General features: G+C 43.5%; 4 protein-coding genes across 4 annotated transcripts in view; all 4 read right to left on the bottom strand.

The window, feature by feature from the left end:
* The window catches only part of adcy2b (adenylate cyclase 2b (brain)), a 96,800-nt gene extending 74,124 nt beyond the window's left edge, over positions 1-22,676 (bottom strand). Inside the window, exons 1-3 of the mRNA XM_083777117.1 lie at positions 22,530-22,676; positions 21,906-22,367; positions 4,420-4,617 (exon numbers count right to left, since the gene is read on the bottom strand). Of these exons, the coding sequence (XP_083633243.1) occupies positions 4,420-4,617; positions 21,906-22,184 (477 nt within the window). The 5' untranslated portion in view covers positions 22,185-22,367; positions 22,530-22,676. The remainder of the gene's footprint in view (positions 1-4,419; positions 4,618-21,905; positions 22,368-22,529) is intronic.
* Positions 22,677-33,673: 10,997 nt separating this feature from the next.
* Positions 33,674-36,059, bottom strand: LOC310860651 (uncharacterized protein). The gene is made up of 4 exons (XM_083767718.1): positions 35,990-36,059; positions 35,076-35,160; positions 34,080-34,467; positions 33,674-34,005 (listed from the first exon to the last, which is right to left on the bottom strand). Exons 2-4 carry the CDS (start codon positions 35,154-35,156, stop codon positions 33,920-33,922), a joined length of 555 nt encoding a protein of 184 aa, XP_083623844.1. The 5' UTR covers positions 35,157-35,160; positions 35,990-36,059; the 3' UTR covers positions 33,674-33,919.
* A 2,321-nt stretch (positions 36,060-38,380) lies between these two features.
* Positions 38,381-62,727, bottom strand: tent4a (terminal nucleotidyltransferase 4A). The gene is made up of 13 exons (XM_083771766.1): positions 61,651-62,727; positions 58,963-59,086; positions 57,860-57,906; positions 57,408-57,528; positions 55,306-55,413; positions 51,213-51,341; positions 49,414-49,627; positions 47,513-47,639; positions 47,229-47,332; positions 46,277-46,443; positions 45,866-46,015; positions 43,891-44,067; positions 38,381-42,201 (listed from the first exon to the last, which is right to left on the bottom strand). The coding sequence occupies exons 1-13, from the start codon at positions 62,628-62,630 to the stop codon at positions 42,016-42,018; spliced, it is 2,634 nt and encodes an 877-aa protein (XP_083627892.1). The 5' UTR covers positions 62,631-62,727; the 3' UTR covers positions 38,381-42,015.
* Positions 62,728-65,833: 3,106 nt separating this feature from the next.
* srd5a1 (steroid-5-alpha-reductase, alpha polypeptide 1 (3-oxo-5 alpha-steroid delta 4-dehydrogenase alpha 1)) overlaps positions 65,834-72,089 on the bottom strand; it is a 9,490-nt gene continuing 3,234 nt past the window's right edge. Inside the window, exons 3-5 of the mRNA XM_083773588.1 lie at positions 71,893-71,994; positions 67,139-67,289; positions 65,834-66,486 (exon numbers count right to left, since the gene is read on the bottom strand). Of these exons, the coding sequence (XP_083629714.1) occupies positions 66,420-66,486; positions 67,139-67,289; positions 71,893-71,994 (320 nt within the window). The 3' untranslated portion in view covers positions 65,834-66,419. The remainder of the gene's footprint in view (positions 66,487-67,138; positions 67,290-71,892; positions 71,995-72,089) is intronic.

Below are 72,089 nucleotides of genomic sequence, written 5' to 3'. Positions count from 1 at the left end.
TAAAGACAGCCATGTGGAAATGTTGGTAATTAACTAAAATAGGGTGCATGCTTTTGGTTAGACATACCATTGGTCCGATATCTCAAACCGTCACCCTAACCTAGCTCTGGTCCATAGCTCTAATGCGTTTCATTTAGAACTATGTTACTCTCGACTTCCGGGGCTCGCATGAATGCAGACGAGCCTCTCATCTTTAGAGTAAATAAAAATAACGTTTTTGCTACTCACCAAAACAAAGGCGGGTTGTGTCATTAGAAAGCCTACTTTCCTTAGTGGAAGCACTCTGAGCCCCCCACCACACGTATAAACGGTACTTTTTGGCCAGAAAGTGAAGCAGTATACCACTAAATACAATGTTTTTTCTTTTTAATAAATCAACAAGCTCAGCATCACATTGACATATCGCAACACCTTGTTAGATCCATAATAAGTCCAAAATAAGAATACCAGGTGAAAGTGGTTAGCCTCCTAACGGCTTCTTCTGAAAAGCCTATGTTTCTATGTCAGTGGTGCTCAACCTTTTTCATGTCAAGGACCCCCAGAATTATCTCTATTGGGCCACCGACCCCCATCTCAAAATATGTAGTTCCAGGGACCCCCCAGAAGCAAATATTTTAGTTAAAAATGTTCGCTCTGAAATATATATTCAATGATTTGCACCACATTTTAACGACTTTTCAAAAATAGCAGACCTACAAGCTCGTAGCGCGCCACTCGGTGGTGCACTATGAGCTTGTAAATCTGCTATTTTTCAGTAGCTAAAGTATAACATAATGCTTTAAATTAAAACACCAAAAGGGGTTCCCACCCAAAATGGGTTAAAACATTATCCAAAAAGAAGCATATTTTGGGACCAAAAATAAATGCTGGGTCAGAAATACTGCAGGGCTATGGCGCTTTAGTTTGCTGAGGTGATGATGCTGCCCGATTCAGGAAAACACGACAGTCCATGATCCTAAAATAGAGAAGCGCTAGGGGTGACAAAAATGGAAAGAGATGATGCTGCTGGTGATGATGATGATGATGATGATGATGATGATGATGATGATGATGCCACTGCCAGGCTTCAGTCGCGAGGGGAAACAGGGCAGGATGCTAACACGATGGATGGATTCCTCCAAAACCTCATTATGTATAGGGCTCTTGCAACTATTGATTATTTTAGCAATGATTCAACTTTTTCAATTATTCAAATAATCAAGCACATTAAAAAAAAGAAAAAAAAGGAAAGGCTCTAGAATCCCTAGGGCTTGTGGAATCCACAAGCAATATGTTATACTTTGACGTACAACAAAGAATAGCAAAACTAGCGATCTACAAGCTCAAAACGCATCACACTGTGATGCATTGTATGGATGTTTGTGGATGTGCAATTTCCGCTATAAGTATTTTATTTCAAATCAATATTTTTTCATAATCATGTTGCACGCTTAAAATTCTACCTCGGCTATAAAGTTCCTACGTTTTGCTTTTTACAACACAGATACTGTAGATCGATCCCCTGGATTTGTGGATTCTGCTCATGACTCCTTAACCCCCCCCCCCCCATCACCCGCTTTCCAAATATGGAGGATAGGTCAATTACATGGGCCTCCCATTGTTTCGCAGGTTAAGGGAATAGAGAGTGGCAGTTCCAATTTCAGGTGTGTCACCTGGTCCGGTACCGCTATAGCCGGCCACTCTGCAGCACGCAGTGAATCTTAATGTGCCTGGCTGTCCCCGGAGCCAGGCTCTAGACAGCTGCTCGGAAAGAGGGACCATATTAGCCCCTATCCTACATGGCCTCTCTCCCCTCTGGCTGCCATTTTAAGGTTACTCTGTTTATTTATAAAGCCATGGAATGACCATCACCACCACCACACACTGGGACACATTGTGTTCAGGCTGGCTCCTGTATAGTGCAACTTCACCACTGAACGCTTGTGGGCTTTATTCACAAAAATGCATAGATAGAAAACTTACTATTCATAGCTGCAGATTTGAGAGGGACACTGGCATGCCACGCCATTATTAGGCGTGATGTCACATACGTGCAAAGTGGAATTATACATTTATAATTGCTACACTGTTCAGTTTGTGGTTGACAGCTATATTTACTGAAATTGACAAGACAGATTGGAGATTCCGTGAAGGAGGCCCCGTATTAACCCTGTGACGGAGTACAGTGCTGTACCAAGTACGGGAAAGATGGCGGATGGTAAATGGTGCATTTATATAGCGCCTTTATCCAAGGCGCTTTATAGATGGTGCATTACATTCACCCATTCACACACACATTCACACACCGATGGCGGCGAAAACCATGCAAGGCACCAACCAGCACATCAGGAGCAGTTAGGGGTTCAGTGTAGGCATGTAACGATATATCGTATATCGATATATATCTATATTAATCCCGACCATATGAATCGATTCATTGAAATAAAACATTTTATACAAGTGTGATGTGAAATGTGAGCTTTAGTCATATTCCATCATATTCAAGTGCTTTTGGAGAGAAATTATACTTTCAGTAGTAGAGCACTGTAGAGGGGAGCTGTGTGTCTGTGACTGTGCCCAGGTGATGATGGTCGTTGATGCTCATCAAGGAAGGCAATTATGTTTCTGCACTGTCAAAAGTAATGCTACTTCTTTTGCAATGTAGTTAAATAAAAAATCTCAGGGGGGAAGTTAATTATATAAAATTTAAAAAACAGTAATTTTTCTTTAAAATATATATATTTTGTAATATCGTGAAAAATCGTATTGTGAAACTCATATCGTGATACGAATCGTATCGTGAGTTGAGTGAATCGTTACATGAATCGTATCGTGAGTTGAGTGAATCGTTACATGCCTAGTTCAGTGTCTTGCTCAAGGACACTTCGACACTGACTCTGGGGGAGCCCCGGTTCGAACTGGCAACCTTGCGGTTACCATCCAGCCACTCTACTCCTGAGCCAGCGCCGCCCCGGATGGTGCAGTTAATATAAATAGGATGATATAATGAATGCGGTTGGATAACGGGTGAGTTGGGTTATGAGTTATGAACTCATATATTTCCATTGTGGCGTCCCAGGCCAGTAGAGACCTGCGGATGGCAGATTTAGCCGCGGGTAACCGTGGGTAACCACGGATGGTGAGGTTATTATGAATAGGCTGATGCGGTTGGATAACGGGCGGATAATGACTTTGCGGTTACGGTTACGGTTGCCAAAAACACTACTACGGGTGCTTCAAATGGTCAAAAGTTCCCATATCATGTTGTGCCCTCATTGGCTGGTGCCCCGGTGCACTATGGATGATCAGGGCCTGCCCTGTAGTCTATGTGTGTGCATCATGAAGACTAAACTCACGTATTGAGTATGTCTTGTGTAGCCCAGACTACGTGTACTGATGGCCTACCGTGGCCATGTGGGACTAAACTGGTCTAATCAAGGTGAAATAAATGCCAATACAAATAATAGGGTTGTCCTGATCGGATCGGGTGATCGGAAATCGTGGGGCGATCACGTCATTTTCAAACCATCGGATCGGGAGCCAACAATCGTGACTGGGACATCCCTAGTATCAATATTATATCCATATCATGATATTAGACTGGATATTGTCTTTGGGATATGACATAAACGTGTTCTATAAAAAATTAATATCGGATCGGGGAAAATTGGTATCGGCAGATGCTCAAAATCAAATGATCAGAATCGTATCGGGAGCAAAAAAACGTGATCGGGATATCCCTAAAAAATTATATATATTTTTTATACATTTTGATGTTTTTACCAATATGTATTGCATTTTAGTACATACGTATTATATGTATTACTAATGAATTAGGTACAATGGACCACACCTTTGACTGTACTACCTGTGCTGTTAACAAACTTGTTAATAAATGGATGGATGGATGGATGGATGGATGGATGGATGGATGGATTGATGGACGGACGGACGGACGGACGGATGGATGGATGGATCCAGATATATCATGTCAGGGGAGATGGGGGACTATTAAGCCCGGGAGCAAAGGGAGGCGATTAATAACACAGACTGATAACAGTCTCACAGGTGGGCCCGGATAAAAATATCCCTGCTCCACACGGGAGTCGAGGCAGCCAATGAGAGACGGACGGACGGAAGGAAGGGAGGGGGGAGAGAGGGAGAGAGAGAGAGGAGGTGGGGAGAGAGACAAGAGGGATGAGAGAACAGCAGGAAGACGGAGGAAAATGTGCTGTGATTAATAGAGAGAGACAAGCCGCTAACAGGAGAAAGTATAGGACCGAGGCACTGATGAGCCGTGCGTGTGCTGCGCGTGCGTGCGTGCGTGCGCAGAATGTGAATGAGTCAGAGAACTGTAAAGTAATACATCTGTCTGTTGATGTCGGCACCCCTTCCCCCCCCCCCCCCCCCCCAAACACACACACACACACGTGTACACACCTGGTCCCAGGGACATAGTATTCCTCCGGAGAACATGAAGAGGTATCCCATGGCGACCAGGCAGGCCCATATAAGGAGAGAGAAGAGGCGAAGCATCCTCTTGAAGATGGATTCGATGCAGACCAGGATGAAGATGGACAGGAAGAGGAAGAGGGTGGCGGGGACCGTGATCACAAATGCCAGGTGGTCTTCCATATCCTGGAGAGGAGAGGAGAGGAGAGTAAATGTAATGTCCAAACCTGTTACTTCTCAGGAAATGGGAAAAAGAACCTGCTGAGGTTGGCACACTGCTCGTTGGCACACAGCTGGTCGTGGATTTTAAGGAAGCAGGAGAGAGAGCACGCACCAATCGGTGGAACAGGTCAGCGACTTCTCAAATTCCTGGGGATTACATACAGTATCTCGAAGGACCTGAAGTGGGCCACACACACCACAACACAAAAGTGGTGAAAAAAGCCTCCGCCACCTGAAGAAGTTCTGAGTGAGCCCACGCATCCTCAGAGCGTTCTACAGCAGCACCATAGAAAGTATTCTGTCAAGGCGGAACCACCGCCTGGTTTGGAAACTGTACTGCCGCAGAACGCACAGATCACTGCAGAGAGTGGCGCGAACAGCGCAGCGCATTGTGGGACGGGAGCTTCCCCCCCTCCAGGAAATATATGAGAAACGTTGCGTGGCTAAGGCGACAAGTATCATCAGGGACATTTACCACCCCAGCCACAGCCTGTTCAAGCCTGCTGCCGCACCCACGGCCAGGCAAGCGTTACAGGAGCATCGGGAGCCGTACTACCAGACTTCTGAACAGCTTCTACTGTTCAGCGATTAGACTGCTGAACAAGAGCCAAGTCTGACGCAAAGACCGAACTGATTCATGTAGACTTTATTTCCATTCGTACAAACCTTCAGTATGACCTTTTATTTATTAATATGCACTCACATTGGTCATATTATGCACTCTATGCTCCTCTCTTTCCTCTGTCCTTTTCACTGCAATGATGAGCCTTTAGACACAACCAGGTTTTTCACCCACCTTACTTGGAATGTGATGTGACAATAAAGATTGATTCTGATTCCTATTCTCTTGGTGATATTTTTCATTCGTTCAATATTTATAAAAACCCACAGACACATTTTTCAAAAAGTCTCACTCACACTCGTACGTGCACCAGATCCAGAATCACACACACACACACACACACACACACACACACACACACACACACACACACACACACACACACACACACACACACACACACACACACACACACACACACACACACACACACACACACACACACACACACACACACACACACACACACACAGAACGAGAGAGAGAGAGACCAGACAGCACACAAATTGGTAGACAGATAGTCTGAGCCCAGAGAATGTGCCACAGTGTCACTTCTGTTCTTCTCTCACTGTCAAAGTCAGCAATAACAACTTGTCAACACACTCCCTGTCTGTATCTCTCCCTCTCTCTTGCTCAGCATCTCTCTCTCTCTGTGAATCTGTAGAAGCTCTCTCTCTCTCTCTCTCTCTCTCTCTCTCTCTCACCACATGACGCCACTTAAACACGAGGCGCTGTTTTCCCGAATATTTGACGATGGTATTCTCAGATTGCTTAAACACTAACTTTGACCACTAACTTTGTACCCACAATATGTAAAAGTATCAATATACTGCAATGTATAAATACTCTGTTATTACAAGTAAAATGATTGGTAATGGTATTGGGATTGATTGATTGATAGGGAACAGTAGTCAGACAGGAAAGGGGGAGAAAGATGGGGGGGGGGGGGGGGGGGGGACACGCGGCAAAGGCCATCGGGCTCGGGAGTCGAACCTGCGGCACACCGCCCGGCTGGCTTGGCAGCCTAGGTGCCTAGACGGTTGATCTAACCGTCCGGGCCTTAAATGCAGTTTAAGAACGTAGTGAACAATTACAACTCTCAGTCCTACTTTACACTCAGTCTCACAGTTATAAGTGACTACAACCACAACTCTGTGCTAAGGACATTCTCCAAAGTGTGGAGAACGACATGTTCTCAGCACAGAGATAATAATAATAATAAACTTTATTGTCCCGAAGGATATTTGTCTTCACAGTCTGTACTTCAAACACACACATCAAAAACAACACATCACATAAGAACCCAGGGTTTCCTGCACAATGTTGTTGGCATGGCGCTGCGCCATGCTTGAAATAAATCGCGCCATGCCAAGCTTAAAAAAAAAAGGGGGATAGTGAATCATAGTGTGTGTGATATGAAATGTCCAGTACCTCCCCAGTGCCTCCCCCAGTGACACACCAGTGTCTGCCCAGTTTCCGCCAAGTGCCTCCCCAGTGTCTGCCCAGTGGCTCCCCAGTGTCCCCCTGAGTGCCTCCCCACTGCCTCCCCAATGTCTCCCCAGTGGCTGCAGTTTCTCCCCAATGTCTCCCCAGTGCCTCCCCAGTGCCCCCCCAGTGCCTCCCCAGTGCCTCCCCAGTGTCTTCCCAATGCCTCCCCAGTGCCTTCCCAGTGCCTCCCCAGTGCTTCCCCATGTCTCCCCAGTGCCTCCCCAGTGTCTTCCCAATGCCTCCCCAGTGCCTGCCCAGTGTCCCCCCAGTGCCTCCCCATGTCTCCCCAGTGCCTCCCCAGTGTCTCCCCAGTGCCTCCCCAGTGCCCCCCCAGTGCCTCCCCAGTGCCTCCCCAGTGTCTTCCCAATGCCTCCCCAGTGCCTGCCCATCCCCCCAGTGCCTCCCCAGTGCCTCCCCAGTGTCTCCCCAGTGCCCCCCCAGTGCCTCCCCAGTGTCTCCCCAGTGCCTCCCCAGTGTCTCCCCAGTGCCCCCCAGTGCCTCCCCAGTGTCTTCCCAATGCCTCCCCAGTGCCTGCCCAGTGTCCCCCCAGTGTCCCCCCAGTGCCTCCCCATGTCTCCCCAGTGCCTCCCCAGTGCCTCCCCAGTGTCTCCCCAGTGCCTCCCCAGTGCCCCCCCAGTGCCTCCCCAGTGCCCCTGCAGTGCCTCCCCAGTGTCCCCCCAGTGTCTCCCCAGTGCCCCTGCAGTGCCTCCCCAGTGTCCCCCAGTGTCCCCCCAGTGTCTCCAATAGCAATACAAGAGCAATAATACAAATTAATTAATTTATTCATCAAATTAATTAATTCATTAATCAAATTTTTCGCCACGCGGCCATAGGCCGCACGCCAGAAGGTCCCGCCGCGCCCAGCACCATGCCAAGGCCTTTTCCTGCAGGAAACACTGGAACCATCCTATCATACATGTACGATGTGTACAGAACCATCCTATCATACATGTACGATGTATACAGAACCATCCTATCATACATGTACGATGTATACAGAACCATCCTAACATACATGTACGATGTATACAGAACCATCCTATCGTAGCAGTTTGTTTAATGCCGCGATGGCTGAGGGGAGGCTTGCCTTTCCATGGCAAGGTTCTGTATCTTTGTCCAGATGGCATGAGGTTAAAAAAGCGATACAGAGGATGATCAGTGTCACTGAGATGTTTCAAAATTCAATCAAAGCTTGTATCGCACACTTTCTCCAGTATAATATATTTAATTGCCGTTAATTTTAACTTGTATAATATATACGTGTGTTTTAATGAATAAAAACAGCACTATAACATGAAAGTATTCGTAAAATGCATGGTAGGGAAATATGTTCATGGCAAGGACCGCAACATTTACAGTTATTAGCCCACAGACCCCCATTTGTAAAGTATGAAGGCCCCCATGTTTGACATGCACCACAGAAACTATGGACAGTCGCAATGATGTAATTATTCATTACATTAATTTCAATAATTATGAACCTCCCCTCAAAGTGTTGTGACTGTAGCTCCGACGGTTTCTGAGAGAAAAATACTTGATGTTTCCCATTTTCCCATGTAAGTGGATGACATGATGATGATAAAGAGAAATTCCAATATGGGAGAAAGTATAGTTTTTGGAGTCTGACCAAAATTGTGAACGTTTTGAAACATACGGCTCACATGTGCATTATCAGAGACATGTTTCATATGTGTAAGGAGTGGAATCACAGATGTGATCCTGCCGTCTTTGACATGTTAAATTATTGCAGCTAACTGTGGGTGGAACAGCTGCACATGTCACTTAATGTCACTTTCACTTAAATGTCCCTGACACCTTCATCCTCAACTCTAACCTGTCCCTGACCTGTGCGTGTGTGTGTGTGTGTGTGTGTGTGTGTGTGTGTGTGTGTGTGTGTGTGTGTGGGTGCGTGCGTGCAACATGTGACCTCAGGCAGCTTCGTCTGCATCGTAATTTACTCTGTCGTATGGAAACCTCATATGTCCAAAATTGTTACTTGTCAGGATTCCAATAATAAAAGAGCTTGTGGATCTGCTACTTTTTATGCTTTTGTGTGAGGCTGTCCAAAACCGATTAATGGTAAATGGTGCATTTATATAGCGCCTTTATCCAAGGTGCCTTTATCCTAACGGGTCCGTTTGGTTCCATCTGTACAATCTTAGATGTCAGTAAACGAGCTATACAAAATCTGAAAACCATATAAACGGATAAACCATATAAAATAGATTTATTTCAACCTTGTACCGCTCTGCAACAGTACAACTCACACTCCTGTCTGTAGCAGTGTTAATGGTGTTATTCAGAGCCTGGCTGGACCAACCCTGGGGACCCAACACAGGGGAAGCGTCCAGTCAGCTCGGAGCACACACTGAATCCCAATTAGGACGTTAGCAATTATTAGCAGTTATTTATTATTATTTTAGAACTATTAAAAAACACGAGGCGTACTATGAACCATCTGAACTACTTTTGAAGTAAGGTTGAATCACATTGATCTGACTGCTGAATAGCACCATTGCAAGGCCATCTTCGATGCGAGAGTGCAGTGACAACACCAACTCGGGACTCCTGAATTGTCTCATTCTTCTCTCTCTGGATTTGTTTGTGACTCGTGGGCCGTGGCAAGTCTCCGTATAAGGACCACACTTTATTCAGTAAAATAGACTCGGATCCTTTAAATGTGGCTCAATTGTCTCATTTTTTAAGGTTGTATGATCCAAGGGTGGTAAATGGTAGAACCTTTTTGTCAAGGCTCATGTGGACACACGCAGCCAGGAGGAGCTGGCGATCGAACTGGGAACCTTTCCATCCCAATATGGATGAAAAACGTTGGATAAGGAACTGAAAAAGACTCTATAAGACAGTGGTTCTATAGAGCAGGGGTATTCAACTGGCGGACCGCGGTCCGCGACCGGACCACGGACCACCTCTTTGCGGACCACCAAAAAAAAAAAAAAAAACTTTTTTTTAATTCTTTTTTTTAGTTAATAATATAAATAACATCAGATGGTACATTTCTCATGTGAAATTGCTGCAAAGGCCCCCAAAATGTCCCCCAAGGGCCTCCAAAATTCTGGCGCGCGCGCTATGCGCCAGGGCGTATAACTCCCGGCCTGATTTGGAGTTCCACTCCGGGCCTGCACTCTGCACCCCATTATTGGTTGGGTGGAAGGGGATCTGATTTGTATAAGCTTGGCTTGACCCTACTAAACGGGCATAGAGCCCCGCTCTCCGAAGGACGCCGCGCATGGGACCGGACCTCGGTCTTATTCAAAAAATAATTGTGGACCTTCATCATTTCTAGTTGAGGACCCCTGCTATAGAGGGTATGTGCATGCATAGAGTGGCAAATCGAGTGGCAAGGTGAGTTGTTTAACGTTGTTTAATGCAACCAGATAGGACTTTTCCATTTGGATGCGTTCCCGTATAACTTTCCGGGTATGATAATGATGAAGGAACTGAAAAAGATTCTATAAGGAAATGACAATGGTTCTATAAGGAAGTGAAAGGGGGTGTACCGTACAAGGAACTGAAAGTGGTTCTCCTTGCTCTAGAGGTTCTATACAGTTCTTTCCATACATGCCTCTAAAACAGTGGTTCTTAACCCTAAAACTTGCGCAAGTAGAGCGTGCAAGTACTGTAATCGGCTGCGTATGTCGGTGTTGTCCGTCGGCCAATCAGGGATTGGCTGATGACGTAACCAACGTATGTTTTGTGATCGGCTGGGTATGTTTGTATGTACACGTATGCCGGGGTAAGAATGGTGGTCCCTTATTGGCTGTTGATGGTGACGTAAATGATACGTATAGCTTGCGGAGTTAGTTCAGTCAGGTATACTTGAGCAGGTTCATGCTATATGCTCAAGGGAAAATAAATGTATTCGAGGGGTTAATATGCTGCATTACTATGTGGGTGTATACAGTGTTTTTGCAAGACCCACATCGCTGATGTGGCAGTCAGCTGACCAATTGGGCGGATGCATGCTTCATCCTGCCTTCCTTGTGCATATGGTTCCTGGTTGTTATGCAATGTTTGCTCCCACCGCCACCCCAGCGCCACCGGCGGGCTCTGTGATAGCTGTTCCCCATGGGGGGGTTTGTTATTGTATATGATTATCTATCTCCCTGCTCTTTATGTTTAATGATGGTGTTTAATTGTGCCGAGCAGGGAGAAAATTGCAGCAGAGCCGAATGCCAAGATAATATATCATATGCACAGTTGTATTCTGATTCTACAATAAATATTGGTTAAATCTATTCGTGCACAAGTACATGTAGGCCATGTATGGCCTACATGTATGTATGCCCCCCCCCCCCCCCCCCCCCCACACACACACACACACACACACACACACACACACACTTCACTGTCACCTATGGAGCCATTTGTTGCTACGGACACAGAACCTTGTGGTATGGTATAACGCGGAATGGTATAAAGTGTAGTGGTTCCAGCTAAATGATAGTTTGGAACCAAAATGGTAAATGGTGCATTTATATAGCGCCTTTATCCAAGGTGCCTTTATCCTAACAGGTCCGTTTGGTTCCATTTGTACAATCTTAGATGTCAGTAAACGCCTGAAATGCCTGATATTAAACGGGTTGAGAATCACTGCTAGAGCCGTAAAAATCTTCTCTTACGGGGGTCCCTGGAATATCTTTTCAAATGGGGGTCCTTGACATGAAACAGTTTGGAAACCAACTGGTATAACGAGCTATACAAAATCTGAAAACCATATGAAATAGATTTATTTAAACCTTGTACCGCTCTGCAACAGTACTGTACAACTCACACTCCTGTCTGTAGCAGTGTTAATGGTGTTATTCAGAGCCTGGCTGGACCAACCCTGGGGACCCAACACAGGGGAAGCGTCCAGTCAGCTCGGAGCACACACTGAATCCCAATTAGGACGTTAACAAGTCTGCAAACTCACACAAATGAGCATGACTGCAATAATGCCGAGGTCCACACGGACCTGGTGATGAAGACCCTGGTAGGTTGTTCACACGGCGGGAGGTTTATCAGGGCCCGGGATAATGACGCTTGGATTATATACTGTACCTATAGTTGGCGCACTCGATGTCTCGCACTGAAATGCTGATCTATACAAGCTCACAGTGTGCACTGTGAGGCTGTTGATTGGCTATTTTCCCGTGTGAGACTTGTTTTACTAAAGTAAAAGCTGCGATACTGCAATCAATGTAGATACAGTATACTCTGTAAGTACAAAAGTACCAGGTTAAAGGTAGGCTCATTGTGCAGAATATCCAATTTCCAGTTAAAAATGTATAAATCTGCTAAAAAGATCTACAAGCTCAGTAATACTTTGTCTATGCATGCACCTCTTGGTACCACAGCACCTCAAAGGCCCTTAAAACAAGGCTCCAGACCTCCCAAAACAAACTGGTCAGGCTCCTACTTGGCCTCACCCCCCGAACCCACCTCACCCCTGCCCACTTTGACAGGCTGGAATGGCTTAGGGTCGACGACAGAGTTCAGCATCTTGCAATGGGTTTGGTCCACAAGATTCGATACACGACCAAGATACCCATGTACCTGTCTAAATACTTCCTTAGGGACTGATCGTTATTTATCCACCAGGGGGGGGTGGTGCAGATGTGATTTCATTTTTTTATTTTTCCTCATCCCCCCCCCAGCCTCCAAATATTTTTTCGGGACCCCCCCTCAGGGACTGGAAGAATATATATGACCCCCCCCCCCCCCCAAACACCATAGACTATATTTATTTTATATTCACACCAACAGTATAGCAGCATAAAGTAAACGCTGATCGTTTATTAGGCGGCGGCCGTCTGGGGTTCATTTGGTTCCATATCCGTCATTACATTATGGTCAACACTCAACACTGATGATATGCCATTGCATTCTTCCAACTAAATATTTAAATATAGCATATGTAAACCTACAAGCTCACAACAACATGCTGATGACGCGACACAAATTTGTGAGCTTAGATTGGCTATTTTTGAGGTGAGCCTCGTGCGTAAAGTCATTCTATAGCCAAGCTGCCAAGGCAGTGGGCACGCCTCGCCTCTGTGCCCAAGCCCAGGATGATGAAAATGAATGAATGCTAAATAAATATGTCACGCAGTCGCATACCATAATACTACAGCGTCATACTCCATAGAGAAAAGCACAATTTGCGCAACACCAACGTTCAACTGCCTGCTTGGCTCAATTAGCCAGCCAGGCACCACCGAATAGTGTAACTCTTTCTTTAATCTATTACAACCACATACGCAGACAAAAGTACATGGCACCGCGGACAAAACACAAGTAGGCTACTGTGACGCACACACCAACAATCGACCATTGCAATGCGAGTGCGCAAAGTTGCACATGACAGCTGCATGCGTTTAGACCAGCCCTACCGTCAAACTGCCTAAACTGACCATGGAGAAGTTCACTGGAGATGTACGAGTCAATGGCAAAGCTTTGGGAGTCAATTTGAGACAGCAATAGACAAAAACACGACATGATAAATTCACATATTTAAAGTGAGTATTCTTAAGTGGCAGAGCGGCTATGTAGTCGCGGGATTGGCTTTATCAGACCAGAATTATGACAATGCCATTAAAATGCTAGGCAGGCTGCATGTCGCGCGTAATTGTAGAACGCAGGGCATTCACTGTGAAGAGTGCGGGCGCAGACACCACAAAACAGTTTGCAACCAAACAGCCAGTCAATATACAGCGCATGATAGACGCGCCGACCACGGTAACGACAGACAGGCTGACCACAGTGTTGCAGATGCAGTTAGTAGTGTAGCAAGCAACTCTGACAATAGTATTACTGCAGACAGCTACCATTAAGGATAGATGCACCAACGCAAAGCCAAGTAGCCAGGTGCCTATTAGATGGGGGTAGCACCCGCAGTTTCATTAAAGAGGATATTTCCAGAGCTGGGTTTCACCGAGACACCTCACACCACTACTGGAAATGTTATGAACGCAGAATCAATCTGTCCCGCGCTGTTTTGCAGTGGCTACAAGTCAGACGGGGCAAACTACATCAGCTAACAACGTGTCACCAAGCAACACGTTGTTAGCTTGTAGATCTGTTCTATTTGTATGCGCAGTTGCGCACACATGGAAGATACCAAGTACACTCGCCACACAGGGTAAACTTTATATAGATAGGAGTAAAACACTATGAAAAACAAAATAATCAAAACCTTTTTTAAATACAAAATTCATCAAAATAAAGTTGTACAACCTCCCCCAAGCCAAAATAAAAATAAACATATCCCCCCCTCAGGCTCAAAAAATAGTTTAATGACCCCCCCCTTTTTTTGCACCATACCAACCTTTGATAAATAACGATCAGTCCCTTAGTGTAAACGAAGTCCACACCCACAACACCAGAAGGACAACAAACCATGTACAACCCAGATTCGGCACAAACAAGGGACTAAATTATTTTCGCTCCTATGCCACCAAAATGTGGAACGCCCTACCAACAGTCATTAAGACATGTGAATCCCTTGACTCCTTCAAAACCACTCTCAAAGGGCACCTACGGATGGCTGCAATTCGAAACTGCCCCCCGTAAAATCTGAATCCCCCCCCCCCACCGCCCCCCCCCCCCTTTTTTCCCCTCACTGTATATGTATCTTTTCCCTTTTTACCTCCTTTATGATGAATTCCTGTTCTGTTCTTTAACTATATAGAAGTGTCTATTTGTACGTCTCTAAATGTTTTGATGAATTGAACATGGTGGACCCTGTTGTAAACAAGTGTAATGCTTATTAATTGGGTCGTCCACTCACAGTTAACAGTCTTTGTATTGGGTTTGTGCTTGAAATGTACTGTAATTCTGCAAACTGTTAATAAATATTTCAATCAATCAATCAAAAAAAATGCTGATCTACAAGCTCACAGTGTGCACTGTGAGGCTGTTGATTGGCTATTTTCCAGTCTGAGACTTGATGGAAGAAGGAAGAAGTACGTAGGCCTACTTGTTTTACTAAAGTAAAAGCTGCAATACTGCAATCAATGTAGATACAGTATACTCTGTAAGTACAAAAGTATCGGCATCAAAATACACTTAAAGTACCAGGTTAAAAGTAGGCTCATTGTGCAGAATATCCAATTTCACAAGTTCAAAATGTGTACTCGACACAATAGTACTCGAGTACAATACTCACCGCTGTGCAAAACTAAGTGTACATCATGCAAGTTTCACACATGCGCACATGTAAATTAGTGATTAGATAATTAGATTACATACAAGCACACACACAAATTCACTACATTCATTCACTTTTCCCTTGAATCAACTGCTCTTTGCGCACTTTCACCCCCCCCCCCCCTCCCCTGACAATACCGTGCACTTTGCACATTTCTGGTTGTAACCCATTTAAACCCATAAACCCTATAAAGCCCATTCAAAGCCATTTCCTGGACGTGACCGAGAGACGGGGGGGGGGGGGACCCCGTCTGCCTGCCCTAATGGACCACATTGTCATCCACAACAATTATGTCCCTCCTCGCTCGAGCCTGGCTTATCCGCCCCATTATACTGGCAGCTGAGCAGAGACAGAGCGAAACCAGCAGTGGATATAAGAGATATAAACAGACGGAGAGAGAGAGAAAGAAAGAGGTACCGGTAATCATTTCCATCGCTGAAATGGGAGATTAAGCTGTAGCTTTAATTAGTTTTCAAATATGCATACACGCCATATGTTTATTTCTGCTTACATTAATTCATGCACAGTCTTCACAGAATCAAGTACAAATTTTATATCAGCAAAGAGAAGAAAAAAAAACAGCCCCGTGAAGGTGATCAAAAGGCAATGGGCTAGAAGCTGAAAACTTATACATTCTCACAGCACAACATTTGAGATACTCAGCATATCTAGTTATCATTTGAGTATACCCAATCATGACTCATGACCCGGGATACACACTTCATCATGTTTGGAAGCCTGTTGAAGTCGTATATTTCTCACTCTGCTATCGGGCTAGATATGGAAATCATCAATTATCAATAAGCTGTCTCTGGGTGCACCCTTTATGCATGCATGACAATGACATGCCGCTCAATCGGGCTAAAGGGCACACTGTACTGCAGAGGTTCTGAAAGTGGGGTCCATATAGTGCCGTCAGGGTTCCTCGAGGGGGTTCCAAATGGACCCACATGTCTGTAGCTCAAATGGAACCAAATGGACCCATCCCGTACACTATCAGAGTTATGTGCATCCTTGAAAGTAAAAAAAATTATAATAATAATCACACCAGTGTGAAGTGAGTGGTGCAACTCCATGTGGGGGTCCCCAGGGGGGCCAAGGAAGTTCCAGACCCACAGGACCACTGCCAGGGTGCCGGCCCGGTTCCGGCGAGCCGGCCTGCGTCCGAAACGGTTGAGAAATGACAGAGTTACCGTGTGTGTCCCTCTACTGTACTGTACTGTCACTGTACTGCAGTGGTTCCCAAACGTTTTCCTGTCAAGTACCCCCAAATTGACACTAATTAGCCCCGCGGACCCCCATTTGAAAAGACATGCCAGGGACCCCCATAAGAGAAGATTTTTACGGCTCTAGCAGTGTTTCTCAACCAGTTTAATTTCAAGGACCCCCAGTTTGACATGCATTAGTCTACGGACCCCCACTTAATGGCATTTCTATCTCTGGGACTCTCAATTTATATTGTAAAATCAATGTTAATTCGGGTCAATTTGGTTCTATTTGTACACTCTCAGAGTTACAGACCCATAAGCGTCCATTTGGTTCCAAACTATCATTTAGCTGGGGACCCCCTGGAACTCCCTCAAGGACCCCTGGGGGTCCCCGGACCCCACTTTGGGAACCACTGCTGTACTGTACTGCCACACCCGAAATCATCATATATACAGTTAATTATGTGCGTGTGTGTTTGTGTGTGTGTTAGGTTGCGCACAGGTGGTGAAAAACAACCATGCTATTTTCGTGCTCAGACCCACCCAGCCAGCTACCCAGCCAGCTCCGTAAGGGAGTGGTTGCACCACTCAAAAAAACAACTGTACTGTGTACACTTGTGTTGAAATTAGACAAAGGGCACTGGTACACTCGGGGCCATGCAAGTAGTAACGATACAAGTCGGGAATACACACCCCACCCGTTTGTGCTCTGGGACACAATTTGAGATCAATTGACAACTGTGTCCGGATTCTGTTAAATGAGGAAAAAGTGGTTGCGCAGCAGCAATGGAGTGCTAAACCCAAATCCAGTGATACCTGGATTTTCTTTGTTATTCCTATTTTTTGACAGAGATTATGTTATTGTATAGTTAACCAAATTAAATGATGACTTATTATTTTACCATTTGCCATACCTGCCGTCCCTCACTATACTGTAGGTGAAAAATACCGGTAGTCAAATAACTCTTCATCCATTTCTAAAAGTGAAAAATCTACAAATTCACAATGTGTCTATTTTTAATCCATTTTTAAGCTGAGAAAAACAAACGGGGTGGACAGTGTATCAGCAAATGATCCTTCCAGTGGACTACATTCTAGGAGACAACGCCTGAGAGCAAAGTCAAAGAATCCTCTGTAACGGCTCAAGGTCTTTACATTTGCTAAATGTGAAAAAATTTGTTTAAGATAGCCCATAACGTGAATTTTTGATATTTCAGATGATGAGCGTGAGGTAATTACTTTTCCTTAAACAAAACTGATGATACTAAAAGAGCTCTTCTTCTATCATGGAATATCTGTTATCTAGCTTGTTGATTGTTCCTCTCAGTCAAGACAAATGGAGTCCAACAGTCCCAATGTGTGTTGTGCAGTGCTCTCCGGGGAAGGATTTCACCACTGTGTGATGATGAGGCTCTCAGCTGGTTATTTCCTAACCACGGCAGAGACACTGGAGGATGCCAGCAGACACAAGCATTGGATTTTCACTTTAAAGCTGCAGTCTGGAGCTTATTTTGACTATGCTGTATAAAGTATAATGTATACTGTACAACAGGGGTATTCAACTAGATTAGTCCGGGGGCCACAATAGTAGAATGATCACAATACATTTGTGGGTTCTCAAAATGCATTTTGTGCTTAAATACTAAGAATTATGTATATTATATATACTACATTTGTGTACAGTAATGAGCAGTATAATATATGTCTATACAGGTATATATGCTACCTTAGACTAGATGTAGACCTATTTCACTGTGCATAAACATAATTGTCTTGACTTTAACAAGCGTCAACGAGCACCAGCTAAACAGGCGCGCACACACACACTTGCATATAATGGAATATGATTAAAGATTACTGTGATTTAGTAATCTCAATGTTCATATCGCACAAAAAAAAGTTTAAGTCATTAAAAGACTGAAAACACACATTTAACGTGAATCCAACATGCACTGGGGGGGTCCCTGCTTCATCTCTCTCTCTCTCGGGTAAAGGGTCCTTGGCCTGATAAACATTGAAGACCCTGGTGTAGACTATAAAAACATTGAAGACCCTGGTGTAGACTATAAAAACATTGAAGACCCTGGGGTAGACTATAAAAACATTGAAGACCCCTGGTGTAGACTATAAAAACATTGAAGACCCTGGTGTAGACTATAAAAACATTGAAGACCCTGGTGTAGACTATAAAAACATTGAAGACCCTGGTGTAGACTATAAAAACATTGAAGACCCTGGGGTAGACTATAAAAACATTGAAGACCCTGGGGTAGACTATAAAAACATTGAAGACCCTGGTGTAGACTATAAAAACATTGAAGACCCCTGGTGTAGACTATAAAAACATTGAAGACCCCTGGTGTAGACTATAAAAACATTGAAGACCCTGGTGTAGACTATAAAAACATTGAAGACCCTGGTGTAGACTATAAAAACATTGAAGACCCTGGTGTAGACTATAAAAAACATTGAAGACCCTGGGGTAGACTATAAAAACACTGAAGACCCTGGTGTAGACTATAAAAACATTGAAGACCCTGGTGTAGACTATAAAAACACTGAAGACCCTGGTGTAGACTATAAAAACATTGAAGACCCTGGTGTAGACTATAAAAACATTGAAGACCCTGGTGTAGACTATAAAAACATTGAAGACCCTGGTGTAGACTATAAAAACACTGAAGACCCTGGTGTAGACTATAAAAACATTGAAGACCCTGGTGTAGACTATAAAAACACTGAAGACCCTGGTGTAGACTATAAAAACATTGAAGACCCTGGTGTAGACTATAAAAACACTGAAGACCCCTGGTGTAGACTATAAAAACATTGAAGACCCCTGGTGTAGACTATAAAAACATTGAAGACCCTGGTGTAGACTATAAAAACATTGAAGACCCTGGTGTAGACTATAAAAACACTGAAGACCCCTGGTGTAGACTATAAAAACATTGAAGACCCTGGTGTAGACTATAAAAACACTGAAGACCCTGGTGTAGACTATAAAAACATTGAAGACCCTGGTGTAGACTATAAAAACACTGAAGACCCTGGTGTAGACTATAAAAACACTGAAGACCCTGGTGTAGACTATAAAAACATTGAAGACCCTGGTGTAGACTATAAAAACATTGAAGACCCTGGTGTAGACTATAAAAACATTGAAGACCCTGGGGTAGACTATAAAAACATTGAAGACCCTGGTGTAGACTATAAAAACATTGAAGACCCCTGGGGTAGACTATAAAAACATTGAAGACCCTGGTGTAGACTATAAAAACATTGAAGACCCCTGGTGTAGACTATAAAAACATTGAAGACCCTGGTGTAGACTATAAAAACATTGAAGACCCCTGGGGTAGACTATAAAAACATTGAAGACCCTGGTGTAGACTATAAAAACATTGAAGACCCTGGTGTAGACTATAAAAACATTGAAGACCCTGGTGTAGACTATAAAAACATTGAAGACCCTGGGGTAGACTATAAAAACATTGAAGACCCCTGGGGTAGACTATAAAAACATTGAAGACCCTGGGGTAGACTATAAAAACATTGAAGACCCCTGGTGTAGACTATAAAAACATTGAAGACCCTGGTGTAGACTATAAAAACATTGAAGACCCTGGTGTAGACTATAAAAACATTGAAGACCCTGGGGTAGACTATAAAAACATTGAAGACCCCTGGGGTAGACTATAAAAACATTGAAGACCCCTGGGGTAGACAGGTTGTTGTACTGTACCTTGTTGTTAGAGTGCCCAGTGCAGTACCCATTATCACAGCACTAATAACGGTATTACAATCAATGTGTGACTTATATGTTTGTCTGAGGAATGCATTATTATACAATTATCAATGTATGAAAGAAGCGCAGAGCTTGTAGCTCTAAACTAAAGATATATAGTCAGTGACTTCGCACGGACCCGTATCTTTAGCCGACAGAAGGACTTGCGTATGAACGGACCTCACGAGCCACTCCTTCATATTGTACTCCAGAAGAACGGTAGGTCTGCGTTTACAATCATGACATAGTTGACAGATTGGAAAAATATTTGTCCTACTGGCAGCGTGCGTACCGCTGATTCGTTCAGCAGTTTGCGAGATTAGCTCCAGATCCAGAATCACACACACACACACAGTCACACACACACAGTCACACACACACACACACACACACACACACATATTACATATTACATTATAGAAAGTACCAGGGTGAGATATGAGACACAGAGAAATAAAACATGTTTCTTGCTGTTTAACTGACATGTTAAGTGATGTAAGCCAATCATAGAGATGAATGGCTTTTCTATTCAGTCTAATTCAAAGATTTCCAATGTATCCATCACAATGACAACGTACAATGGATCTCAATTAAACTGTGCAAATGTCATTATCTAACATACTGTAGGCATGTAATTGGTTGACTGCGAGATGGTCATGTACTGTATACGCGCACGCACACACACACACACACACGCGCGTGTGCACGCGCACGCACGCACACACACACACACACACACACACACACACACACACACACACACACACACACACACACACACACACACACACACACACACACACAATCTGAATCAACAATAAAGCTTTGTGACCACATAAGAGAGCAAAATGATTAGTTTTTTTCATAAAATATAAGATAAGCATCAGTAGGAAATGAGAGACTTCCTGATATGAGACAAACACACCCAAACACACAACCACAACGTCACGCACACACGCAGACAGACACACACACACACACACACACACACACACACACGCACACACGCACACACACACACACACACACACACACACACACACACACACACACCCGCGCGCGTGGGTGGAGGCGTTAAAGTCTAAGCCCTGATGGGTGGAATAAGATAAAACAGTTGTATTAGACATGCTTTGCTTGGGTTTCTGCAAGCGCACTGATAAAGCTGAAACACTTACAACAACACAATCCCCCCCACCCACCCGCTCTCTCTCTCTCTCTCTCTCTCTCTCTCTCTCTCTCTCTCTCTCTCTCTCTCCTGCTCCAAAAATATCCGTCTATTCTTCTTTGTGTAAAGCAGCCACGGCTCACTGAACAAGCCACTTCAAAACTACCCATGGACCGGCGTAACATAGCGACAGAGGGAACCCGGTGGAAAAGGGGTCCGAGGGCATTACAGAGCTCAACTCAGAGCAATACTAAAATGCATTGACAGCCTTGCTCTGACGGTGGAGGCACTCTGAATTTAAGCACGATGCACACAAAGGGGCAATTAAACTATGTGGAGTGGCACTTCACACCCCCTCGTGTTGTCACCTACATAACTACACACACAGCCACTCTCCATCTCGACCTCTCACTCACATGTTCGGCCATTATTCGCCTTCCTTCCTCTCGCTCTCCTGCTTAAACAAAAGCACTTTGAAAACAGTAGCACAAGTTCCCCCCCTCTGTGTGCCCACGGACGCACGCACGCACGCACATGCATGCACACACGCACGTGCACACTTGAACACAATCACAAAATTGCCTGCTTCGGTGCATTCACAGACACACAGTGGTTAACAAAAATAATAATCTCTCACACGCACACGCACACACGCACGCACACATGCACACACACACACACACACACACACACACACACACACACACACACACACACACACAGACACACACACACGCACACACACACACACACACACACACGGTAGGACTCACCAGTCCCGAAGCGAAGAAGACGGCCAGCAGAGCGAGACACGCTCCCATGACGATGAGCAGCAGGAACACGATGAGAGGATGCTGCTGACTCATCCGGTAGTAGGACTCGTAGAGCCAGTCCTGGGGCTTCTCGCCCTCCGCGTACGGCTCGCCGTGAGGACCCCCCGGGGTGCCCCCGCAGGTGTCCGCCACGGGGCTCTCGGGCCCCTCGCCCGCCTCTCCCCCATCGCCCTTCTCCAGCAGGTAGCGTCCGCGCGTCCGCAGCGCCTCCTGCCACATGGGTAGTAGCGCGCGTGGCGGCTCACCGGCCGGCTACTCTCCTCCAGCACCGCGCCGTTCCCACGGAGACAAAGTGCTCGAGCGGGAAGGCTTCCTTCCTTCCTCCCCGTGACTTTTCGGTCTTCTTCTTCTCCTCCTCTTCCTCCTCCAGCTCCTGTTCTTCAAATCACTCCAACCTGCTCCCTGGCAGAAAGTTTTTTTTTAGCTGTGTGGCGAATAGACAACGGATAATTTATGTGTGCCTTCACCTCCTAATTTCCCTCTTAAGCCTGACCTATTTGTGATAGCTGTGACACGTTGTTGTGAATGCACAAAAGTATAATCAAGCAAGTTGTCTTGACAAACCTTCTCTTCTCTTCTCTTCTCTTCTCTTCTCTTCTCTTCTCTTCTCTTCTCTTCTCTTCTCTTCTCTTCTCTTCTCTTCTCGTGGAGAAAGTGGTCCACCACACAGGGAGAAGGGGGAGATGAGACTGAGGGAGAAGGTTCCCCTCTCCTCTAAAGCCTGTGTGTCAACCAGCAGAGCAGCACCATGCAGCCACACTCTGCTTGACTACACGCTGGTGTAGCTGTAAGCAGAGCAATGTGTTCTAGAGGAGGTGGAGCGGAGAAACAGAGTGAGAGGGGGGAGAGAGAGACGGGGGAGGGAGAGAGAGAGACGGAGGAGAGGGTGTGTGTGCCACTGGGAGGGTGGAGGGCAAAAGTCAGTAAAAGTGAGCGAGCGACTAACTGAGTGAGTGGGTGCACGAGAGTGTCTGTGTGCATGTGTGAATGTGTGCGTGCATGTGTGCGTGCGTGCGAGAGAGAACGGGAGCAAGAGTGTCATGAGAGCTGGGAGATATTGTAACAGCAGAGATAGAGAGACAGAGTGGGTTGTAAGTAACAGCTGTGCTACAATAAGTGCAGCAGGCAAGAAATTACAGACTGAGACACACACAAACACGTGCGCAAACGCACACGTTTTTGCGCACGCACGCACACGCACACACACACACGCGCACACACACACACCATGTGCCAGGAGAGATGATGGAGAGAGAATATTAAGGAGAGAGAATATTAAGGGGAACAAAGGACGAGAGAAGAGGGGGAGGAAGTGGAAGAACAAAGTCAGGAAAGGGAACAGCCTCGGGAGACAGAGTGGGAGGACATGAAAACAGACGCTCCGCTTCAAAAGGAGAGAGAGAGAGACAGGGAGAGGTTCGGTAATGAGCGAGAGTTTGGGGAAAGATACTAATAACCTGATTCTAATACAGACTGTGTCAATATGCATTTTCTTTTGCTGTGCTCTCTTCTCTCTCTCTCTGTTCAATTCAAAGATTGCATTTCTTGAGTAAAGGTAAGCGTCCACAAACTGCTGAAACTGTTGAAAGGTTAAAGCTCTAAAGAGAGTTCATTCAGTAACAGGGATTTCCCCTGAAATTGGTATCCCAACTTTGAAATGTATTTCCGTTTACTAAAGAGCTGGAAAGACAGGAAGACCCCTGTTACTGAATAAATACACTCTATAGCAATGATTACTATCAGAATATGGTTATATAAATAACCATAAATAACCATTAAAAACAATGAATAGAAATCAACACTGCACATTTAAGCTTGCAGTACCACAGTATTTGAAATTTGAAAACCCATGCAGACAAAAACATCCCTTCAATTCGTCCGTTGACCAAATCACACCCAGGTTTGCTGGTTTAAACGTGAACCCGCAGGTGGATCATATCAATGGGGGCGCCCACTGGCGCATGCCACATATAGGCTCTGGCCTGACAGTGTGTCGCGTGTTCGAGTCCCGTTCATGACGAGCTTTGCTGCATGTCTCTCCCCTTCTCTCTCTCTCCCTCTTTCCTGTCCATCTTCACTGGATACTATTAATAAAGGCAGAAAAGCCAAAAACAAAAAGAGGTCAGATGTAGAGTTTCTTGCCGGCTATATGCAGATCTAGGTGATGATCCAGTCTTCTCCATGTATGGCTATCCAGGGTTTGATGAGGTCAGGTCCGTGATCTTCATAGAAAAAAAAGAAAACAAAATGCTGAAAATTGTTGAACAAATGGAATACAGTTTAACTTGGCTCCACTTTGGAAGATAATCCCTGAATGTTGTCGAAGCAGCATATGCTAAGCAAAATCAGGGAACATTATAGCAAAGCCCCCAATAGTATTTTAGCCTATGCCAGACTCTGATCAAAAGGTGGAGCGCTGGGGTGGAGGAGGCAGCTATAGTGTGCATATGAGTGGTCTAGGTGTCCGTGTTCACCTATGTGTTCACCTATGTGTTGGTTCACCTATGTGTTGGTTAATGAGCACCAGTATAATGAGTACCAGTAGGGGCGCTGTTGTGCCAGTAACAGAGAGAGAGACAGTGCTGCACTGTTGCCTGCTAATGAGAGAGAGAGAGAGAGAGAGAGAGAGAGAGAGAGAGAGAGGTGGGGGGGAGTTGCACCACTCAGTTCACACGGGTGTGATTTTTTACATCCACAACTGATATGAAACAACACCATTGTGAATGAGTTCAGAATGAGATGCCATTGTAGACAAAAGATATACAGTACAATCATGTCCACCGCCATGGAAAATACATTTCTTTCTGACAAAGCACAAATTAAGACTTTTACCAGACAAGAAAAAGGAAGAAGGAAGGAACTGAAATCTCAGCCTTAAAATGAATTTACATGAAACAATTTCACAGTGATGGCAAAGAAATGGAATTCAGACAGACACCTTTTGACAACCACAATCATTTCGCAAGACCTTTTCAAAAATTAAGTATTAACTGAGATCTCAACCACGTTGACCGTACGGCATACGCGCACAACCTGAGCTGAATGCCGACCCACACTGTACTCAAGTGTCTCTTAGATACAACAACATCGGCCTTGTGAAGTGTTTTGTTCATATAAAAACTGAGAAGTAGAGAAAAAGAATCCTGCACACTGTCTTCACTTGAGTTTAGATTTTATTGAGCAACGTTTCGGTCGTCAGACCTTCATCAGGCATAAAGAAGAACTGACAAACAGTCAGTATTAGTACAACTCTGGGATCAGCGGGGGCCAATCAAATGCCCCGCGCCAATCCGTTACCATGGAGAGGGACTGCCCACAGCCCACAGGTGAGTACAGGTGGTATATTTTTTCCATGATAAAAGGAAATAGAATAAATCAATCAGTATAGAGTAAGGCAATATATACAATGAAAATTGAATACCTTTTAAGTGTACTGACTGAGGCAACAAACGAATATTGGACAATTATATTTAAATAAAGCATGTCCCTGGAGGGCATAATGTCCAATACATGTATTTTTGTTCATATAAAAACAAAACCGTTGATAATATAACTACCGTAATGGCATAAGCCACCAGAAATCACACTTTGATTCCCACTCCAGCTGTGGGAGAAAATGTAATGGGAATCAATCATTTTGAAAACCAGTCCAGCGTTGGCTATTCCCACAGGATGACAAAATGGAAAATTAACTGATTACTGGCCTTATATGCCAGTGGGAATGGGCCTTAATTAAACTGGCCCTCAATGCACTACAGACTACATCAATGAGCATTGCTTCTGTCTACACACCAACATCTCAATGTGTGTGTGTGTGTGTGTGTGTGTGTGTGTGTGTGTATATATATGAGAGAGAGAGAGAGAGAGAGAGAGAGAGAGAGAGAGAGCGCGCTCTAATCTAGACATCTATTCCCTGACCCATATACTACCCACATCTCCCCATCATCCATTGACGTTTTTAAATCCCTACTCAAGACACACTTCTTTGCCCTCGCTTTTAATCAAATGTGAGCATGCTTATTTATGCTCATTTAGCTGTGTATATCTATGGCTTGTGCTTGTAGGTATACAGTATTTTGTTCATTCCGCGCAGCACTCATGGTTGTTTTAAACGTGCTCTATAGTTTGATTCGATTCGACGAGACGGTCTCTCTTCTCTCCGCAACACGCCGGCCACACCTACCTCTCTGTGTGCGGCTTCTACTTTACACCTCTCTGCCCCAGTTATTTAAGTGTGGACTCACTGAAGCACGGAGCAGACTGCTGCTGTCACCTGACAAGCTGTCATTGCACCTGTCACAACACACACACACACACACACACACGCACGCGCACACAAGCACGCACGCGCACACTTTCCCAAGCTGCAGGACCAAAGCCGCGGAACTAATCTGTAAAGTGTAATTTAGAGTGTTTGGGCATGAGGTGAGGATGGGTGTTGGAGGGAGGGAGGGGGAGAGCTGAAGTAACAGTCTCAGGAGTTGAATAGTCTGCAGGAGATAAAACGCACACACCCCAACAGATATGGTGTGTGCTTTGTGCGTGCAAGAGAGAGAGAGAGAGAGAGAGAGAGAGAGAGAGAGAGAGAGAGAGAGAGCACAGACCAATATAGCCAGACAGACAGATGATGACAGAGACAGATAGTAGTCCTATGAGGGCAATCTATTATAAGCTCGCCCCGTGCTGTGAATCAACATCCCAGTTGATGTGTATGAAGAAGACAGAGGAGGGGGCGGGGGGGGGGCAGTATTTGAGGAACGGATCTCTGATGCTGTCATTCAGCCAGTGTGAAGTTTTGTTCTAATTAGACACCGTGGCGGCGTTGAGCACCTGGTCTCCGTCGCCACTCCACACAAAGCCTTTAACTGTGCCGACAGAATGGGAGCATTGCTGAGGTACAGAGCATGCGCGTTAAGCCCTATTTCTTATACTGTCATGGAAACTTTGCCTATAAATGACATGCACAACATAGGGATGGCTTATTTCTACTTGGTTGTACACTACAAAGGACCCGCTCGCCCGCACATAACAATTTACATCACAATTTAGGCATTTAGCAGACACTCAAACAACAGGGTACTGCCAAGAAAACAATTGAGAACCAGGATAGTAGACAGTAGATAATAGCCATCAAACCTAGCATCTCCCTAAATAACATACTATGCATATAACAAGCTTAGCATCTGTGGACAAGTAACAATACACGTCTGTGTAACGGTGGTCATATTATATATTAGCCAAGAACAGTTGCGATATTGTCTCCTAAATGAAGTGCAAACATATCTTAGCCAGGTCCAGAGTTGATGAATGAGGGCTTGGATAAGAAGCTGGACAGAAGGCACTGATACTCGCTACGATATGTTCATTGAAGTAGGGCTGCAACAATTAGTTAACAGATATATTAGATTAATAATCTCTATTTTGGACATGTCAATATACCGTAGGCAAATAGGTTATATTTTTAGGCTACATTATAAATTAGTTAAAATAGCAGAGAAACTCACAATGCGTTTCGATGAGACACATTGTGAGCTTGTAAATTGCTATTACCGGGTATACAAAAATGTGTGCGACAATGTTGTCTGATGAAGTATAAGATAATGCTTAAATGGTTAATTGCTACTGTATGTTGATTAAAGAAAAAACTGTGATCACACCTGTGTGAAGTGAGGGGCGCTCTTACCATCATACATCATGACGTAAAACGAAAAAAATACTTATGATATAAAGATTTGTCTTTCTGTATCGCCACTGGCACACTGGCACACGCCACTTTTAATTCCACTTTTGGGTCTAGTATAAGATATCGGTGTTGTGTCTAGTATAAGATATCAGTGTTTGTGTCTGAGAATCATGACGTAACATCTGTCTATTAGCTCTAATTGTCTATTGCTTCATGGTTAATGGGAATTTAATTTGTGTAGGACCGAAATATCCAATTTGCTCGTCCACATGACGCAAATTCTCCATTCATTGTCAATGGTAATTACATTTTTGTGTATGATGAAAATTGCCTATTTGCTCGTCTACCAACAGTATGACAAATTCTCCATTCATTGTCAATGGCATTTAATGCATGTGAAGGGTTATACAAGTGAGTTTTGTTCATTGACAGATACTGAATGTGTCTGGTTGTGTTTGGTTTAACAAGTGAGCTTTCCCTCTCTCCCTCCCTCTCACACAAAACTCGCTATAGGAGCTGTCAAACATTAAAATGTAAAAGCTGAGAGCGAGCTTATTCTACCATATCAACAATAAATGATGAAAGCATCAGCAGAGAGGGGGATGGTGGAGCTTGAGATGGGAGAAGGTGTAGAAGCTGACTAAAATTCAGTATACTCTCTCTGCCTCTAAACTTTAGATGCAGAAAGAGGACTGAGTTTTAGTGCAAATATAAATTATATGAATAGCATACGCCATATGGCGTCTTCCAATTATAGCAGGCAGAGCAAATACTTTGGCAGCCTTTTTGCCTCCTTTTTGAGCATCCCAAGTTGTTGAAAGTGAAACCCTCTAAGAACCAGTCTGTGGGTATGTCCTAGGCTGCCAAATATGAAAACAAATAGTCTGCACCTAGACTATACTGTATGTAATGACCGTGGCCATAAAGGCCAAGGTAATTTCCCAATCCCTGGACATCAACCACAACATCATCTGGTGTATTAGTTGTCAAAGATGTAAAGATGGCTGGGTTATCATGCACAAAGATGGGACATGGATGAAATGACACTCGAATGTTTGTACATCCGCATGCAATTTTGATATGTCCTTCACTATGAGTTCCACTATTCTATCTATGTATAGTACAGTAACACCCCTTTGTAGGCATGACAGCCATTCAATATGTGTGACAGTGTTTTTGTTGTGTGGTGCAATCAATGAGGAACCTGAGTGGTGGTGAACCACACACACACACACACACATGGGGGATCGTTGGGAGTTTAACGCTAGACATGTCTTCATGTGTTACAGCTCAGAGAATCTGCCTGACATATTGATCAAAAAGATGGGAGGCGGGAACTCAGACACATATCCCCCACACATTCACGAGGGAAATCAATGCTGTGTTAAATCAATCCAGAGAATCCCAATTATGTTCGAGATGAAAAACTTCAAAATCAAATGGTTTTATTAGGGCTATAATGGTCATTGATTAGGATCGCAATGAATGATTGGTATTAGGTAGCAAGCCCAGGAAGCTCAATGGTGATAATTAAACACACGAGGTGACCCAGATAAGTCACTACCACTCTGTGTGGTAGAGAGGGATGTAGAGGGAGAGAAGGGAGGGGGATCGGGTGGGCCTTAGTGTCCAGGCCAGGTGCTATAGCACTCACTCACTCGCGCTAGGGTTATCTTATAACATGAACAGCGAGGGGTTCCTTTATTACCAAATATGCGTACCACAATGATGCAAATTCCCTCACATGAAGAATGACTGAAAAGATTTACTCGGTTAGTATTCAACAAAACAATTTGCTTGTTTTATTGCCTTTGTCAAATGATTCCAACTGGCAACTTCAATCCAGCTCATGACCTTCACCGTCACTGTTATTTCTATGGCTTTCAAAAAATGTATAATAAAAAAAACTCCAACTGAGCTCAGCTGTGTGTGTCTGCCCTTGGGTAAAGCTTTGCCACCCACAGAAGTTGGATTAAATTCTGGCTGGCACAAAGAGGCTAGTTTGTCTGCCTTAGTGGATTGGCACCAGCACACGCGTACAGTACCATATACTGCGGCCAACACATGGGCTCGGTTGACAGATTGCTTTCCAGCTTTGTTATCACAGACAGTTGGTGGGTTTCTGTTTGTTTGTATTTTTTTTCTGTGAAAGCACGACACTTGACGTTATAATTAGAGAGGCAGACTGGGCGTGAGTTGAGAATGGGGGGTATAATAATTCTGTGCTATGGCGGCTAGAAGATGAGACAAGCTCTCTTTTACTCTTTGTACTTCATTACATAGAGGTATACCTTTGATTCTGGGCTCCCTCTCTTCTCCCGTCACCCATCTCATCTCCAACGCTCTTCCAGATGTCACGCCTTTGAAACATAGCTCTTGTATTATTCCAACAGGCAACCCCCTTTCCTTGCCTTTTCACAGACTGTGTTATTTGCTTCTTTTCAAGCTTTTTCTCTGCAGTTCTGAACTTTGTAGAGTGTAAATTAGGAGCCATGGCCAGAAGATAATGGCAGTGAGAGCAGAAGGGTCACACTTCTGCACTCACTGCCATTATCTTCTGGCCATGGCTCCTGATTTACACTCTACAAAGTTCTTCTGCTCTCACTGCCATTATCTTCCGGCCATGGCTCCTGATTCACACTCTACAAAGTTCAGAACTACAGAGAAAAAGCTGGTCTAAAACTGGTCTAGCACAAGAATATACAGCTCCATCTCACTGAATTAGAATATTTTGTAAAAGTTATTTTTCTTCTGTAATATAATACAAATTGTGAAACTTTCATATATTCTCAATTAATTTTGCATAAAGTGAAGTATTTAAAGATTTTGTTTTAAAGATTTTGTTTTAATCTTGATGAGTATGGCGTACAGCTCATGAAAATCCAAAAATCCTATCTCAATGAATTAGAATATTTTACGAGACCACAAAAAAAATGTTTTTTTAAACGAGAAATGTCGACCATCTGAAAAGTACATTAATGTATGCAGTTAATACAAGAAATTATTTCATCAATGGGGCGTGGCATGGAGGTGATCAGCCTGTGGCATTGTTGAGGTGTTATGGAAGACGTAAATTAATTTGTATTGTTCAGTCTCATGTCTCGCGCCTTCCTCTTGACAATACAACCTAGATTCTCTGTGGGGTTCAGATCAAGCCAGTTGGCTGGTCAGTTATGCACAGTAATACCATGGTCAGTACACCAGTTACTAGTAGTTTTGGCTCTGTGGGCAGGTGCCAAATCGAGCTGGAAAGGAAAATTAGCATCTCCATGAAGCTTGTCAACATACTGAAGCACAATGTACTCTAAAAATGTGCATGTGTTGAAACCGTTGTTAACTTTTCACTGTCAGTGGACCAACACCATGCACATAACATGGCCTAAGTCATCACTGTGTAGTTTTGGCTCTGTGGGCAGGTGCCAAGTGCTGCTGGAAAAGGAAAATCAGCATCAACATAAAGCTTGTCAATGTATGGAGGCACACAGTGCTGTAAAATATCATAATAGATGGTTGTGTTGAGAATCTGGACATGACAAAACACAGTGACTTAGGCCATGTTATGTGCATGGTGTTGGTCCACTGACAGTGAAAACTTAAGAATGGTTTCAACACAGCCATCTTTTTAGAGTACATTGTGCTTCAGTATGGTGACAAGCTTCATGGAGATGCTAATTTTCCTTTCCAGCCAACTGGCCTGACCTGAACCCCACATTGAATCTAGGTTGTATTGTAAGGTAAGGTGTGAGAACAATACAAATTAATTTACGGCTGTTATCAAAGCAAACCTGGGCTTCCATAAATAAATATTCTAATTCATTGAGATAGGATTTTTTGATTTTCATGAGCTGCACACCATAATCATCAAGATTAAAACAAAAAAAGGTTTTAAATACTTCACTGTATACACAATTAATGAATATATGAATGAATATGAATATATGAAAGTTTCACTTTTTGAATTATATTACAGAAGAAAATGAACTTTTACAAAATATTCTAATTCAGTGAGATGGATCTGTAGTAAATGAAAACAAAACATTCCCAATCAGCCACCATTATAAAATATGTAGCCGGTATATTACCAGTTAGCTAGCATTTCTTTGGCATGTTATTAGATGTGGAGATTCTCTATGCCCATAAAAATTATAAAAATCACACCCAGCATGCACAAGCTTATAGCGCTACGAGCTTGTAGATCTGCTATTTTTGAAAAATGGTCAAAATGTGGCGCAAATCTTTGAATATATACTCTTTCAGAGTGAACGTTTTTAACTCATATCTTTGCTTCTGGGAGGTCCCTGGAACAAAATATTTTCAGATGGGGGTCTGCGGCCAAATACAGATGATTCTGGGGGTCCTTGACATGAAAAAGGTTGTGCAGCACTGACATAGAAACATAGGTTTTTCAGAAAACTGTTAGGATTTAGAATACTTTTCTTTTTAAAGAATCGGCCTCAGGTCTAAATGGGTTTAAGACGAAGTTTGTGGACAGTAACTAAAAGATGGATGTAGGAGGGGATAGCGCCCCTCAAAAATAGTGAAAATAGCCAATCTAGTACTATGAGCTCACAATGTGTTGCTATGCAACGCTTTGATTAAGTATAGGGTTTAAGTGGTTAATCCAGAGATGGACACACATGGAGAGAAATATTACATAAAGCTCCAGGAGCGCAACTGATGCTTGTGAGAATGTCGGCAAAGAAAAAAGTAATTGCTTTGGAAGGCAAAGGCAACCTTTACAAATAAGCTACAGGTGAGAGGAAGTGTTCTGCATGGTCAGTGAATGGGATTTTGGTTGCTGACGATTCCAGGGCCAGGGGTATTGATTGTCATACACAGACATTTTTGAGGGCACAGCTGGCTGAAGCGGAAAATATGAAGGATAACAAGTGGGCACTCACTCACCCCAACAATGTGATGCGACGGCGGTATGGACAAGCCGACACCAACTGAGGACCCCTGGAACCCCGCCCTCCAGTCCCTCCTATACAGCATCGGTGTCCGGGTCTCTGCACTGCAGTGTTGCTAGCTCCGCTCCATCACACTAGTGTGCCCATGAGGGTGGTGCACCCACTTCGTTTCGTAGCTGTCTTGGTATAAATTAAGGATTATGTAAGATTTTATTTTTGCTTGTTTTTAGATAATCAAATTTTCATTTTATTTCCTCTCTTTCATTTATGTTCAGAAAAAATAAATACACATTTAAAATTAAATGGTCGGCTCCCAGTCAGTTTGCTCACCATCCGTTCCAGGTGCTCAACAGTGCCCAGCCAGCCTCTACCTTCTTTCCCTAAACGTATGTGTCATAGTCTTAGACAGTGTACATTTTGACAGCAGGTTATATGGATTTAAAAAAGGATTATGAAAATGAATGGCAAACAAACTGATGCTCGATTCATAGTTTGTCAGCCAATAACATCATGAGGTTGGCGTCAGGTCACTGGCGTCAAACTTGCCACAAACCACAGACCTTGTTAACCAATACCTAACTTACACTGTGACTACACAATCCAGCTATGTTGACTATGGTAGATCAGGGAATAATACAACACAGCACAGGACTCCAAGTTCCATCATTAATACAGGTACTATGCTCAATGAGAACAAAACCTTGGCATGTCTCAGAATATAGTACAAATAACACAGGCTACAACCTACAGTATATAGACAAAAGCTTTTCTTTTTGATCACATTAGACAGCATTTCATTCCTGCATGAGATAATAAATGAAGGAGGCCCACCATTTGATACAGAGCGTTGTCAGTACAGAATCATCTATTGACTATTTGTCATTCATATTCTGATTATCTCCGGTATAAGAGCATTGCTTGACTTTGTGAATGTGTCACTGACATAGACATTGGACAACAGTATTTTTATTTTATTTTCAGTGAAAAATAATTGACATACATTGCCACCATTTGGCAAAAATATGCATTATATTTATTTAGTACAAAAGAAAATCAATAACGAATGACTAAAAAACTGAACATATGGGGTCCCCCCCGTAGGTGGGGTCCCCCCAGCTAAATTTGTAAAATTTGTTTACACTATACGAAATATACCTATATATACACTTTTGGAAATAGCTGATCTGCTGATCTACAAGCTCACAACGCATCGCAAAACAATGCATTGCGAGCTTGTGCGTCTGCTGTAAAAATAAATCTATAGAAATGTACATATTTTAAACACAACATATTAGATAGAGCATATAATAATGCCCATGATGCACAAAGCGTACATCATGAGGAAATGGTAGAGGATGGGCTTAGTGGTCAGGAACATATGCAGGGAAATGGTCCGTCACTGACCACACAACGCAGCTCGGAACGGCAACGTGGTTTTTGCCACCATCTAAAGAGAAAAAAAACAATTACTCAAGGGTGCAAATAAAAATAATGATTTTGTGCTACCATTTTCAAACAAACCTAAAGAGCCCGATTGCCAACGGATGTAGTTCCTGTAGGCAGCATTGCGGAACTCCTGGTGGTCTTCCCCAGGCTCTGTAGCTGGCTTGTAGTCCCCCCTTTGCTGCCTCTCGAGCCGTAGGTGGCCTCCGGACAGGCAATGCAAAGTGAATCGTGGCAGCAGAGTAATGCATGGTTCCTGGCCGCAGCATATCCTCTCCTGGTCCGTGGGCATGTCCTTACAGTTCCCACATGTACACCATGGAGCCACGGGCAGGCCAGCAGATGGTAGGGGATCGTTGCGGTGTTTGACCATATACATGATATCAGAGAAAGCCCCTGGCTCCTTAGAAGAATACTTCAGCAACAGGTCCGTCATCTCCTCCCGGGACAACGACTGAACCATCTCCTGGAAAAGCAGATGGCATAGGAAAAAAAGTCTTTCAATACAAATGAGCACATTGCTTTCAAAGCACAAATCAGACCCCATTGCATTTGCATCCTTGTCCATGTCTTGGTTAGGGACCGTCACACTCATGAGATTTTACTTGAAGATTAACTTGTAGAATAGGTGAAGAGGTCACACACACCAAGAATCAATTTAACATGTTTAGTTCTCTACATCAGGACAAAATAATGTTTCGGCTTATCGGCATCATCGTGAGGGCAGTGCCAATTAACACCTCTACTTTACATACAAACAATAGACCTCAGATCTTATGTTATCTGCTTTAATCTGTACCCAAGGAGTGGGGTCGGAGATCATAAATATGATTGTGTATGCATGCCCCTGAGATTTATAACTGATCACTTCAATAAAAATATTTTGAAAATAAAGAAATAGCTGATCTACAAGCTCACAATGCGTCATAATGCAACACATTGTTTCAACATGGAAACGATGTCAAGTATGCAAAAATGATGGCGATTATCTCAAATAATTGTGATTAGGTGATGTAATAACTGTGACAGGCCTAGTCAAATATGACTGCATTATTCATAAGTACTGAAACAAACCTTGTTCTTGATCTTGACCTGTTCCATCAAATCCAACAACCTCTCATCGTCTTCTTCTCCTTCTGCACCGTGTAGCTCCATCGGGCTAGAGAAATAAGGTAGAATGCTTGTGTTCACACTATGTCATCATGGTTACGCTGGGGAAGATTAAATTATATACACCTCAAAAGATTTTCATGTCAAGAAGTTAAGAACACAGTCACATGAATTCATGCATTTGGCAGAGGACACCATCTGAAAATATTTTGTGCCAGGCAGGGAGTGGGACCCCCATAAAAAACTGTTGTGTTGTTAAAGTGGTTCTACTTATTGAGTGAATATGCAATGTACAGGCTAATACGTGTTTACATATCAGAGAGGTTCACATGAAAACCAGAGAGAATGCTTATAAACCAGAGAGAATGCTTAGATGACTAGCTAAAAATGGACCTAAACTAAAGCTAACTAGGCACATTCTAGGATTTGCATACTGTAAGTACATAAGTACAGTAGGCTACACACATTCCACAACCTCACAAATCAACCTAAGGCCAAAACCACACCAATGATTCGCCATGCAACTCTCCTTGCAACCAAACACAAACTTGCATGCAACCACTATCCCCAATGACAGTTCCAAGGAGTTGCATTGGTATGTCCTTAAAAAGGTTTTGTTGCAAGGATCAGTTGCATTGGTGCGGTTTGGGCCTAAATAAATTAACAGCTATGTAGCCAAGCCAACGCATGAGTTTATGCTAATTAGTAGCCTCTAGCCTCTTACTGGTATTTATCTTTTCTGTATTTGGGACCACCGACGTCCCAAATACAGAAAAGATCATAAACAATAATAAGGGTCCCGATCCCCCCGAAACGGGCTAGCTAATTATAGCGATTCTACCTCCATAACATACGAGTGAAATAAATAATTAACCAACCTGACAAACACTTCAGAATTCAGATGAAGACCTTAGGGATGTGCACTTGTGAAGTTGTGCAGCACAACAAGACAAAAATAAGTTCTTCCGCGTATCTTTGTGACGTAGGTGGTGCCCGCCTCTTTTGGAGGCGCAACACAGACCATAGCTCTGGTGACTGTTCCATAGCTAGTTATTAGAGCTATGGAGCAGAGCTACACCAGTACACCTAGCCGCCTCGGTCCCAGGCTTACTCATCTGCGAAGACAAAAGGGTGTTGGCACTCTTGTTTGGTGAAAGGCTTCCCTCCCTAGACGGCAAAGCGGCAAAGCGTTGAATGGCGTATCTTCATATATCATACGATAATAAAATGAGAATCTTTGAGTTGGCCTTAGTATAGTGCGACTGCGACATCTAGTGGCTGAATGTTGACAGCAAAAAAAGGAACATTTTCATAACATCACATCACATCATTGATTGATTGATTTTGTTTTAATTTCACAGTATATAGAATGGGTACATTTCATTTCAAACGAAAGCACAAGTCAATACAAAAACTGCTACTTTGAGGACGAAACCATGACATTTGAAAAGCTCAAGACTTGTTTAAATCAGGTCCTAACACCTATGGAAAACACCGACTGCCGTGTGAAATTATGAAATGAACGAATACGAATACAGGAAGGGTTGCATGGGCACGGCTTGGGCTATCCGTGGATATCCACGGCTTGGGGCAAGCCGTCTCTCTCTCTCTCTCTCTCAGAGAGGGTGGCATGTGCCCAGTTCCCACATTTCCAAGGTGCCCAGACCCAGTTGAATGTTTTGGTGCCCTTCCTGTTACCACCCAAGCTTACACATGCTTTCAGAAAACAGGCTATCAAGGGTGACTACAAGGCCTAAACTACCAAAAGTCCAAAACTATGCAAAAAGTAATTGTTTCTTCAGAAAATAATTAGGCCTAAGTTCTGCATGACGGAGATAACGTATAGTTATAACGTTTATGACAATGAATTAGATTTAGACTAGACAAGCACACTGCACAGATCAGTTTATGCTAAATAAAATAAAAATGACAAAAACGTACAGGATACTCTGGGAAGCATTATAGCCCATGCATCATTACTCAACACTTTAAAAAAAAATCACAATGAAACAGTACCTTACCTGAGTGACGATATCGTTCAGATTCACAGTAGCCTATAGTAGGGCTGGAGTGAAGGACACGGTGTCACGGGCAGTGCCTTTCATTACAAGCTGCAATTAATGATGACTGATTGTGATTGAGACCATTTGAGGCGGGTACCGCGCTTGTGCAGTGGGGGGCTCTACCTCTTCACACTCATTGGTTGCAGTTTCATGGTTGGACAAAAATCCTCTCTCTCCAGGTGCAGCATGGTGACTGGACATTTCATGTTTGTTTTTAGTTTTCCAAAAATGATGTTTTAGCAAATTCAACAAAAGGTGGAAGCAAGGCGGAACAAGGCAGAAAGTGAGAAAGAGCCTGCTGGTTAGTCAGTTAGGGACCAATCCGAAGGGTGACAAATCAAGGCTACAGATGCAATTTAACAGCCATAAATTGGATCAATATAGTATAGGTGTATTCGATAAAATGCTAAATTACTGTCTTCATCCAATGCTGCAACACAGCCAAAAAGGTTATTTGTCGAGGCAGGGGCATCCGTCTGCAATCAGAAATGAAATGGCATAGGCCTATAGTTTAGGCAATAGGCTATTCCAATCATGTCTCACGAGTCTGCCACAGCACGTACAGCCTAACCATAATCAAACTCGGCTTGCTTTCAAAACAAAATTACGAATTGTTTTAAAACAAGTAAATGTCTGGTGACTGGTGGATATACAGTTGGCCTGGCAATAGGTCTCTTTAATTTATTTGTTTCTAATGTTGCTGTACTTTTAGATTAATTGAACAACATTAAACTCTTATGGACCAGATACTTACTTAAAGAAAAGGTATATTCCATGATTTCACTCAATTCAATTACTTATTTTTGTTTTGTTGTGATTGGCCTGTTGCGTGTCCCCCCACTGTAGTACGTGCATGTGTACATGTTACCGGGGCAGACTGAGGGTGAGGGTTTTCCAAATCACTGAATGCTCCTTTAAGAGCTGGACCGGCTAAACTATATCCTCGTCAATCAACAATTAATCGTCACCAGTTAAATCAGTGGTGCGTGTGCAACATTGCCAACACCCAGTGGTAAGCAGAAGAATCACAGCCAACCAATTCATTGTCTGGTAGCCACCCAGCATCTTGGAAGAAGGGTCAACTTTATCAGGTCATCGGTCATGCCAAGTATCTATAAGTACAATAGTACATCCTAAAAGGCTGTCACACTACTAGACTACAAGTCACTACATTCAAAACACAAAATAAAATACCTTTACAGTGACTGGCAGTTTTAAAATGTTTATTAAAAAATAAAATAGAAAAAAATATACCGGTACATAAAAATGTTCAAAACAAAAGCCGGGCAGTGGAGTCCCTCCGGCCACCACTAGCTAAGCAGCCATTTTGAGGGCTACTGCCCAGATGAATTGGCCAGGACACAGAGGGGGCTGCCACCTTTCCCTAAATGGCAGCCACCAGTTTAAAATCCCTCATTGTATTGCAATGGGGGTGCGTTACATTGCATACATATGTACGCCAGAATCTCAGCGGTTCACTGTCACTCTCTTAACTGTGCTTCCCTTTCACTCACTTACACTAATGTGGATCGGTCAAAGCAATGTCAGGTGACCAGGTATGTTGCTTTCACTTGTCCAATCACCCCAATACCAGAGGAAAAAGGTGAACAAAGGACAGCAAGCTACACAGGACCACTAAAATGTACAGACTTGTTAAGTTTACCGCATGTCAGTCTCAGCTCTGGCGAATGGCAGGCAACTTGAACCTGGTCGACAAACCTCCACTAATGCTCGTTTTGCGTTTGTTTTGTTTTACAGCTTTTACATTTGTGCTGGCTTATTTCCTTTTCTCCCGGACAGAGCTTGAGGGGGATGACAGCTTTAGGATTCCAAACAAGCTGGCACTGATGATCAGACATTTCATGGGACTTGTTCTCCCAATTTTGTCTGTGTGTGAAAATACATGATCCAAAATGTGGAAATGCAGTTTATGCAGTTTTCGGCAATTAATGTCACTGCACAGCATTTGACTATTCATTGTGCTTTGAGACACTTGATTTGGTGCGACTTTTATCAAACCATAAAATGGGAGATATCTTCAGTCTCCACCTAAGGGCCAAATTAGTCTATATTGTCTATTCTGTCTTGGGAGTCTTTAGGTTGGGAAAGGCAGCACCACAATCTCCTTTTATGACACTGAAGAAGAACAGGGCCTGGTGGAGGTTTGACCAACCAATCAAGTTACCGTGTTTTAAATATAAATATAAAAATACAGAGTGTAAAGTTCAGAACAGTCTCAGTAATGTGGAGGAGTCAGAAGCCAGACATCCGTGTACCCAGTTCCAATGGGGGCACTGCAGAGCGCAAGTCGCTCTCTGGGTGCAATGGTTCACGGGCTGCAGGGTGATGGATAAAACATTCTTTTAAAGAAAAAAACTGCAGTGGTTTTGATTCTGGCTCAGTTTCTCACACACTTCACTGAGAGACACTACACAGAACCAAACATGAACAACCCCAATCCTTACATTGGACCGACAGATGTACAAAACCAGAATTTCAAACGTATCAAGGCTTACATACAGATACATGGGGTGTTGTGATGGTCGGGAAAGGGGGTCTGGGCTAGTTCACCAGTGAGTCGGCTGGCAAGTCCGCCCATCTGATGGTAGAAATGCCAAAACTCTAGTCTGACAAGTTGGTAACATTACTCCAAGTCCCAACAAGCAGTGGTTGTCATGGGGGGGGCGGGGGGGTAATAGAGGTGACACGTTCATTAGAAATAAATCCACTTGCATAGTAATAACACCGGCATGTGCAGCATGCCAGTGTCACAGCATGTCACAGCCTCCGACAGTCCCATCTGTGAGTAATGTATGCATGTGTTGTTAAAACTGTGCGCCCGCAAAAACTACGTACACACCCCAAGTAAACACAAAGAAAGGCATTGCAAACAACTAGCGGAAGTACCTGGCAATCAAATATCCACAAGATTCCACAACGGAATCAAAATATAATTCCCTTTCTCTAGGGTCCGTGGTTTGGGAAAAAACCCTCCCTCCTCTTGTCCTTTTGCAATGAAAGAGAGGGCCTCATCATTAAGCACCTTAGTATTGTTCTGCACTGATTACAGCTACAGGTAAGAGCTGAATCTCAGGTTGTTGTGACCTGGGGACAAGATTTCCATGACCACGTCACAAACATGGCACGACTTCTCAGATCCCGGATCAGTGGGCTTTGCGTCAACTGGCGGTTTTAACTCTTGCGCTTCAAGTTCAGGTGAGTGTTTTTTAAACTGTCTCTTCATCTAAAAGCCCAAGCCCTCATACATCACTTTAATACAAGGAGACAAACACACTTATGAAGACACACAAGCATACGACACGTTTGAGGAAGTTGGGCTATCATGCTGAAAAGAAAAAAAAAAAACAAACAAAGGTCCTGTGATCGAATTGCTTTCATTGTTAAAATCACCTCCCGTTACGGGACAGTGCACAGACAGAATGCCAAGACAATGATGGCAGACTTTCTGCCACACCTCCCCCTGACAAGGTATGTTAATAGTACAGTCTGACATAAGGGGCCCACACACTCACTGCGGTAGTGGTGCGAACACTCTGTTCAAGCTGGAGTTTCTACACTGTCTAGAACAAGACCTCCCTCTTGTGGGATAAGGCAGATTTACATCTGTTCCGATATCCCAAGGTTCATTTCAGCATTGCTCCTCCGTCCAGGCTCACCTTGGACCGTGGTTTTCAGAAGACCAAGAGAGAGGCGTGACAGGAAGGAAGATCCATGAGACAAAAAATATATACCGTATATCTCCTCGCCACTGTCCCGTTTCCTATGACACCAAATACAACATCCGTGAGGCGTAGGGGGGTGGTCCATGGGGGACATCTCAACCTCACTTTCCACAGTCAATACACACACACACACACACACACACACACACACACACACACACACACTTCGCCAGCCAATACACACGCTCCATAGATGCTGCCTGGAGAAGGGTTCTGTAAACTCTGCAAAAATAACAAAAAAATATTCTACAAAAATAAAATAAGCATATAAAAAGGTTTTTACATATGCACACAAAGTTAAATAAACATTTACCGTACTTACAAAAAAGAAAAGAAAAAAAAAGAAACACTATTGCACAAATCAAAAACCGTTTGACCGTAAGTGAGTACAATGGAAATACGTTATGAAGGTCAAGAACAGGCAGCTTGGCTGCGCGGGTTTGAGAACAGCGTAGAGACATGGTCAAGACAAGTTCACCAGAATAGGATCCTACGGGACACCAAACACGGATTTGTTGCTCCCCACCTTACAGTTAACAATCACTACCAGTCCCAAAATGATAAGCATTAAGCACAGTGAAAGAACTAAGTACAACGCAAAAGAAGAAGCGATGGTGAACTCAAGTGAACAGACAAAACTCAAATCCGAGTAGATATCTGTCGGGTGCGCCATGCTGTCAGGCAGAGTGCCAGTCTGCCCTGCTCCAGTAAAACTGAATGCAAAAAAAAGAAAAAAAGAAAAAAAAAAGACACATGCAGAGATGGACAGAATGAGTAAACAGAAAAGGTGGAGACTAGGGAAGAGGGGAGAAATGCAACGGATGCAGGCTGTATTCTCCCATGGAGGCAGCCTGCGAGAGAGAAAGAATGAGTTCACTGCTGGTCTCCGTCGATAAGCCTGGGTTTATAGTATATACTTCGTCGTACGACAGTGTCGCACGCTGAAAACGGCAGATCTTGTGACGCGTCGTGACCTTGTACATCTGCCATTTTCAGAAAATGGGCTCATCTGGGTCCGTTGTCCTCCCCCAGGATGAAGAGGTGCCGGGATGAGCAAACCGAGAGGAAGAAGAAGATGTGGGGGATGTGGAGTGTTCTCTATCTGCTGAGGCTGACGGGCAGGCTGTCTCGCTTCCTGCGTCGCCAGGTGCTGCGGTTGTTCTGCGTGTGCGTGTGGGCATGAATCGTGTGTCCGTTGCGGTTGTTGGCGGCCAGAACGGTGCTGGCGTTGCTGACCAGCGCTGGGTTGTAGACGGCCTTCACGTTGAACTTGGTGGCTCCATTCTGGCGGGGGGGAGGGGGGGGTCGAGGGAGGGGGACACACGACATGGAAGACATTTTTTTTATATGCCAACTACTGTGTTTAAACTGTCAGACCTTATACATCGTTATACATTTCAAGCCTGGAACGCCTACATGTCATTTTAGTTGTTGAGATATATCACAACTATCCATCTTGTGTATAAAATGTTACGTTTTTCTGAAAACTTAAAATGGTGATGAAAGGAAAGAGCACATCCACAACATTTAGAAGGCGTTTTTAGAAACGGCCTCAGGTCCGTGCCATTTTAGTTGTTGCCACAGTATGTATATATAAAATTGTTTTATTATCTCCCCAAGCGACGTGGCCGAGACCACATTTTGACCACGCTTTGCACCCTTAGCGTCCGTCCATGATCGAACCCTACAAACCCTCCCGCGCACTCAGATCAGCCAACGCAGGGAAGCTGGAAGTACCTTCGCTAAAAACGCCGGGAAAACGCTCCACACGTCCCAAACTCTTCTCCCTTATGGCTCCAAAACTGTGGAATGCACTTCCCATTACAATCAGAACTGCAGACTCACTCCCAATCTTCCACAGTAGTCTAAAACCCACCTCTTCAGACTCCATCTTGGCCCGTATCACTTGCTGTAGCACTCACCCTAGTTCAACGACCTTACAGGCGAATGCAAAGGCTCAACTTAAATAGATTGCCATGAAACGTTTTACACATCATCTTTATAGTCATGTGATCAAGAGTGATCCGTCAGACTTTTTCATATTCCATCAACATTGCTGGCCTACAATAACCTACAGTGGCAGAGACCTGTGCTCAGAGAAGCTTTAAATATATATATATATATATATATATATATATATATATGAAAAAAAATCACACCCGTGTGAAGTGAGAGGTGCTCTTATCAACATCATCATCAAAAGATCTACAAGCACATAATGCATCAAAGCACATTGTGAGCTTGTAGGTCTGTCCCTTTTGTTACGCGAGGTATTACGGCGGGGCTCCACTAGACACGTGTGACACGGGTCAAAAAACGAACCGGGGCAATTTTAAAGCAGTCACCGAACGCAACGCATCGTAGGCAGTGGAGCCACCCATTAATTAAAAAAGGGAATATTCCCCCGACGGTGACAGAGCTGACACGTCCAGTGGACGCATCGGCTCAAAACTACTTTATTAGGTTAGATATTTCATGCAATGTTAGACATGTTTTTCATTAATGGCCAAAAATAATGCATAATATAATAATGCAAATACACTCGATACATTCAAAAACTCTTCCAGGAGTGGAAATAGTCTAATTTAAAAAAATATTTCCAGGAATTTCATGGCTGTGTGGGAACCGGGAGTTGGAACATCTTGTATTGCTGCTAGAGCTCCCTTAACCCATTCTGGGCAGGAACCCCTTTTGGTGTTAGCATTATGTTATGCTTTAGCTATTGAAAAATAGCAGATCTACAAGCTCATAGCGCGCCACCGAGTGGCACGCTACGAGCTTGTAGGTCTGCTATTTTTGAAAAATCGTGAAAATGTGGCGCAAACGTCAGGCCTAAATGGGTAAAGGAAAAGATGCCTTGTATCAGAATGGGACTTCAACCTTTGTAAAAGGCCAAATAAAATCAAAATCAAAACGTTAACAGTGTGTTGTTGTTGTTGCGTGTGAGTTTTTAAGTGGCCATCCGGCGCCTACCTGGTGTGTGTGAGGAGGAGGAGGAGGAGGCTGGGGGCTGGAGGAGGGGGCGGGGGCATGTGCATGAGGCTGGGGGTGCATGTGGAAGAAGGAGGAGGGGAGTCCGGCGGTGTCTATACACACCTGTCTGCCAGGCAGGGAGTGCAGCGCCAGACCGGCAGGCAGCGACATGTGAGCCTGGCGGTCGGGAAGGAAGGAAGGGGACACAAAGAGACAAACGGGACAGAAGTTAGTAGGTGTGCAACAGTTACACCATTTAGACCAGAGTTAAAAACATTTACTTTGAAAGAATATCAATCAAAGATTTGCGCCACATTTTTAAGATTTAAAAAAAATAGCAGACCTACAAGCTCGTAGCGCGCCACTCGCGCTATGAGCTTGTAGATCTGCTATTTTTCAATAGCTAAATTATAACATAATGTTTAAAACACCAAAAGGGGTTCCCGCCCAAAATGGGTTAAAATTCGGTTCTAAATAATGTTTGGCAATTGATTTCATTATTTAATTTTAAATCTTTCAAGAATTCTTAAAATTCACAAAAATAGCTGACCTACAAGCAATTTTTTCAATTATATAATTTGAGATTTTTCACGTTTCATCGATTGCTAAAAAATTGCTTGCTTCTTCCTTTTGCATTAACCCATTTAGACCCGAGGACTATTCTTTTCACGATTAAAAAAAAATAGCAGATCTACAAGCTCGTAGTGCGGCACTCTGTGCCTTGCTATGAGCTTGAAGATCTGCTATTTTTCCATAGCTAAAGTATAACGTAATGCTTAACACACCAAAAGGGTTTCCCGCCCAGAATGGGTTGCCATACCACATTGCCATGTTAAATGTCAAGATTCCCTCGATCAGGTTCTTATAATAATGTGCTTGCTCACTCTAAAGGAGTTAAGCTTGTGTAGTAGGGGTTCTGGAGAGATGACACATATGCTCTGTATGCTGTGTCCCCCTTCTTAAGTAAGGCAACCAGGGCCATATCATCCGCATACTTATACACAAATGAATTCCATTTAGACCAGGATATGTTTGTTTAAGGAGAAAAGTAAGGGGGATAAGATACGGTAGTCCCCGGCGTGATGTCGGACCGAGTATCATTCACACGGACCTGTTGAGGCCGGTCAGAGAGGAAGTCTCCGACAAGATGGATAATACCTCCATTTACCCCTACGTCAATGAGTCTCTGCCAGAAGGGTGTGTATCTGCATGCTGTTGAAAGCAGAGGTAAAAATCAATAAAAAGGACCCTGGCAAAGTGGGAGGGGACTTGGAGATGCTTGGACAGCGTGTTAAACACGCTGATAGTTCCCCTCTGACTTTTATAAGCAAATGGGAGATGATATAAGCTGTTAGAAACAGTCGCTGTAATTTGTTTGCTTATAACTCAAACTTCAAAACATTTTCCCAAAATGGAAGTAAGAGCAATGGGCCTGAAGTCTTTTAATTCATGTTAGTTTATAACATTGTACTTTATAGTTGCAGAATAGAAATTCATATTGGTGTATGAGACGAGTAATATTGACTGCATCTTGTCGAGAATTTGATGAGACAGGGGTTATGAGGTGTCAGTGTGTCACATTAGCTTTGTGTAGAATTACTGGTCATTAGCTTGTTTACTTCGTGACATCGTATCCAATGTTGGGTTTCAACCACAAACAGCGGCAGTAGATATCAACATTGTTATTATAGGCTATATCCAGGTATGTGCGCAGTCAAAGGTATTTGCAGACTTTGGTGAAACTTTGGGGGACCAACTTTGTCGTCGTCTTGCATCCTCCTTGCTCGTTAAAAACACACAGAAGTTTGTTTCCCAGGTGGCTGGCCGCTCGCCTTGTTAGCCAGCCGCGCGCACGCACGCGCTCCTCGTTTGTTGTCATAGAGAAAGAGTAGTCTTGTCCCAGCGAGCGAGCTAACACAATGTGGATTGGAAGTTTGGAACAGGGCATGTATCAATGCAGTGCTACAGTGCCTACCTGTGAACCTGGAGTAATGATGAACTGGGGGCCCATGCCAGGCTTGTTCATGGTGAGGCCTGGAGGTAACGCCAGGCTCAGATGTTGGTACGGTCGGTACTGAGGCAAGGGAGGTGGCGCGACAGGGCATGGAGGTGTGGAATCAGAGTCCTGAGACATCAAGAAGAAAGCAAGAAAGGAAGGATTGGTAATGACAGCTTCATCGCTGCAAGCACTCTTAAAAGGAGTTCACCCCTTCCCAAAGAAAAGTGAACTACTCCTTTAAGTCTAATTCAGACCACCTCCATATCATATGATGAAAATCTAAAAGCTTACAACAAGCGCTGTGAGATTGTAGATTCAATATATTTTTAGCAGTAATTACTGTGTGTGTGTGTGTGTGTGTGTGTGTGTGTGTGTGTGTGTCATTACATTGTCTGATCCAGAGAGCGAGGACACGGAGGATGCTGAGGAATGCTGCTGAGGACTGGAGATGGACATGGGCGAGTCAGCGCTGTGAGGGGACCCTGAGTCTCGCTGCTGCTCGTCCACCCCGACCGGCTCCTGCTGCTCCAACTCGGGATCTTTGGCAAGCAAAACTGGAAGGCAAAAAGTAAGGACACTGAACAAACTGTTGCACAGAGTTGATTACAATTTCATTTATCACTTATTTGGAAAATATTCTTGCTAAATAATGTCTTGCTCTCAAGTCATTCTCCCTGAATGTACAGTTTTTTTGTTCTTTAAGTGTTTTAACTCGTAACGCTGCAATTAATTATGTATTTTTATTTGACCAATCTCTATGGTAGAACTGTAGAACATGTCAATTCTAGCATATGTGCAGTGGTTGGAGGTAGTTGACAAGTACATCTGACTGAAGCTTATACTGTACGTGCAAATCCCCCGTGGTCAAAGCAGTGATTCCCTCTTGTTTGAGTGGTAGACGTTTGGTCTCTCATGTGGTAGTCAACGCGTTGCCAGACTGTATGACGGAAGCATTTGAGAATTGCAAGAGGCAACAGTCTGGAGAATGGAAGCTCTGATCATGAACAAGCGAGAAAGCGGAAGGGATACCTCCTCCACACTTCCGTTTCGTCTTTACAGTCGCGCACATTTATCCTAATATAAATCGAAATCATCCAAGCATATACTGTGTACAGTAGCTTGCTGCTTAGCAGAAATTAGAATGATGTAAAAAATATATTTTACAATATATTTTCGTGAACGGAAATGGCAGCTTCCTTGCTCGGATTTCGGGAGGTGTAGTTCCAGACTCTATATAGCATTCCGAGATAGCCCGATAGTCGTCAGGCTACGCGAGACTCTCAGGCAGTAACCCAGGTATGAATTCAGAGTAGGGCACAAATGGATTTAGGAATCTCACCTCTGCTTTCCATGCGTGCCAGGTGCTTGCCTCCCCATTTCCTGATGATCCATTCCCGGTAGTCAATCACTTCCTGGGTCAATCTGATTATCCTCCCTAAGGTGCTGTGGGTGTAAAGTAAAGTATCGTATTATTATTTTACAAATATCACAAATATGTTTTGACCAAATATGATAATATCAATACATCGTGACGCCAATATCAAAATATTTTGTCCCAAGGTCGGAATCTGTTACCAGATGGTTGAATGAAGTAAAGTTGCACGTGGAGTTTGTGTATCTAACCTCTCAGCGTCGTTGTTGGGGTAGGACCGTGCGATCGGTGACACAGCATGACCCAAGACGGTGTAGGCGTAGTCAAACACATGCTTGACATGCAGGGCCCCGTATGAACTCCTGCCCACATCGTTACCTGAACACACACATAAAACGTCCTGAACATTCCATATACGTAGTTATTGGGTTTAGCTAGCGTTTTATCTTCTTATAACCCATTTAGGCCTGATGTTGAAATTAAAAAAGATTCTTCTAAATCCTGACTTTTTTTGTTTTGTTTAGGGGGGCTAGTGTGCGATGTGAAATGTGAGCTTTAGTCATATTCCATCATATTCAAGTGCTTTTGGAGAGCAATGATAGTCACTTTCAGTAGTAGAGCACTGTAGAGGGGAGCTGTGTGTCTGTGACAGGTGTACAGGTGATGGTCGTTGATGCTCATCAAGGAAGGCAATTATGTTTCTGCACTGTCAAAAGTAATGCTACTTTTTTTGCAATGTAGTTAACCCATTCTGAACGGGCACCCATTTTGTTGTTAGCATCATGTTATGCTTTAGCTATTGAAAAATAGCAGATCTACAAGCTCCGAGTGGCGCGATACGAGCTTGTAGGTCTGCTATTTAAAACAAAATCAAAGAACGACTGACATTTTTAGAATCTGATCTCAGGTCAGAATGGGTTCATCAGACCAGTGTGTGTCCGGCGGAAACCTCGTATGAATCTGATCTCAGGTCAGAATGGGTTAAATAAAAGAATCTCAGGGGGGGGGGGGAAGATAAATTATATAAAATTTAAAAAACGGTAATTTTTCTTTAAAATATATATTTTCTTTAATATCGTGAAAAATCGTATCGTGAGTTGAGTGAATCGTTACATGCCTATGTATATATATATATTCAAACATTTGAGCCACAATTTCACAATTTAAGCTCGTAGCGCGGCACTCGGTGCCACGCTATTTTTCAATAGCTAAAGTATAACATAATGCTTGCAACACCAAAAGGGGTTCCCGTCCTGAATGGGTTTTAATCTTAGAGTATATATGAATAGAAAAGACACCCGAGTTCTCCTTCCATCCACTTGCATTAAGTTGCTCAAAAGCGCATGAGGCGATTTCACTCCTCCTTCCTGGTAGGAACAGAGTGCATTCTGGGACGGACTGCAGTGGTGAGTGGCCCCAAACACATGAACGCGCTGCCGTTGAACGCGCACGAGCGTCGTCCGTCGTGAACGTGTACAATGATAGTCAACGGACAGCGCGTTCATGTGTTTGGGGCCAGGCTGCAATACCTTCATTCGGCCACTATGTCCATTTCGCCTCAGGGTTTCATCTGGGTGCCTTCTCTATTCATATATACTCTAAGGTTTTAACCTAGTTCTCATTCTTCTGTTGAGAGGTTATGTTACGTGCTCGAAATATGAATCTATGCAGTCTAAATAAAAACATGAAGATTTCATTAAAAACTAATTAAAAACATTTCCAATCATGAATCTTTGGATTTGGGTTAGTGTTTGAAATTTCATTTTACGTAAGGGATTCTCAAATTGAACATTAGACTAGAGGGAGTGACAAATTCTAAAAACTAAATTTGATATTCGGACTGGGCCAAAAAGAGTATGACTTTGTAGATGATTTTGCTCAAACTCCAGTCCAACTCCAGTATAAGCAATTAAGATTATGAGATTACATTTTATCACATATCCATCTTCAAAAGGATTGCAAGAATGATGATCGGTAATACTTAAGCATTTCCCCACAAACATTATGAAGTATTTAAAGATACTGTTGGTTAATATGACCAAGCAACTACTATGAATAATGCCCAATTTATATACAAATTAATATATCATACGATGGAGTCGTGAAAACCATCACTACACACACACACACACACACACACACGCACACACACCTGGTAGCAGTGGGTCCTCTATGCAGAGCATGGACGGCCGGTAGCCGTTGTTCATGGCTTTCATCATCTCCTCCTTGGAAACGTAGGCTCCTCCATTCTTGATGCGGATGCCCGTCTTCAAGTAGTTAAAATGGCGTCCGTAGAGCTCAAAGAACTCTATGAGCAAGATCCCCAGGTTGGCCTGGTCACTCCTGGCATCGATGCGAGGATGCCGCTAATAGGAAGGGATGGATGGGGATGTGAGGTTATAGCATACATCACACTAGTAATGACAGTGTGCACGACTGTGAACTAGCCATTGCATTTGGGGTTTTTTTTCTCCAGCGTGTCCGTCCATAAGAGACGCCGTATGTGCGTCTGTATGATGTCTGTCGCTAATCTTGCAAACCGCTGGCTGGACCGATCCAACACCATGATTATGTCGTGCATGCTGGGAAGGAAGTACCTCAATGAATTTGTTAAGTATTTAACTTTGATTTTAGTCAGTGGGGTCGGATTGTATTCAATGTATTGCCCCCATGGAGGCACGGAAGGCGCCGTCTGTAGCGCTGTCGCCTCACATCTAGAAGGTGCTGGATTCGATTTGCACTGGGGGCGATGTGGGCGTGTTCTCTCCTCCAGTGCCCTGGGTGGGGTTGGCAAAAGGGCCTTTCTGTGTGGAGTTTGCATGTTCTCCCCGTGTCCCCTAGGGTAGGTACCATCACAAAAAGAAAACATGCAGCAGCAATCTTGGTCTCTAAACTGCCTCCCCCTGGCCAGCTTAGGCACCTGATGGGAGGGGAAAGGAACTTGTTCGAATAACGTGTTCCTTCAACACGCTACGTCCAAACTCCCCCGTCAGGCGAAAAGAAGCGCCTTGGACTCCTCATGCATAGAAGGAAGCATGAGGTCAGTCCGTTGCTCTCCCCAGGTTGGCAGAGAAAGTGTAGCGCCCAGGATTACATTAGATAATTCACACTGGGTGAAAAAAAAAGGGTTGCAAAATCATGGGATGAAAAAAACAAAAGACATATTGCCCCCAGAATAGGTATGCCAGTGTTTAACACTTTGACCCCCATTCCATCCAAAACATGTTACACGAGTTGTGTTTCATTTGTTTTATCGGACATATTTGATCACTTTTAAGACATACAAGGATTTCCTCGGAAATGCCACACATTTGGATCACGTTACCGGAAAACAAAAATCACTGACGCTGGATCCTCAGGGCTTCTGGGTAACGAAGTGCAATGTGATGTCTATGGAGTGTAATGGCAGCCTCCATTTCACTGTGTTCCCCTTTGTTAAATGGTAAATGGTGCATTTATATAGCGCCTTTATCCAAGGCGCTTTACATAGATTGTGCATTACATTCACCCATTCACACACACATTCATACACCGATTGCGGAATGTAGACAGGAAGAGCCGGGATTCGAACCGCCGACCCATGGATCATTGGACGACCTGCTCTACCTCTTGAGCCACAGTCGATTGGTTGTCAGGGCCGGTCCTGAGCAATCTGGGGAGGCACTGGGGGGACACTGGGGAGGCACGGGGGGGGGGGGGGACGGACGACGACGACACTGGAGAGTCACTATGGAGGCGATGGGGAGGCACTGGGGGGGCACTGGGAAGTCACTATGGAGGCCCTGGGCAGACATTGGGGAGGTACTGGCCTGGGAGGCACTGGGCAGACAGAGTTGGGTCCGCCATGGCGCCCCAGGCGGCTACATGCTCGGCCTGTAGGAAGGGCCGGGCCTGTTTGTTGTTGATGTTGTTGTGTGTGCGCGCACGCCCGCCCCTGTGTGTGTGTCCTACCTGTAGGAAGCTGATGACCATGAGGATGAGACTGTAGGAGCTGATGCCACCGGTGAAGACTTCATTCAGGTCCCTCTGCAGCAGAAACTGCTTCAGAACAAAGATGAGATAAGGCAGCACTGGATACTTCTGTGGTGCAAAGGAGAGACACAAAGAGAGAGATGGGGGTGAGGATAGTATGGAAAACTAAGTGAAAAGGAGGTCAGTTAAGTATAATAAACTCCCATTTATGTAACTTATTGAGGGTCACTGAAGAGCTCTGGGGAATTTTAACGACATGTATAGAAATCCATATGGGTCCACGTGACTGGTGGAGAGATCAAGCAATCCTAAGGATCACAAGGATATGCAGAACGATCTCGGCTCCACATGTGATCTTGCTTCCAAAACAGGGTGGAGAAGAAGGAGGAAAAAAAAAACATTGTCGCTGTCGGGGAGAAACCTCTTATGTACAAAACTGTGAACCTTGTGTCGAAAACAGCCACACTTGTAAATCGGTCATTTCCACTACTTTTGCATGACACGGTCATATGAAGAAGTATAAAATGGGCCATTTGTTTATGAAAAAAAAAAACATGACATTTTGGAGAGATACAAGGTTTCTGCCCGACAAGCGATGAAATGCTAGTCGTATCTACACAATTATTTATCAATAATGTAGAATTACCCCCAGGTACGCGTACTGTATGTCACAGATGACATGCCCTGTCAGCTATAAGTGTCCTACGAGTGAAAGCTGTAACTAATAGCTGCAGTACAGATTCTTGTGACTGCAGGGGAAGCGACCTTTATTGGCAAGACTGTGCAGGATCTCTTTAGATGCAACAACAACCATCATCGACCTGATCCCACGGCCGCTCAGATGGTAGCGCCGTCAAGCTGTGGCATGTTATTTCAGAGGAAATCTCACGCAAATATGCGGCAGACAAAAAGGCAAATCCTGTATTCTTGACAGCTGCCTGGAACATTAATGCACTGGAATTCGACCATTGCATTAGTCACTACAGCTGTGACTAGGGCAGAGGTGGGTCTGCCTTTAAAAAAGGGAAATTCCACTCTGGGTCTGTGTTGTATTTGTCGAAAAGTTGCTTACCTACAGTGTACAATGAGCAGTGTCAGCATATCATCAGTCTAAAATAGAACCTTATAGCTGCAATACAGGACATATTTTAAAGAATAAATCCTATCAGTGTATGTTAATTAATTATAACTAGTACACATCTCCAGTGGTTGGGATGTGGTCTCCCTACTCTTCCATTGGGAAATGTAGACCCTAGTGTCAGGAATATGGTCTCATGCAGGAGACCCGGGTCAGGGTAAGGATTGTTGCTTTAACTTTCAGCACAAGCTCCACCTTCCTGCCTTACAAAGGTTGACTAGTTTCGTTTCTCCATACTTTTTAAACACCAACAAATTACCGGTATTCAAAACTGAGTGAGGGTAACGGTATAATGGTTCACTTCAGGGGAAAAGGCCCGCTCTACTCAGACAGTTTTATATAGTTTCAGGCGTGTGCTGGGTGAAGATTCCAAAAGAACATATAGAAAATGAATTAAATCCGCACTTCCAGTCGAGTAAGAGTCTTTATTAATAAAGATAATGCTCCGCAGCAGCAGTCATACCAGACAGACAAACGCGTTTCGGCGCACAGGCCTGAGTCAGTATTTTGACACTGACGAAGGCCTGCGCGCCAAAACGCGACCTTGTTGGTACTAGTTGACAAGAAAAAAATAAAAACAAAAGGGGGGGATTTTGTGGGCCTCAAGATCAGGTAGATTATAGTTATAGTCACCAATGTACACAGTTTTTAAATGTACAAATATTTATTTCCAAAAAAGAAAACAAAATAGGTAGTTAAACAACTAGTCGACTAGGCAACTAGTAACAATTACTAGAAGTGAATGCCGCCCGGCCCCCTGGGCACGTTCCTGGGGGTCTGGATGATCCGGGGACCCCCTGCGGACCACCCACACAGTAACTCTGTCATTTCTCGACCGTTTCGGACACGGGCGACTCGCCCAGAAACGGGCCGGAACCCTGGGCACGTTCCTGTGGGTCTGGACGTTCCAGGGACCCCCACAGAGTTGTACCACTGAGTTCACACGGGTGTGATTTTTTTAAATCACCTCAATGGAGTACATTGTTGACAGTTTGTCATAATAACAAGGTCATTAGCAGCACAACCACAATGCTTAGTGTAAAATCATTGGAGTCTATCCAGGCTTGATTTGGGAACTGAAATAAAGGTCTATTGGCTTTGAAACCTTTGAAGCCTATCCATCATAATATAGCACAAATGATGCCTTTTTCTGTTTTTAAGAAAGTGGCTTTTGTCTCCTGTTGGAATGTGTTAACAGTACTGTCTGGTGCCAGTAAATGGGGCATGACACAAATCTTCTCAAGATTGTATTTCCTTCTACAGCTTACGAGTATACGGTCAAATCGAGAGAATCGAGTCACGGCATGTCATGCATATATACTGTAATTTATGGTGGACTGCGACCAGCTCTTAGTTTGCACTGTAAATGTTGGAGCAAAAACCTAAACAAAAAAAAACACTGACAGAGTGGCTTATACTAGAAACAACATGCATGTGGCTTAGACAGACGACATGTATGTATGTGGTTATAAGCTCCTGAGTCCCGAGGGAGCTTCGCATATCAAAGTTGGTGGTTGACCTTTTATAAGTGTTTGGAGTATGTGCTATATTAAGTGTTTGGGGAGTAGGTGCTATGTAAGTGTTGGAGTATGTGCTACAATACCCTTAGAATCCAGGACGTTGGAAGTGAATAGAAGCCGACATGCATCTGCTACTACACCAGGCCTCCAATATATATATATATTGTAATGTGGGATCCCCTTTTGGTGTTAGCATTATGTTATGCTTTAGCTATTGAAAAATAGCAGATCTACAAGCTCACTCTGTGGCGCGCTATGAGCTTGTAGATCAGCTTTTTCTTCTCTCTTTTTTAAAAAAAAATTTAATTTATTTTTAACGACATATAAACAGCTTTTTCTGAAAACTGTCAGGATGTAGAAGACATTTTTAGAATCTGATCTCAGGTCAAAATGGGTTAAAAGTGATTTGAAGAATGTTAGTTACTAGGGGACACAAATATTTGTCCTTAATAAACAAGCATACAATTACAGTTACTACTTAAGGTTAATTTTCTGAAATAATTGAGTGCATCTATACTTTTCCAATGAACCATAAACGATGGCATTGATAACACCACTTACTAACAATAGTAACAGACAGGAGATATTCTCTGCAACAACACATTCATTTTGTACACTTCTTAAACGGGAGAAGTTGCACTGTTTGGAGTGGGAAAGAGCAGGAAAAAATCTATGGGATGATAGGAAAATTCATGTTTGCCTGCAAAGAACAAGTGTTTGTTTTTAACATCCATGTGAGAGAAGCTGAATTCCTGTGTTCATCCAAACTGCAATATACTCACTCCAAAAACGTTCAGAATTGTACCTATCAAAGATCAACTGATGTTTACATGTTGACTACTTCTACTAGGAAGGGACCCTCATTCTTGGGAAATTGAACCCTCAATTGACAGAGAAAAAGGTTATAATTTCTCTGGCATCCCAAATAAGTGCATGAAAATGTTGGATCAATAACAGACCTCTGCTAAAGCCGGCACATTGGCTTCTCTAGCTCAAGTTGTACAAACATGTACTTTTCCTTCCACCGTTTCTGGTGGCTTTCCTTTTATTCATAGCAGACAATTAGCCAAATGTTCATCTGTGCTAAACATACTGATAAATGTCATTTACCAAACTTAAACTAAAATGAGTTAGCTACACAGCTGGTGCTGGTAGAGCCAGATTGTGCCCAGATGTTAGCAGCTGCATTGGTTGAAACAGGTAAGAGTATTTGACATTTGATGGGTGAGGGAACAAGAAAATAGCCTGTTGGAGAATACAGAAATACCCTACTGAAACATGGCGTATTAAACTCTTTCACCCCTGTGATTTAACATTTAAGAATTAATGTTCAAAAGGCCATAGTGAATATTTCACATTAAAAGAAAATCATTTGGTGATGCCTTTACATCGCTTTTTCGTCTGACGACGTTACCTTAACATAGTCTTTGATGAAGTCTGCAGCCTTGACTCCAGTCTCCACGTTGAAACTGATGTCCACCTTGACCTCCGTCTCCTGGTCTGTCAGCTTAATGATTGGCACCTAAACAAAATGTGAATTGTAGTACTGCCCCATCTTTTGTTAAAACCACTTAAAACCTATATTTAATGGAGCGGATTCCCACAGGCTCTACTACGCCCGTTAAAGGTATATTCAGTGATTTTACTCAAAAAACCTTAGGTTTCGTTTTTGGCTGTGGGACCCAGCCTTTCGTCCAATCAGGATAGAGAGTCAAAAACGAAACCTACGGTTTTTTGACCCCCAGGGGTTAACTGGGGACAAGGAGGAACTCCTTATATGGCCAGCACACTCTATAGTAGGGAGGATTATCACAACAAAACAAAAAAATAAGTGATATTTGAATTAAGTGAAATCACTGAATATACCTTTAATGTTTTCACCTACACTACATATCTTCAGTCTTCGCTGAACTTTGTAAAATAACCGATGTACAATTCTCACAACGTGACACACAATATGATGCATTGTGAACTTGCAGAACTGCTAGATTCTCAGAATGTTATCCCCAGAACAGGGATGTTAGGGTTCAATTGAATACGACAAAGATCCGATGCTATATTTGAACTTGTACCCCGACCATGAAGTTTGCACCTTTATGCTTATACTCATGTTATATATATACTGCATCTGCTGCTGTTATGTGTATATGTAGCCATCTATGATATAGTTTGTTTTTTCTCCCTGCTCTCTGCGCTTGTGCAAAAAAAAAAAAAAAATTCACAGTTCCTTAGACCTGTAAATCAGTGATGTGATAATAGGGTTGGGTGACGATACGAATACATCGTCAATCGCGAATATACGAATCCAATCGCCGAATATTTTTATTAGGCGATTTTTCGGGACGATTTAGCCCAATTAACCTGTAAAGTGTGAGCAGCATGTGAATCAATTTGGGCCAGCAAGCGGCCGGGTGGAAATCCCCTCCTCCCGTTATAATGGTATGCTCCCACAGTCCGACTCCCCGCACTCAGCAGTCAGCAGCATCGGGGAACGGCACTAACGGCAGCCGTAAGAGCCGAGGGAGGCTGTAGCTCCGGAGTCCAGACCCATGCAGTTTAATAATATACAGTCACAACAGAATGCACACTGCTGTCTCGTGTCTCATCACAATCCCAATGCGCCACCCGTGAAGTCGGGAAAAAAAAAAAAAAACAGGCTGGTAGTGTTAGTATAGATGAAGTTAGTTCAGTGTGTTGAAACAGTAGCTACACGCTAAGCTAAGCTAACGATCCCCGAGCCTATACTGTATAGGCTCGGGCAACGTTAGCTTAGCGCTCAGCTTAGAGTTAGCGCCCCTCTGAGCCTGTGCTCAAGACTTCTCCACTGTATAGGCTCGGGGATCATCAACGTGAACGAACCCCGACACCAGCGCTGCAAAAATGGACAGATCTACAAGCTCTCAACGCGTAGCGAACGGCACTGCAAAAACAGGCAGGACGCAATGCCTTGAGAGCCTGTGGATCAGCCCGGCCGCAGGAGCTTGTGGGCTCCGCTTCGAGCCTCCGACAGACCGGTGCGCGGAGGCAAGGGAGCAAGTTACCCTGGCTGCGCAGCAGAAACAGACTGATCTACAAGCTCTCAACGCCTAGCGAACGGAGCTGCAAAAACAGGCAGCTTAAGAGCTTGTAGATCTGAGCTGTTCTCACTTTACTTTTATGACACGAATACATCGTCAATCGCCGATTCTTGGTCAGACGATGGGCGGTTGAAAAAAATTGGCATATCGCCCAACCTTATGTGATAATAAAGTTGAGTCTGGCCCGGACAGCTGGCGTAGCAGTCCAGGCACCTATAGTATCAACGTAGCGTAGAGTCCCAATCATGACAGCCATTGCTGCTTGTCACTCCCCAGCTCTCTCTCCTCCCTCCTCCCTCCCCCCCCCCCGTTTCCTGTCCAACTACTGTTCTATCAATAAAAAGCCTCCAAAAATAACTTTGATTCTTGTTTTTGAACCATGGATATATTAGCTTTTGGCATGGATGAGAATGAGCGGAGGACATTGGCCACTACTTACTGTAGCTTTGTCTAACACTTTGATGGAGAAAGGTTCTGCCACGTTGTGTTTCCGCAGGGCTTGCTCCAGTTCCTGCAGTGGGGGGCGTTCCCACTTCCCAAACACCACCAGGTCTATGTCGCTGAGGGCAAAGCAAAGTTTGGACATGAGAACAGGCCTGGGTAATTAGCCAAAAAATATATTTCAAAACTATTTAGAACCAATAACAGACCTAAATCTTGCTCATGTAGGTTAACTGATTAATAAAATCGATAAATGTTTTTGCCAGTGTACCGATGGAAAAGTGAAACAAGCAGATCTACAAGCTCACACGTTGTGAGCTTGTAGATCTCCTAGTTTCACTTTATCGTTCAATAATCACAATTGTGGTTTGAAGATAGATCACCCAGCCCCACATAAAAATACTAGCCATGCCATCAAGCCCGGTGTGTGTCACACACTACAGGCCTTACCTTGTTGGAAGATAGAGACCAGTGCTGAAGCTGCCAAAGATCCTGACCTAAAATAAGCAAAGATGAAAGAAATGCCAATTGAACAGTCAACATCAATGCAAAACGGCGTTCATGGTTAAAGTCTAACTGTCTAACTTCTCTGAAAACACCTCTCGTGTTTACAATTGTTTTCCTGCATGTGTATTGTGTGAATAAGACAGCTTTGGAGTTGCTGTATGGTTATTTCTTCACTTTGGCAACTGATTCCGATAGGCTTCAAGTCTTTATGTTAGCCAACATGTTATGCTAACATGGAGACTGGGCCAGTGAACAACACACAGATGTAAAAATGATATTTAACATCTAGTCTGGGTAAAGAAAAATGAGACAATTCTGGCAATTTTGTTAACACACATGAAACCAAAACCGATCAAAATTGTCATCACATCAGACTATGGCTAAGTCATTGAATTTCTTTTTTTAATTTTCATTTTTTTCATGTCCTATGAAAGCAGGGAATCATAGCTTCAAATTGACATATTGGTTGTTCAGTTTGACCCACCAGTTTTCGAGATATGGCATATAGAGTAATGTCTTGCAGAAAACAGCGAGTTGAGAAAACAGGCTTGAATGAAAGGTTCACTTCTGTGGACTCTTAACATTACACCTAGCAATTTATTTCATATTTACATGTTGAATTCAGCTCCGACATTTATTTCAGACATGTAGTATGTGAAGAGTCTGCCTGTGCGATTAACTCATTTTGCATTAAAACAAAAAAGAGAATCTGTATTTCTCCTCTCCTGAACAGTCTATCAAAAAGACACAAATTGCTGCAGTAATTTGTCTGGTAAAGGTAGTAGGTTTTGTGCCAACACACAAATAATAACCTCCCGACTATGTGTTAGTTAGTAGAAGCCATTATTGTAGCAACAGTCATGATTCAGCCAAATTCTTTACACTTTCATAGGCATGATGGAGTCAGTGTATAGGTTCATAGATGGCTATCCTTGACCCAAACACATTGAATAACCCTTTTAAACTTGTTTTGCTGTGATGTGGAACCCCCATCCCACCACAACATTTATTTATTTGGCAAAAATACAAGCTTGTGTGTCTCTTACGGCTGCAGTAGGCCACAGCTCCTTGATCACATTCTCTATCCTGTTGACCACCTCCTTCCTCATAGCTGCTTCCTCTGGCCTCGGACACATGAACTTGTAGAAGTCCATCACCTCTTCATGGAGTCTGAGCACAGAGAAGTAATTGAGGTTATTATACGACACACACACACAAATGGACTACATTCATTTCCTAGCTCTTAAGCTTAATCCTCAAAGTCTAAACTTAACCCTTATCCCCAATCACCCCAATTCTAAAGCTAACCCTCAAATTGCCCTTGAAAACAGTACTGTACTTATTTTCCTTAGTTTTCCTCATGTTTCTATTCTTGTTAGGCCGACGATCCTCGTCATTAACCTCAAGTCTAGCTATTGATAACCTGCCGACAGGCAAGAGACGGCAAGAAATCCATGCCGATGCTAAATCGTGAAGGTGTACAGAAGTTAAACTACGGTTTTGAGAAGAAAAACAACAGGGATTCTAAATCCATCGTCCAGAGCAACATCAGAAGTGGTCCTCCTGAGCTCCACTTATGTTTAATTGTTGGCATGTCTTTGCGTGTGTGTGGCAGCAAAGGGGCATGGGATGATGTAAACATTTATGACCAGTCAGATGCCTAAGAACAGTGGATCTCTGTTCAGCCCCCTGGCCATTCATTTATCTGGGAATGTGTCCCATGAGCAGCGAGACTGCCTGCCACCATCAATTACCAATGAATTCATAATTCATTAATTCATTAATTCATAATTGCCCAGGAAGACACGCAGTCATTACAATGAGGCCAATGTAGCACACTCAACTATTCAGTTACCGTATTTTCCCTAATACAAAAGGTGCATCATGCCTGAATATGTGGATTTCAAAGCAATCCGGTTGCAAGGGCACCCTCATGTGGTGCAAGATTAGATAGCCAAGTTACATTCACAGGCTAGACATATAGGACTATAAAACCACTTAACTTACTACTTAACAAGCATTTGCCTAATTGAGATGAAATGCACCCTTTTGCATGACAAGGCATAAAATTATTATGAAGATCTGGGAAGGGGCTTAAGCAGAACCCCTTCAGTTTCACAAAGATTCACTGCTTTCCTGACAAGCACCAAATTCTTGCACTGAAAGAAATCCCAGGTGGGTGTAAACCTCCATTACAAACATCACAGGTTCGTGCAACACATCGGAACTTCCTCTCTCTCTCATTTCTGTGAGTCTTTGTCAAAACTTGATAACTAGTGCTATTAAGATGTTTAAGAGTATAAGTATGACCGTTCCAATGAATAACAGTGGTTTAAGTAAAAAGGGATATACGGTAAACTAACCGATCAGCTAAATTTCACTTTGTATGCCAAAGGCCAAGCTACTTTGGTAGTAACCTTCACCAGTGAGGGAAGAGTGTGCCCCACACTCCTGTTTGTGATAGTTATTAGATTGTAAATGGAACCATAAAACATGGCCCTGGGGCACATTTCACATTATTATAGAGATTTTTTAGTGGAACTGCATCATGTTTGAAATCAATGCCCTTTTAGATCACGTGATATTTGCTGTCCTTAAGATTCAGCTTTGGAGCTCAAGTTAACAGCCAATATTCTCAAAATGTATTTCTTACAAGTCTGACAACCTGGTGGATCATTTCAGTAACAGTTGTACTGAATGACTCACATGATTGTCTCAACATTATACCAAGAACTGTATGAACTGCTCTGGTCTCCACAAGTTAACCGTTTCATGACCCCAACCCTCTGACATGAACCCATCAGCCTCATTATTAAACAATGTCCAAAGGCTGGACAAAGATTTCCCCTAAATTAGACATTGGGGGGGGTGTATGACGTGTGTGTGTGTGTGTGTGTGTGTGTGTGTGTGTGTGTGTGTGTGTGTGTGTGTGTGTAAATACTATTTGCTAAATTATTACTTACAAGTTCAGGACAATTGTCTTATCAATCATTGAACTAAACTTCTAGCGTAAAAATCAATAAAGCACGTTTAACATTTCACTTTACAGGAAGGGCCTCCAAGCATGATCTCAAATGTCACTAGATGTGTCTGGTGTGAGGGAGAGGGGCCCCATCAAACTGTTCTGAATGTGAGGGGGCACAATACACTGACCTACTGGTTCTGAACATTATATATGAAGGGGGAAATTAGCTTTGTGCTCATGTTAGCCTCCTAACCTATAATCACAGAAGACAGTACCGGCTGAATGGATAAATCAGTTAGCTACATTAGCTTGCCAAGCCACTTGCTAGCCTCAAACTGGGAAATTGGGGTTAGCTACCGGTACTATGCAGTCGCATGCCAAGCAAGACAGATCTACAAGCTACCTTGTTAGCTTGAAGATCAGCTAAAAAAAATTAAGCAAGCGAGTCATTTTTTAAGCTTTACTCATGTGCTTGTACTTGACTCGCTGCCAGTGGACAGAAATTAATCATTTCTGACGCAAATAACTTTGACATACATGCAAATAGGAGGGCATTTCCAAATACAAAAAGTATCGATGCGACTCAGGTCGACACTTTACCCACTTAATTCTCTTTCCGTCTTGACACACACTTGCGTGACACAAGAATAATATCAATAAATTAAACCTCCTTTTAAAGCTTCTCCTCGACATTGACAAGATTCTTTCAAATACAAAAAATAAAACACTTAAGAACATCTTCAGCGGAATGGATCTTCCTAGTTCTCACCCGAGGACACCGGGGTTGTAGTTTCTGGTCTTCCAGGGGGTCCATCGGGTGGCCTCGTTATAGTTGTCATTAGTAGTGCAGTTTGCATTGAGCATGTAATTCATGCCATACGTGCTCGCCTTGTTCTCGCTACTTTTCCTCCGGCCCGGGTGATGGAGGTGATGGTGGTGGTGGTGGTGGTGGTGGTGGCCGTGGTTGTGATGATTTATGACGGGTCCAGATGTAGGAGGGTGGTGAACCTGGTGACGCTTAATCCCACAGATCTGCTGCTGCTGCTGCTGTGTGTAAGTGAACGTTGGGTGATGATGATGATGATGAAGGTGATGCCCCTCTTGCTGCTGCTGCTGTTGCTGGAGATAATGGTTGACATTATTGTGCATGACGCTGTCATTGAAGTTAAAGACATTATTGGCACCTCCTCCCACGTTCTGATTCAGATTATTCCCCGTGAATGCATGATGTCCCCCGGCTCCTCCACCACCACCACCACCGCCGCCGCCAATAGTCCTTTCTAATAATACCGAGAAGCAGTTAGGGGATGGACTGTCCGTGCCAGTGGATTCCTGGGATGAGGAGGAGGATGTGGAGCAGCTCTTCGGGGGCATTCTGCCTCCTCCTTCCCCCTCGCCGTGGGGATGATGGTCCGCCGCCGTGCCGTTCGGCGGGGTCAGAGGGTTCCCGGTGGCGGCGGTTGGCAGCATGATCGCGGCAGCGCCGTGGTTAACGTTGCTGCCGTTCGTGATGCCGCCGTGATGGCTGCTGCTGCTGCTACCGTTCAGACACGCAACGGGAATAACGTTCCGGTTGTCGCCTGACGCCGCGACATGTTTAAAAACGTCCAGCGGTGCTGGATAATTGAGACATTGATTATTACGGTGCTGATGTGCCCGTCCTCCCTGAGACGTCTCCCAGACGTGCATCCATAAGGCGTTCGCAGGTCCTTTCTGTTCGGGCTGAATCCAAGCGATCCTCGGATCCATTCAACTTCTTTTTTTCCCCCTCTCTCTTGGTAACTAAACCACCGACCCCGGTTACAATGTTACAAACCCGCGCGACTTCCCAAAGACCCTGCTGCTAGTCAACCCCTGCGTTACGAGGAGAAAAAAAAGTGTTAAAACATTAAACCGACCCGGACCACATTGATAAAGTGGCCCTTGACGCCGCTAGCTGAAAAAATGCTAGCAGATTTCCCTACGGGAATTCAATATGGCGTATTCTCTTCAAATCGATGCGCATGTGTAGAGAGAGTGGGATTTTTTAAATGATGGTCGTGTGAACACACCCCCGTCCACCGCCCACTCTTTGGCCGCCAGTCCCTCTAGCTCTCTCAGCTGGCGAATTGATTCATTGCACTGTTTGCACAATATAAATATTTGGACTTCATTTTACAAATATTTATTTGGACGACAACAACCCTATAAGCGCGAGGGAAAACGTGTTAAATTAGATTCGTGCAACGGCTGCAGCCCATGGCAAAAGCAAGCATGATTTATTTTCTTTATTAGTTTTATTTTCTTAATACCAAAACATAAAAAATGGCAAGTGGCATTGATTAAACGAGAAGTTCAAAATCGTGTGTTTTGTCTCCCCTCTGCGTACACTCAACAGCCTAGACAGCTGGAATTTCTCCATGCATGAGCAGATGTGCAGCAGTGGTAGTGTAAATGTAAACCATGTCTCAACCAGTGTTAATTTTGTTGACTAAGAAGACTAAAGACTAAGGTTTTTCAGAAGAATAAATAGGACTAAGACTAAATGGTGTGTTATTCAAGACTAAATCAAAGTATTGTGAAAAACACCCATTATTGTCAAGGACCCGTAATTTGATATGCATTTAGGCCACATCATGGGGGTCCCATTAGATTTTTCCTTAAAAAAAAACAAAAAACATATATAATTATGGTCTGTCATTGGAATCCTTTACATTCTAAAATGATGCATTTCAGGCATGGACTGTACACTGTACTTGCACATGATGATGACACAAATATTCATTATCTCGTATTTACTGGCACAGCACATGCATGGTGACGGTTAACTGTCGCCCATTTAGCTGTGAGGACCCCCTGGAAACCCCCCCATGGACCTCTGGGGTCCCCGGACCCTATGTTGAGAACCACTAGTGTGTACTGTATACTCTCTTAGTTTATTCCATGTTGTACGCTGCAGTTCTGTGATGCAGGCAGTCACGGGAGTGTCAGTTTTGTAACACACAGCAGGAGGCGTTGATCATTCCAGACAGTGTATGCAATCAACCCTGGAAACTGCCATCTTCCAGCCCATTAGGGCCGTGATGGAACCGGCGGCAGGGCTGGGGCTGCACTATAGCCCAGCCAACAGCACCTTCTGTGATAAAACAGACAGACAGACAGACAGACAGACAGACAGACAGACAGACAGACAGACAGACAGACAGACAGACAGACAGACAGACAGACAGACAGACAGACAGACAGTGACAGACAGACAGACAGGCAGGCAGGAAGGCAGACAGACAGACAGACAGAGAGAACCCCTTGCATAATATCCATCGCTCCGCCCCCCACCCTTTTGCTCGCGTGCAGCATGTGACGGCGTCGAGGAAAACCCTCCCCAGAGCAACCGTGTCAGCTAGGATAGTGTTCTCACTCTCTACACACGCACATGCGTACACCTCTCACTGTCTCCTGTGGAAATGAAGGCTTCTTCATACTGTACAATACATCCTAGTTTTACTGCTGTTTGAAACGAGGGCTTGCGAGTGGCCCTGCTTTAGATAGGTTCACTGATTGATTGAATTGAATAACATGACCTTGTCCTTGTCCATGGTGCAAAGGGTGGTCCACCCATAATTTCCAGACGGGCAAGGATGAGGATGAGATTATGAATATCAGGCCCTTCCTTTAATCAAAAGCAGTGTGTGTGTGTGTGTGTGTGTGTGTGTGTGTGTGTGTGTGTGTGTGTGTGTGTGTGTGTGTGTGTGGCTCCCACGGTCGGTGGTTGTCTTTTGTCAGTGTTTGTTCATTATCAATGGACTGTTGCTGAATGAATGATATCTCTAACAATGCCAAAAGCAAGAGAGAGGAAACAGACAGAAAGATAGAGAGATACTCCATGCTGGCATTGAGGAAGTCGTGCTTGAAGACCAAACACAGCAGCAGATTTAGGAATGGGAGGAGCTGGCTGAGATTGAGTGTGGCCTGAATGGTAATGAGGCTGATTTTGTTGCAACATGTTTAACCCAAGTGGGAGATTACAGTAAAATACAAGTAAAAATTCACATGCACTGAGCCTATTGTCCATGGGACATTCAGTCAGTTATCAACCACTCGGCAACAGAAATAGGAAATCCATCGTCGCTGGCAAGGAGGTGAATGGCATTAAAAATTCTAGAGGCCTGCCAGCTGTAGTAAATACAAGCTGTCCATAAAGAAAGATAGAACGTGTAGACCTCTAACATAAATGTGTCTCTCTCTCCCTCCATGTGTCTCTCTCGTACACTTCATGCATGCATGCATTACGTTACGTACAAATGGCAATCCCATAATTTATTCACAACACCATGTGTAAAACTGAAGGGAAGATGAATTATTTATCACCAGCCCACATACTCCATTTAAAAAATAACATTTAATTGTCCAAGCTCAAGAAGTTTAGTCTTTGAGATATGATGACATGACTTACAGTAGGTTGTGGCTATCATTGGAAAATATCCCCCATAGGGAGAAAGAAATGAAAGGGTTGCCAGGTCCATTGTGTGCATATCTACTGTAGCATGCAAGCCCTGCCTTGCGCTTTGTCAGCCTTACTCTCAACCATGGCTTTATTCATGTTATTATCACCCCCTGATACACTGTCTGAATGGAACCCCATCACCCCTGTCACCCTTCTCTTCACCCTGCACACTGTACTCTCTAAACTGATTATTACAGTATATTGTTATATACTGATGAGATATAACAAAATGAAATGCACGTACGCGCACGTACGCGCACACACACACACACACACACACACACACACACACACACCTCATTTCAGGCATGGATGAGTTATTGAGAGCCAATGCTTGATCTCCATTTGATTTCCCCTTTCTGCTGTCCCTGCACACAGCAGTACTTCTCTGTGCTGTCTTACAATGCCCCCCCCCCCCCCCACCCCCTTCTCTCTACCCCTCCCTCCCTCAGTACTAGATGTCTAGGTAGGTAAAACCTCTGTTATTCATTCCATGACTATGGACTTTAAAATGGATGAAGGCTTCGTGCAGCCAAAGAGGATGAAAATTGCCGCAGCTGTCAGAACGAGATGACTCCAGAGGACTGATGGAAACCTCACCGGACTGTTCTGTATTCAAGTCACATATTCCTCTCTAGAGAATATGCAAATCACCAGAGCCTGTTAAAAAGCTGGGAACCCTTTATTGCCGGTGGAGCTCCATATAAAAGCGAAGTATTACGTGTGGGTGGTCGTTATCATATTTCCCTCCGTCTGCACCGAGAACGGTTACATTCATTCTGAGGATAAGGAGGTCCAGTATGAAAAGAATAATCAAAGAAATGTACAGTACATAATACAAATCTCCATTATATAGCATTCAACAGTTGCTTGCTCACAGTTCAGATGAAATCCTTTCATGAGGTATTAGCCCTGTTTTGACAATCTGATGCGGATACATAAAAGCTGCTTCTGTATTAGAAGAGGGTTTGTTCTAACATCCAGTTCATGTCAACAAACCCTTCACTGCCAAACCCAGGAACATTTCTATAGCTGCCAGGACACGTTGTGGTTCTTCAGAAGAGAAATGGTATCAAAGCTTTCCTCGATTTCGGGTAGTCCTCAAACTTTGCATGGTACCACCTAGACAGAGAGGGAAAAGCGAGACAGTTGAGAGGGAGAGACGAACAGAGAAACAACTTTTGTTGTGTGTTGTACAAAAAGCATGTCGTGAAATGTTGAGACCACGTGTGAAATAGTGAACATGTCACATTGTGACACTTTGTGGATTTAGCAGATCTGCTATTTATGAAAGCTTTGAATTACTTAGATGTACAGTCTCACAACAAGTTTGTAGATCTTTAGGGTAGATGGAAAAAGGAGTGGGCCAAGTATAGAGTCCTTAGAGACCACGGTCAACTAAGACTAGGGAGGGCTTTAAGTGATTAAATAGCTAAATTGTGATATTATCAAACATAAATAGGGCCTACGTAACATATCAGCCAGCCTACATTGCCCAAAAGGAAATGCATGTATTTAATTCAGTCTAACCAGAAGCAGGGATAAAACATTTCCCGCCACCGGTGATTAAAAAAAAATGAACGAGTGAGGGTGGAGCCGTGGGGGGTTTGGTATCAAAAGCAGAGGCATGGTCGGTCCACCACCAAATTGAACCCTGTGTGTGTGTGTGTGTGTGTGTGTGTGTGTGTGTGTGTGTGTGTGTGTGTGTGTGTGTGTGTGTGTGTGTGTGTGTGTGTGTGTGTGTGTGTGTGAATTTGTATTTCATTATTCTTACTTGTGATGGGCCACAGCTCTGCTGGACAGAACCACAGCGGTGAAGATGGAGAAGGACGCACTGTGGACAGAGTAGCCGGCCAGAGCAAAGCCCGCCCACTCTGCTATCTCTCCAAAGAAGTTGGCTCCAGACACATACTCAAACACACCGCCTACAGGTGGAATGCGCAAGAGATTAGATCAGGTATGCCAATCATTTCTGTGTTACGTCAGGAAATAATTGTTTCGGCATTTCATTGTGCGAAGAGAATAAATGGCAGACTTTCATCGTCTGGGATTGGGGTCTACCGATTCACTGCTTACTTACAACTTTATTGTGCTATAAAGCTGTAAGTAAGCAGCAAATCAGTAGACCCCAAACCAGCTGTCGACAAAGTGCAAGTGGTGAAAGACAGCGTTTAAAATGCGTTAACATGTCTACGGTAGCTTCCTCTCACTGACCATAGATGGCTGGTGAACATTCCCGATTTGAAAACAGGCCATGTGCACAGTAGCTGCCCTAGCCTCTGTGAAAATGTCAGATTCTTGGCCGAGAAGATTCCAGACATGCCTGGAAGTTCATTTGGAGTAAACTCAGCTAAAAGCTTCCTCCACAGCCTGGCCTGCTATTTCCACAAGGCCTCGAGGCAGACAGTATCAACAGGCTCATTACAAGCTCACTGGAGGCTCAAGTTGCTAATGTCATAGTGACAGTCTGAGCAACTCTTTCTGAGAACCTTTCATTGAGGACGTGTAGATAGGTTTCGTACTAGTAAAATATTCAAAAAGATCGGAATAGCGTTTCGGTGGTTTACTGTACTTGTTTGCTTGTATTGTAAATTGAAGTTAAATAAACGTGTTCTGACATGTGTTCTTCAGGCTGCTGTCTGACCTGATTAGTGTCAACTGCACTCAACTTGCTCTTATTCACTCAGGATTGTCACAATCATGACACTTTAGTTGACGGTTAATTTTCATACAAATAATTGCAAATAATGTTTTAATTGTGTTTTTGGCATTGAACATTGGAACAAATAAAAATCACATTTCTGCATGCCTTTTAGGCTTTGAAAAGAAAACAATTACAAAGCTTAAATTCAACTCCTCTGATCTTCTTTCTCATAAATTCGGCACAAACGTGGGTAAAATTCTACTAATAATACTGACACCAAAATGTGGAATGCCCTACCAACTCACTTCAAAAGAGTGGCTCAAAGGACAGTCCTGAGGTTAAAGGGTGCAGAGCAGAGTCTTGACTTGATGCCCTACAACAGCCATTAAACATCTCGATTCCCTATCCACACTCAAAAACTGACCTGTCCTAGCCTGGGCACCATTTCATTTCGGGTATATGATCCGGTCGGGAGCGGATGATATCGTTACGTCATGTTGTAGTATTGTTTTGTAGTCGACAGGCAGGATCAATCAAACGGAACTTCCTTTTCCCTCAAACCGATTTTACTCAATAAAAGCTGCAGGCTACGAGAGGGCCTGAGCACCAGTGCGAAGCACTATTGAAATCCAAGGAATTACTTTTCGCAAACATTAATCGTGTTTTTGAGGACCAAAACATAAACCCATCAGTAGGTCATTCATCGTACTTTAATGAACTCAAACTCGCTCAGCATGTATAAAAGACCTTAGCGTGTTAGTTTTTGGAAAACGGCGTAACCGTGGCGAATCGTCAAACTCGTCAAATCGTCAAACAAACCATATTTCACCACCAAACAGGAAGTGAAATCTGAAATTGGCCAATCTACGAGGTCAAGTTTTTCCTTTGTATAATGCTAATGCTAATTGCCATACAGACATGTGTATATGGTGTCATTGGAATCAGATCAGAGTTCAATTCTGTTCCTTCCTATTCCAATCCAAATTCCTATATTTCACCATAACGTTTGACCTTCTTTTGTAGCCACTTGTGAGTCTCCTCATTGGACTTGGTTTAAAGTCCTTGTCCTTCATTGGTGTTACTTGGCTCTGCCCCTCTTCTGATTGGTCAATATTTGCCTCTAACGTGGACAGAGAATGTGAGAGCCCGGTCATCTCTGGAATTCAATTCTATCCCCTACCAGCACTTGTTTGAGAATCAAAAAACACACTCCCTCAGCGAGCACCTCGGAGGGAGCCCCATGGGAGTGGCACCCTGTTCCCTGACCCCACCCTTATTTTTTCTGTAATTGTATGTCTATGTATAATGGAAACAAAACCCCCAGTGTTTTTTTTGTGTTTTGCTTTTAGCATAACATTGTTGACTGTAGCCTACTGCCGTGCTATTAACAAACATCTTAATAAAGTATTCAATGAATGAAGCAATCAAAACATTATTGTCACAGGTTTACAGGTGTAAAAAAGTGTGTGAAATTATTTGTCGTACAAGCTCATTTATCAAGAAAGTGAAAAAGAATAGAGATATAAAGAAAAAGGGAAAACAGGTAAGATATGTCACAAATTCCAAAAATGAGTAGAGTAACATACATAATAATAATTAAAAAAAAAACTATAGTAATAAAAATATCAACAGATACAGAAACATAGTCCCTTGTGCGTACAGTATAGTCTCACATGCAGGTGAGACATTGTTTAGCAGCATACTGTATATCAGACATGTCAGTGTCTACGTAGCCTCGATACCCAGGCTTTCATTTCGTCTAGTGTCTACGTAAAGTGGCAGTGCCAGTGTAGCAGCAGCAGTATATACACAGAAAAGGTTATTCTGTGTTGTCAGGACAGCCTGGCAACAGGCGGGGTCAGCACTTGTTCAACAGTCTGTTGGTAGCCAGTTGGAAACTGTTCAGAAATCTGCCGGTATGACTTTGGATACATCGGTATCGCTTGCCTGGCCGTGTGAACAGATTGTGGCCAGGGTGGGGAGTGTCCTTGATGATTCTCTTAGCTTTGGCTGCACACTGCTTTTCGTATATTCCCTGGAGGGCAAGAGGCTTAACAACAATGTGCCGGGCCCTCCACAACACCCTCTGTAGGGCTTTCTTGTTGACGGCAGCACAGTTCCCATACCAGGCGCTGAATTTCTTCAGGCGAGGGAGGCGACAGTGCAGGAGTTGCTGCTCCTTTTTTACCACGTGCGTGGTCTGTGTGTTCCATTTTAGTTTCTCTGCGATGTGTGTCTGTGCATCAAGGAACTTGAAGTCACATTCCCTCTCCACTGCAACACCATCGATGAATATAAGGGCACAGGGCAGACATGACAAATAACTTAAATATACAAATCCCGGGAGATAATATAAAAATATAATTTTACCTTCAAAAGTATTTCAAAAATAGTATGAAATAGCTTATCTATATGCCCTAATGCCCAAATTTCTCAAAATAGGGACACCAGGTTTAAAGTTATTAAAATACTATAGACAACATGGACATAATTATGTAAATATAAATAAATAATCAAATAATTGTGATCAGGGGATTATGTAATATTGTAATCGTGACATCGTCTGTAATTTGCTCACTCATCCATGCCTGCCAGTAGCAAACATGCGTGCAAATGGTGATGTGAGTCACTTTAACACCAGCCAAATCCTTCCACATATCAGAGTCAACGCAGCAAGATCATTTGTTATCATTCACTCGTGTTACGTGTATGTATCCACAGTGGGTCGACCAACCGGTATTATAATGTCATTACATGAGACTGTGGTTAGATCATTGATCTAATTTGACTGCATGTACAGGTCGGTGGTCAACCCAACGATTTCCCATTTGAATTGGAAAACCGAGACCTGGGGTGTGGAGCTCAGCCTGGCCCAGATCTTGTGAAACAACAAATAGGAAACAAGAGTCCAGGCAATGGACAGATAATTAAATATTTGACATTACGCAACAAGTTTGCATTCATGGGTTCTGTTCTCTTCATGTAGACATTTCTGACTGCCTAATTAGGTTTGGCATGGTAAGAATAAGCAATGTTTATTAGATTACAGCTACACTAACATGTGATTTGCAGAGTCAATACAAAAAAGGCTCCTGGGGGTGCAAACCCTGCCCCAAAATCGAATAATAATAATAATAATTTTTACTATTTTTGAAATAGTTTGAATTTTGCCTATGATATACCCAAAAAGTAATTTGAGGGAGTCTGTGGGTTTTATAAATAGTAATAAAAAAAACAAAAAAGGTTAAACAAGAGCTTGTGACTAAATAATAACTACATTGGATCAGATATCTGAACGATATCTCCAATAGGCATAATAAGCCATTCAGATAATTAACTGAAATTCCTTCAGAGGCACTGAAAGGCTACAGCCAATGCAATGCATTGCACAGTTACCGGAGCTTGGAAATCAGTTATTTTTGGCGAGCGACAGTGCCACGTGACGAAGCATAAATTAGGCTTCAGAGATCCCCGCTGTGGTAAAAGAAACCTTCCATGATGCTGACGTTTCCATTTCACAGACTGGCTGTCTTACCTCATGTGGTGGACAGTAACTAAGTACATTTACATGAGTACTGTACTTAGGTACATTTTTGTTTTTGTTTAGTTTTTTGCAAGCACATGACCCTCATTCCGCTACATTTCAAATAGAAATATTGTATTTTTGACTCCACTTCAATTTCTTAAGAAGGGGACTCTTGGGACGTGAACTTACAAAAAGATATTATGAATGAACCAGCTCTATTTCAAATATAGAGCTGGTTAATTCATAATAGCCGTAGATCTGCTATTTAGACTATGAAACTATAGTTGGGAATGTTTGGAAAATGTATGGAAAATATTAGGAATTGTTTTGTAAATGTTCTAAATGTATAAACGCTTACCTCTGGGAACCTTATAACCGGTCTCCCCAGGCTTCCTCAGGTTTCTCAGGATGTGGTCAGAATAGACGTTCACCAGCCAACCAAATAGCCACAGTCCACATCCTGAAAACCAAGCAAACAAAAAGTTGATTATTAGAGCACTTTACTGACCTGAAGGATGTTGTCATTTAATATTTTAAAGCAAGCAACGCTACTTT

This window comes from Protomyctophum parallelum (genome assembly GCF_964188405.1).
Source record: "Protomyctophum parallelum genome assembly, chromosome: 1".
Lineage (NCBI taxonomy): Eukaryota > Metazoa > Chordata > Actinopteri > Myctophiformes > Myctophidae > Protomyctophum > Protomyctophum parallelum.
Note: the sequence above shows the minus strand (reverse complement) of the source record. Positions and strands in the feature narration are given on the sequence as shown.

What these genes read in the sequence shown, in the direction of transcription:
- LOC310860651 (XM_083767718.1), bottom strand. Translation starts at nt 35,156, where the DNA reads ATGGAGCTACACGGTGCAGAAGGAGAAGAAGACGATGAGAGGTTGTTG. An exon ending in AGGTCAAGATCAAGAACAAG is followed by an intron (nt 34,468 to 35,075) that starts GTTTGTTTCAGT and finishes CTGCTTTTCCAG; the next exon opens with GAGATGGTTCAGTCGTTGTC. An exon ending in TTGGCAATCGGGCTCTTTAG is followed by an intron (nt 34,006 to 34,079) that starts GTTTGTTTGAAA and finishes TTTTCTCTTTAG; the next exon opens with ATGGTGGCAAAAACCACGTT.
- tent4a (XM_083771766.1), bottom strand. Translation starts at nt 62,630, where the DNA reads ATGGATCCGAGGATCGCTTGGATTCAGCCCGAACAGAAAGGACCTGCG. An exon ending in AAGTGTTAGACAAAGCTACA is followed by an intron (nt 55,414 to 57,407) that starts GTAAGTAGTGGC and finishes CATTTTGTTTAG; the next exon opens with GTGCCAATCATTAAGCTGAC. An exon ending in GGCACGCATGGAAAGCAGAG is followed by an intron (nt 46,444 to 47,228) that starts GTGAGATTCCTA and finishes TTTGCCTTCCAG; the next exon opens with TTTTGCTTGCCAAAGATCCC.